The following is a 72,089-nucleotide window of genomic DNA, read 5'->3' as shown; positions in this document are numbered from 1 at the left end:
GTGTAGCAACAGAGGCAATGGATCTACCTATGTATGATGGGTTTACAATGGTGGATGAATTCCTGAACAAATTTGAAAGAGAGGTGTCCGAACAGCAACGTTTTGACGCTCTGAAATGGGCACTACGCCCACAAGGTGGTGGGGTACGCATCAAAAAATCTTCGGGGATTGGTGTGAATGCAGAAAGATGATGCGCTTATGATTTGGGAAGCTTCAGATGTGGATGGAAGCAAGGCATGATGAACAAAAAACCCTACACACCCACCTTTCCAGATGGGTACAGGCATATGGTACACAGCCCACACGAACGCACACCGCTCTCATAATAGGAAACTTGGACAACAAGCAGAAGCAGGAAAGACGAAGCACGCCAAAGATTATCCATAGGGAATCCTTTGACAAGGTGTGTGAAGTGCTGAACAGGGTCCACCATGTGAAACGCACTGACTAGGACCTGCACGTACCAACAGTTCGATGGGCCTATAGGACCATGTGCAAAACCCTAATTGCGAGAGCAGTTCTGAAGCTGAAGTATGAAGCAGGGGCCGTAATCCCTCTTGGGCATGTGAAGCCAAGTTCACGCATACCGGCACCCATAGATACAATGGTCCGCGCAGACCGGAATGAAGAAATCACACAACTACGAGAAACCAGAACGAAGAAATCACACAGCTACGAAAAACAAAACATATAATACTTGAGGAAGAAATCTGACGGTGAAACTTTAGACTTCACGAACTTGTAAAAGACCGGGTACAGCTAAGAGAGAAAAGTTCTTTAATGGACCCAGAGGTCAAGAAGCTGGAAACCGAAATAAAGGAAGCATTTCTGGTCAAAAAACCAAGGATGGCAAGGCAAGGTACGTGTGATCATACTAACAGATTGGAGGACTATCGTCATGAACTAGTTAGTCTACTGCTGTGGCTGGGACCGCATATCACCAAACGAAGTAACCAAGGTAACACATTGCAAATAGTAGATTGCGCCATGCCGATCACCACAATGGAAGATGGAGATTCTCCACGAACCATGCTGGAGGATGGGATGAAGCCTCACACGAGTGGTGAGACCACCTGACTAGTCGTAGGAAGAATAGCCTTAGCACTCCAGGAAGTTGAAAGGGAATGCGAAAATATAAAATATTCTGCCTGGAAGCTGCGTGATATTGGAGATGTGTGCAGAATCAGAACGTCACAGGGTTTTCAACCACGCATGGAGGGTTTCGTTGCCATGCGAGGTGGCTGGGAAGTGGCCATTAGTGTCACTATTCATGATGGGATGTTCGATTTGAGGCCAAATGGAGTGGGCGGCGGGCATTTAAGACGCAAGTTATGGACAAGATTTTGAAAAATATGCTACCAAGAAAGGATTAATGGCCTGAAATTGGGGGGAACGGTCGAATTCGAAAGGCTCTATAAAACTCAAAGGGCTAGCTAGTGAACAACACTTGGTCATTTGAGAATTGAGCGCTTGAGCAAAGCATAGAGTGTTGAGATCCGAGCTATAATTGATCCCCTAAGTTCGCGAGAGATAGAATACAGCCTAGCGATGATGATGGCCACTAAGGATGGGTTGGGAATTGAAGAAGTAACTACCGGCGAGGCCGCGCAGACCCAAATGATGGAGGATGCTCCAGAAGGTGTCGGGGTGGTGACAGAAATCCCTAAATCACTGCGAACACCACGGCCCAAGAAGGATAAATAGGTAATGGGTCTAGTACGCATGTCCCCGAGGAATCCGCGGCACAGAAAACTATCCATGGAAGAGAAGGGGAAAGCAGTCACAATAGAAACAGACGAGGAAGAAGAAGACTTGCATGCCCTGATTATCGTAGCAGAAGAAGAAGAAGACATGGAGGAGGATATCCAACCATTACGCTCTACAAAAAAACTGCTAGTGTATGTCCCTTCGTGGAAAAGGGAAAACCAAAGTTCTGAAGGACCTAGATGAAACGAAAAGCTCACTCCAGACCCCGCTCCTCCCCGATGGCATTGTATTTGAGGGTACGCACCTAGGCCGTGTGCCAACCATGAAATTCAAAGACTGGGACCTTGCGAACAGCAAGAAGTTCTTGTACCTAGAGACCAGGAACTTAATGAAGCATAACAATGAGGGGGCGGTGATAACATTAGAGCCATAGAAATGGCTGCGCGGTGTGGAAAAGGCTGGGTTGTTGCACCTATTATGGATACCACATTTCCACCACGCACCCATCACCATTTTCTTCATCAGGCAGCTGCTCTTCCTGGTGCATGATGGGTATCTATGGCTGGAGGAGTCTATTCCCATCACGACATACCTCATTCACCATATCTCTTGGCTCCCCTGTAAGGGAAAGGACCTCGCGACTATAACCAGAAAAGGTAGTGATTTGGCTCTTGCAGAAGCAATTAAGGCAAAGTATAAGCTAGAGAAGAAGAATAGGGGCTACGCCATCTCCAACATCAAGGACAAGGGGGTGCGCATAGAAAATCAACTCCTGGCCAGTAAAATTATGAGAAAATGACGCGCCGGTGAGGTACCAGCACCAGTGGTAGTGCTAGCCAAGCAGTGCGTGGAGAGGCTTCAGTTCAACTGGGCTGAATTCCTCTACGAGGAATTTTTGATAAACTGTCGCGAAGCCCAGGAGCAGGGTAAGACCTTCCACTACACATGGTTGCTATTATCCATATTGCTAGTAGTTGGAGAACTGACAGAGGACAATCAGTTCCCCAGCATTGATAGAGAGTTACCAGAGGCCACGAAGTACACTTCGCTCTGGGCCACCAAGGACACTAAACGGATTCGCGACACCAAAATTTTCTAGGTACTCATGGAGGTGAGCATCCGGATGTGGATCAATGGGAGGCCGCTCTTGTCACCTACGGTGCACAATAGTCTGCAGAGTTTTGCAAAATTCAAAGCTGATATGCACAACATCTATATCAGGGTGCGAAAGGATCCAGCAAAGCAGTGGAAAAAGATACCATTTGTAGCCACTGGCGATGCACTTTTTACTGTCTTGGAGACATGGCCTCCTAAATGGCACGCCCCAGACCTAGCAGAACTGGAGAAGGTGGCAACCCAGAAGAAAAAGGATGATCTAAGCTGCGCGTCACCCAGTTGGTAGAGAAAAGGCGAAATGAAAAAGAAGTAGCTAAGGTAAGGGTAGTGCACGAAGTAGCACAGAAGGCCGCAGAGTACAAGAAGGTCACAGAAGCAGTAGCAGAAGCGCAAGAAGCAGAGGAAGCAACAGCACAGGTAGACGAGGGCCAACAAACGTCCTTAGGGCAGGAGGTAGAAGAAATAGAAACGGCAGAAGGGAGCGCGGACACAAGGGTTGTGTCCACACAGTTAAAGCAACCATGCATTGTAGAGAGATTGGGCCCAAGGAAGAAGGTCAAGGCCTCGAAGTTGGCCATTGACCCGATCACCTTAACCAAAGGTGATCTCCATGACATCGGCGAGATGGTTTGTGATGTCACAAGTGAAGCATTTCATGAGTTCATGCAGGAGCTTCAGACTGTGTTGGGGGCCCTCAGGGCGTAACTGTAGGAGTTACAGGTGCGGCCCCCTCAGGAAGGCACCTTGTCAATGCACATCGTAGCCGAAACTTCAGCCGTAGAGCAGATGTTGTGCGCAAGGATGGAAAACACAATAGTGTTGCCAGAGGGAGCTCTAGTAACGTCCAATGAGATGGATCAGTTATCGCTTAGCATGATGAAAGACCTTTTCCTTAACCGCGCTGCCCTTCCCCGAGAAACACTGTATCAGTTACAGGATGGGATAATGGTAGAGTTGCGAGCTAGGGAGAGTCATGCAATCCAGGTTCTTAGGGAGTAGAAAATAAACATAGAATAGCTCAACTTGCAGCACGACGAGTTGGTGTCATAGAATCAATAGTTGGTGTAGACGGTAGATGATGCTTGGTGACGTGTCTCGGAGCTGGCCATCGCAACAGATCTACTGATAGAAGTTTGGATCCACAGTTTGGCAATTGGAGTCCACGAGGCCAGAGAAGAGATGACAGTTTAGCTCGAGCTGAATCTTTAGATCACCGAGCTGCAGTTGAAGGCACAGCCTTCCACTCCCCCGGAAGTCCGAGAATAGTGCGCTAGCGCTATCATAGCAAGGTTGGAAGAAATTGGAGGTGCAATGCGCGACTGTACCAACATATTGGAACAAGCACTTGAGGTCCCCACGACTTTGTAGGAGGACCCCAACATCCATCAGCTAGAGACGGAGGCGCGCAAACTCCAGCAACAGTATGACAGTATCAGAGGAACTATGCAAATAGTAGTCCTCACTCAGCATCTTGTGAGGATGCAACAAGCCAAGGCATTAAAGGAGCAGGTGGACACGGCGCGCCATAAGGAAGAAGTTCTCAAAGCGCGCATTCAACCATGGATTGACGAGGCCTTCATGATCATGATGAATATTGAAGGGAAGCTCATGCACATTCAGGGGATGCATGCGTAGATGCAGGGCAGCACGTCGGACATAGACGTCTCGGAGGAATGAAATGTAGCAAGTTCAACAAGCAGTAGCTCAGTGCGCTGCGGACATCGGAACCATTTGAGACCAGTTGGAGGGGCTCCATGCCAAGATCTTTGTGCCGACAGAGTGACTCGAGGGCAAGTCATGATTTTTGTGTTGGGGGCCTGTTGGGCATAGAATCCCCCCACAACATGTTTTGGGGCTCAAAGCCCAAGTTTTAAGTGATATTATTGTAAAGCTTCGCAAATTGCGGGCGCGAAATGTATGTTAGAGTCATAGGGCTGTCTGCCCTAAGTTTGAATGTAATGTCAGCCTACCCATGGTCTGTGGACCATGGGATTGTATAAATAGAGCAAAGCTCTGAGTTGTAAAGAAATCATTCAATAATGATAAAGTCTAATGGATAGAATGAGATGGCGAAGGATAGAAGAAGATTCTAAGTGTGTCTCAGGTCGTAGTAGTAGGAAGAGGCTCTGCAGATGAGTGTGCAGAGGCCTAGTAGAGTCCGTAGCTGAGTGCACAGGGTAGAGTTGAGTCTGTAATCGGAGAAGAGATTAATAAATAAAGTTTTGGTTACCAATTTTGTGCGTCTATACTGAGTTATTACATGTTCGATATCATTTGCAATTATACTATTTATATACTGCACGCACTTGTATGAATTAAGAATATTGTTAGGTATAACTGAAAGCATACAAATAAGGTAAGTTAATCAACTAATATTGGGTTACTAGTAAGGACTTGGGTAATAACACTGTTCAGCCCCCAAGTAGGGCTATGCAAAGGCAACATCTCAGGCTGCGAGGTACAGGTAAGTGCACTTAGCGACATGTGCACAGGGTCGAACTGCAGACCACCTGAAACCATTAGACATCTCAAGGGTGCGGAGACCTAGTTCTAGCACCCTCCCATACTAATTTGAGTGAGACCTCAATCCTCGCTCCATGGACTGTTTCCAAAAGGGCCAGTAGTACTGAAATTTGTTTGGCTAAATCACCTCTGAACCTGGGTCAGACCCCAACAAGCCAATAATGTTGCCCGACACTTCTCCATCCAATTCCATCACTTGTCCTTCTTCAGAAGGTCTATCAGTGGTGTTGTCACCTTGGAGTACCCCTCTACAAACTTCCACTAGTATTTGGTCATCCCCAAGAACACTCTCATACTATGGACATTCTTCAGCTCGATCCAATCCTAAATCGCCTAGATCCTACTCGGCTCTATCCGTATGTGACCTTGACCCACTGTTATATAGCAAAATGATCCCCTCATCAGCTCAGAGGGGAAATACGTGATAGTTGAAGCAAATACCAATATCACAAGCCTTGTTTCCACACTAACACTGGCTAAACACTGACAACATGCTTTATAAAGCTTCTCTGCAAGCCTACGAGAGCATTAGTGACCCTACTAACTCTACTTGTTGGTTCGGGGACAACATTAGTGGATCCTAATGAGCATCTAGAGGCCAAAGGAGCGAATTGACTCATAAATATCTCTATTTTCCCTCCTAAATCTACTCAGTAAAGAAAGGAAACATCTAAAGTTCGACCTATTTGTGGGATTTCTAAATCCTAATGAAGGAGGCAACTGGGAAAGAGCTCAAAAGCATGGAAAAATCATTGCTTTTACCTTAAGAGACTCATGGAGGAACTTGGAAACCCTAACTTGATTTTTACATAAGCAAAGCTAGGGCTATTGTGAGAGAGGTCAGATCATTTGAAAGGATAGCTTACTTGATTGTGGAGCATAGTCTCAAATCTAAGCATAAGAAGTTGGTAAGAAGGAAGAGAGAGAGAGGAGCTAGAGGGGTAAGGGAAGGCTAATGTAACAGATGGTTGTAATCACTCTTCTGACATTAATATAGAACTACAGTTGTACTGTCTACTCCGTGGTGTTCGTACTATCATTCATTTACTTGTTTGTTCAATACCTTTTAGCATGAGTAGCTTAGTTATGTGTAACTAGATGTCTTTTATATATTCATGTATTAGTTATCAAGGTTATGTGTTGTGATTATGCTTGTCTCCTCTATGTGTAGGACTTGATCTGGAGCCAGCTCAGGGGACTTCCACCTAGCTACATTGCACTCTCCAGCAAATCTACACGGAGGCTTGAGGTAATCAATTGGTCTTCCTTTGTTAGTTAGTTATTGTCTATGGACATGCATGTAACTTTTTGATAGCTACAGATGATCTTATAGTCTGCCAAAGGTCCCAGGAAGACCTTTTAGGGTATCTACATTCTCCATACACTATGCATTTTATCCTATAACAGAATTGGCAACTCCGCTGGGGACTATACATTTAGTTCCTGGTTCACCCAGACAGTTCTTAGTTTCCTCCTCCTTCTAGACCTCCCCATACTTCTGCATTCCTTTTCTGGCCCATCAAGACCTTACTACATTCTTCCCTCATACATTCAGCCTTGGATCTGATCCCCAAAGCCCTATTTTGAACCCTTTTCCCACACTAACGCAGGTTATCAGAGCAAACAGAGCTTTATAAAGCTCCGTGTTTGCACAAACAATGTGTTAGTGGACCAGTAACTCTCTCTGAACTCTGCTACAGAGTGTTAGTCACCCAAATTTTGACATGCAGCTGTGTTTGTAAACTCAAAGGGATGGGAAACCTGCTCATGGACTGAAAAAGGATCTATAACTGTAGTTTGTTAGCAAGATCTGTGTCCTAAAATAATTTTTTTTAGGAAATAGTTTTTTTTCTTTCTTAAAAATTTTTTATAAAAGAAAAATCAACATTTTTTTTATTCATTCTTTTGCTTAGTTGGTTAAAATCTGCTTTATTTTGGTTTCAAATAGTTGTTAGAAAGCATTGGAAAGATTTATGTTGGTTATGCATGTGTTATAATGACTAGGATGCATGGAACAAATATGAATGTATGAAAGACTCTCACTTGTAGAATACAGCTTATTTCATCGAATTGAATATTTTCAAGCATTGTCTTTTGCATGATTTTGAGTCAGAGTCCCACCACACATCATACATCAACACCCCTACCGAAGACACTAAAAAAGTACACATTAAATTTACCTAAAATCAATCAGTAACTCTTTATAGATCAAACAAACATTAGTTCAGGCTAGGATCTTGGGATAGGCAGTGTAAGTAAACTGCCCAAGATCAAAAACCAAAACTAGTATCATTAAAAGAGAGAAAATTCCTTTTGCACTCATACTACTAGGAGCACTCCAGTAAAAGCGGAGCTAAATATGAGACAACATTGGACTGTAAGTGAAGGTATCCTGCCTTCACTTACAACTCCTTTGGGTATTCTGTGTATTGGGGATCCCTTCAAGGATTTCAGAGCTGAGTCAGGGACTCAGGTATCCTGTCCACATAGCGTACTGTTCGCGACAATGCCCCCCCCCCCCGGTAGTGTATGTGATCTGAGGTATCCTTAGTGGCCATACTTTTAGGGACCTACACAAGGTGAGTAGGGCAGGCTACCCTGCTATCCAACACAGACGAGCCTACTCTATCTTCAGTTTTTGGGAGGGTACTCGTCTTCACGAGAGTACTTAGCCCCTCAATCTGAGGTTCAGGTGAAGATCTAGAGTAACCGTAATTGTACATTTGGCCAGCCCTCTCTATTATTCATTGTGATACTGGGTTTCATCTCCAGTGATCGGTGCTTATTAGACAGGATCATTTCCCTTTGTTTGTTGATTGTTTCACTCAGTGTATTTTTTATTTTTATTTTTTATTTTTTAGGCACCCGAGTGTTATCATTGAAACTTTAACAAATATAACGATAAAATTTATTGATAAAAATTAACGGTCATCATGGCTACATCTAGCCCTCGTCGTCAATCTAGATGATTGTTAGGACTTCCTCCACTCATTGTGGAAGATCCACCAAGCTCCAGTGAACCCAATTCCCCATCTTCAGGAAATCAATCTCCAAGATCTCACAAAGAATCTGTGTGGACAACCGACAATTCAAGATTACCAAAGGATTTCTTCACTCCAGGATTTCTTCCTCCCTATAACCATCCGATCACGAATCCGTTGGACCCACTATTGGTTCGCATGGCACTTGTACCCCCTATGTATTCAGTTGGAACATTTCCATCCATCCCGTCGACGATTACCAGGTCGTGGAACTTTTTGGACACTTTTGGTCCCCCACCACTTCCCCAGCCGACAATCCCCACCACACCGTTGATGGCGAATCCTACTATCCCATTTGTCCCACATAAAAACACTCACATGACACCCTCCATGAGTGGAACCTAGCCTATGTCGGGCTCCACCCCCTTCGTGTCAAACTCTATACCTTTAACAAGTGATACATACAACACTCCTTATAACGCTCAATATAACATAGTTAGCGTGGCTCCCTTCAACCAACAATATTGTTGGCATCCATTGTATAGTTCTAACCCCATATTCAAGTATCTGGGGGCACTACCAATATGCATATACTAGTCAAGAACGTAACAGTTCCCCCTCCATTTTCAGGCATGCATGGTTAGTCACTGATTGACATGAGCACTCCTTATGTCAATCAAGGACATATGGTTAGTTTTATGGTGGGCGGGAATCCTCAAGGAGGTCCCAACCAATCCATGGGGGCACCCTATTCACAACCTCAAATGAGTCAAGGAGGCACTGCTTATCCTGGGGGCAATGCTATACCCCAACATCACAATCCCCATGGAAATCGACATTACAATGCCATACGCCAAGGCAACTACTATACCATGCAACCTATGTATAATATTGGGACTCAAATGATAGGAGGACCGCAAGGATCCTCAAGTCATATGTCATCACCTTGGTCCAAGTCGGGGGCATCACACACTTTGCCTTTTTTGGCAACGTTGGATATCTCCGACTTGTAGAAACTTACAAATGTCCCCATCTATCATAACTTACTTTGGTCGCCAATCCCGCATAAAATACCAACAGACATCCCCAAGTTCGAAGGGAAGCAAGGGGAGGATTCGGGTACCCATATCACCACCTATCATCTTTGGTGTGTTTCTAACTCCATGGTGGATGATAGTATCTGGTTACGTCTTTTTCCTCACACCCTCATTGGAAACGCAGCCAAGTGGTACATCGAGTTACCACGCACGTCAGTAAATACCTTTGATGCTCTAGCGATGGAATTCTTAAAGCACTTCCAGCTACCCATCCACTATGAGACTGGGACAGAACTCCTCATTTCATTACATCAGGATACTACCACCCACATCTCTGATCATATACATGAATGGAGACGTAGGCGGAGGTTAGTCAAAGCTCCCCTCCGAGACTATCTCTTAGCGGACTGGTTCTTCAAGTCCCTACTCCCCCAAATGGCTAAAGATATTTCCTTAGGTGGTGCGGTCACAAAAGACCAATCCATATGTCATGCCCAGCACCTAGATCTAATATATTCACAGTCTAACACTCTTTATGACGTAATCCCCAATGGCCCTCACAACTCCAATTCTTCTGCTACTCAGCACCTCGGAGCGAATGCCAATGGGATTATTGGCATAGCCTCCAAGGCTGCTATAAAACAACTCAGCGGTCACATTGCCCAGATGTTAGTGGACCCCTCTACCAAATCGATTGCTCTTCCTACCACTGCAATAAACTCTGTGCAGTCTACACAAAAACCCGATGGTAAGAATAATAAGAATAAGAAAAAGATCACTCCTTCTGAGGAGCAATCAATAAAGCAACAAAACCCAAAGCAGAAGGCCATTGCACCTCCTGAAAATGGAAAGGATAAACCTGCTAGATTCCCTTGCAAAATCTGTGCTGAAGACCACATGACCTATAGTTGCCCACCTCTTCAAGAATGCATAAATTTCATTGCTAAAAATGATACTGGTAGGATCCCCATTGTCCTTAATAATCCTTTCCCCGCTCAGCAGCAGCAAAACCTCATTGCAAACCAACGCCAACCCCCACAAGGGGGCAATGGTGATTCGAAACATCCTTTAGTTGGTGAAGGACCCTCTACCATTTACACCTTTGAAACAGTAAATCTACAAACAAGATCCAAATCCTATGGAGCTCCTATTGCTCATGCAGAGGAACCTTCCTCAAGTCAAAACCCACCGCCGCCAACGATTTGCATATCGAAAGGTTAGTTTCTGACCTTGTGATTCGCACCCCTAAAGGGGCACTTCGACGCACAATGCATAATACATCTACATGTGTCACCCAAAACTACAGCATTGTAAAAGATTTGGCACAAGCGTCGTCATCTATGTCGGCGCTTGAAGTATTACAAACATGTCCAACACAATAGAAAGCTTTGCTTTCAGATATTGGTGGTATCGACCCATAGGATTCCATGCTTGATATTTTCGACATGGAAAAATGTAAACCTCCCCTTTCCCACCAACTTGCATTTCAAGTGCAAATCTTTTCAAAAGGTAAAGGTATACATAGAACTGTCATAGACGAAGGTGCTTCTACCTACATCATGTCAGCTTCATGTTGCCTCGCTTTGGGTTCTCCAACCCTATCCCCACCGTCAGATTCCCTTAAAGCTTTCGACGACCACACTTTCATCCCAAAAGGTTACCTAGCTAGTGACCCCATCACCTTGTATGGGAAAACGATAACGGTGGACATAGAAGTCATAGATAAAAAGCTCAACTATAATCTCTTGTTGGGTTGCAATTGGACGTATTCCATGATGGCCATTGTGTCTACTATATTTTGCATCATCCTATTTCCATTGGATGGAAAGGTAGTCATAGTGGACCAGCAATCCTTTTACACCCCTGATTATTCTCCATTACCAAGCGGCTCTGTACCCCTAGTAGGTGGTGTACCTGACTCTTATGTCAGTATCGGTACCAGTCTACTGAAGGCTTCTTCCCTGATGGGTTGTTTCCCTCTTCAGCTGCCCAAGGTTTCACAGATGGTCAATATGCTTTCATCCATTCCTCATGAATAGACCGATTGATCCAAAATGGATTTTGAATATACTCCTAAGTCTAAGTGTTCCTCATAGAGGAAAATTAAAGTCCAAGGAAGTTCCTGGAGATAGCCCCATTGCAGAGATCTTCTCCTTATGAATCTACTGCAACTTGAATGGGAAAAAATTGACTTAGGATGCAGAAGTTATCGCAGAAAGAAGATGCCCTATGTTCTTTAGAAAAAGAGGAAAAATCCTCTAAAAATGGGCAAAAAAACCCCTATAAAGAGAAATCGCATTGAAAGAGGGCGAAAGGAGGACTTAAGCGAAAAAGGGAGAAACCCCCGATCGTCGATCCATGACATATCGAGTCGAAGGAAGGCACATGTGCATGATATAAGAAAAATACCTAAGCCGATGCGACATTACGATCGCTGATTGGCAGATCGACATCGACAAGGGTGTGGGACTTAAGGCGGGACCCTGGGCCGAGCGATATTGCGATCGCTGATATCGGCGTCAGTAGATCGGCATCGGCATAGGCCATGCCATATGGAAAGACCTTGGGACTATTCGATGTGCAATTGCTCTATCGCAATATCACATCGGAGCAACACAAAGGAGCGGGGCCAATACATGCGACTGCGATAGCCGGACCCGACGGGATTATAGATGAAGCTTAATATATTTTGAGTTCTGGAAAATGGGTTTTTCTATGTATTTCGCATTTTTGTTAAATAAATGAAATGCAAAGGGAATGCACCCAATGCGATGAATCCAGACCCGAAAGGGTTTATAAATGCAAATGTATATTATTTGAAGTCTGCCATAAAGCCATTCGACGGTATTTTCAGTGTTTTAATGTATTTTTACAAATACAAAGGAAATGCGAATTGGGCGATATAACAGACCTGAAAGGGTTTTTATACATAGTGAGATGTGTTTTGAGTTCCAAAAGGAGCGGGATTTCAAGCAGGCCTTAGGTGGTAAGTGGTATTGGTCGGGCTCCGCCCAAGCCCATACACTGGCCGCCACGTGGCTAGGTGCCAGAGAGAGAAAACCACCCTTTTCAGGCAGGTAATCTCTGGGTGCATAAGCCACCTGAAATCAATAATAATGGTTGGATCAATGATGACTTGCGATGGTGCCCAAAGACGGATCTGAAGGGATTATAAGGCAGATTTAATGATATTTCAAGTCCGATGAATGGCAGATTGGTGGATTTTTCCCTTGTTTTAGAGTATTTCTCTATGTAAATAAAGAATGACTATTCTGAGGATTTCAAAGGCACTGATGGTCCTTCCGTTACAGAATAGGTGGCCACCATTCCTAAAGGCGTTTATCAATGATTGATAATGCTCAGAGGGGGATTTGAGCGGACAAAGGCCTGGAGCCAGAGAGCCCAAAAGAGGAAACGAACGAACAGCGCTGATTGGCTTAAAAGCCACAGAATGACAAAGACAGAAAGGGGTTGCTGAGACAGGAGAATAGAAAGTTGAGCCAAAGCAGGAAGCAGAGGCAAAGAGATCCAGAGCTAAGAGCCAAACCCAAGAGCCAGAGCCGAGAGCTAGAGCAAGAGCCAAGAGCCAGAAGAGCCGAGAGCTTCAAGAGCCAGGGATAAAATGGTGTCTAAACCCATTGTTTCTGTGTAAAACAGTGGAGTTGAGCCAAGAGATTGTAAAAGGACTTTGCCATAATCCCAGAGAGCCTAGTTGAGTTGACTAGAGCTCATGGAGACGTAGCCCAAGAGTTTTGGGTGAACTCCAAATTAAATTGCTGTCTTATGTGTGTTTTTCTATTGCTGCATTATATCTGCTACTTTAGTTGTTGTTATATTAGTTCAAGCAAATAGACTTAAAAACACATAAACAGTCAAAAATAAGCATAAGCATACACCTTATTTCAAGCACATATTTAATTCCGCATTGGTTAATCATAAAGACTTGGGAATATTTAAAGCTTTGGAAGTGGGAGAGGTTCTTGAAAATTAGACAAGAAGCCTAAGTGCCCCATTTTCAGATTAGGTGGTATCAGAGCTTTTGACTGATTAACCCCACCTTCAAAGAAGGTTCTATCAGAATTCTTGATTGACAAGAGCAAAGATTACTTGTTTGAAAGGTGTTTGGGTAGTCAAGGATTGACTGTCTGATTGATTGTATGCTTATTTGCAGACTGAATATTGTTTGAGTTTACAGAGGTGAAGGGAAAGCTATTGATTGCTCATTCCAGGAAGGACAAAAAGGAAGAAGGGCTGAAGGAATATTCTATCCAAAAGCATCTCAAGGCAGTCCTTAAAGCACAAAAGGTTTATTGCAAAAGGTTGCTTAAATAAGCTCTTTATTAATCTTGTTTGAAGTTCTTCTGTTCATTGGCATAATGACAACTTCTACAAGTGTATTCTCAAATTCATCCTCCATCACAAGACTCTTTAATGGAGACATGAAGCAAGACTTGTACATCATGATGGACAAGGTGAGAGAAATGTATCAAGATGGAATAAAGAGCAGCATACTTAAAGAGCAATTGAATTCCATGAAGGAAGAGAAGCAGTTGATTTCTGACAGACTGCAGGAAGTGGAGAGGCAACTTCATATTGCAAATATGAACCTGAAGAGGATGCATGAGTTGGAGTCACAGATCTTTGTTTCCAAAGAAGCCTTGGTCAAGTATTAGCATGAAGAAGAGGTAAACCATTCCAGTTTGTCTTCAAATTCTTCTAAGAATTCTTATATTGATTCTTTTGAAAAACATATTAGAGGCATAGGTTCCAAGCTAATGTCCAAGATGGGCTATGAAGGAAAGGGCTTGGGAAAGCATGCACAAGGCATTGTTGAACCAATAATGGTTGAGGAAAGGCCTAAGTATTTGGGTCTTGGCTATGGACAGTCTTATGGAGAGAGTTCCAAAGCTGCCATGAAGGCCATTGAAATGGCTCCACGAAGGAGTTACATTGCAGAGTGTGAAGATCGTGTTCAGGAGGAATGCAATAGCTTGAAACATCACTTGTAGGATGTAGGTGTTCAGAAGCACACACTTGAACCAGAGAGTTGTGGAAACTCTAACAGCCTTGAGGAGATTGATGGTGTTCCAAAGGGATCCACTTCTTCATTTGCTTCACCTCCTCATGAAGGCAATAAAGGTGAAAGAGGCAGGTATAAATCAGAATCTAATCATATTCCTTTTGATTTTGCAAAGCATGGTAAATTTCCACATAAGCGTGGGAAAAGAATTGCATGTTCCTTTCATGGTTTGGATAACCATCATGTTTCTAGATGTTGGAAGAGAATGGCCACATACAGGAAACTTTTGAAGGAAAAGAAGCAAAGAGCCAAAGGTCCATTGGACAAGGCAAATCATGTTTTCAAAAGGATGCACATGTGTTTCACTTATTTCCATAAGCAAGGGCATCTTGCTGAAAGTTGTTGGACTCTGAATCCAACAATGCTTCCACAAAAGCTGAAGAAGGTGGAAAGAGAAGATGGCAGAAATGGAAAGGAAGTTTCCATGAATGATGTGTCTTAGGATGATTCAGATGTTGATGCTGATGTGCAAACAAAGGAAAGACCTTTGAACTGGATTGGTAAGAAATGGATAGAGTTCTTTCCAATTAAGGATTGCATGTCTATTGATGCACTAGTTACATTTCTTTGTTGATGAGATGCAAGTTGCAGGTTTATACCAAAAAGGTGAATAGAAAAAGGTTGAGTAGGAGACTCACTTTGTTGTTGCAACATTATATTTCGTTTCAACTTAGAAAGTACAGTGTGCTTAAGTGAAAATTGAAGGATGAAATGCATGCATAAGCATGATGTGCATGAACACAGGGATGTTGATGTCTTCCTTGTATTTGAACATGTACATGTAATTAACTTGAAGGGTTGTTTGATTTGATGTGAACATGCATGCAATGTTGACTTGAGGAAAGTTGACTTGGTCTCCAAGATGGAGATAGTGATGAAATGTTTCATATTTTTAAAATAGTCCTAATGGTCCTTTTCTACATGCTTGACTTGAAGGGTCATTTGTTTTAAAGGCATGTTTTGTGGGCATGTTGTCTAGTCCATCATTTGTGTACAAATGTAGGACATGGATGTGTTCACAAGATGTGAAATTTGTTTCTTTTGTTGAAGCAGGAGTTTAAGCCATCCAATAGTTGTCAGTGTTTCTGTTGTTGTTAACAATTGATTGTTGATAGTGTTTCAAATAGGTATGAATGAAAGTTTGGATAAGGTGTACTTCACATTTGTTTTAGCAACCTTGGATCAATGATTAAGGTAGAAAAGTTCAAACTACCTTCTGTGACCATCTAAGCAAGAGTTCTGCAGGAAGGCAGTTCTCCCCAGGAGGACCAGCACATCGAGGAAGGAAAGTGGTCAAAGGCTTTGGTTCAGAGACACTATGCAACGAAAGTGTGTGGAGGCTGAAAAAAAAAGAGGGTACTATTACTCTCAGGTACTGTTCAGATCATTATATCAGACATTTGGGGACCAAAATTTTTTCTTAGTGGGAAGGCGTGATCCAAAATGGATTTTGAATAGTCTCCTAAGTCTAAATGTTCCTCATAGAGGAAAATGAAAGTCCAAGGAAGTTCCTGGAGATAGCTCCATTGTAGAGATCTTCTCCTTTTGAATCTACTGCAACTTGAATGGGAAAAAATGGACTTAGGATGTAGAAGTTATCACAGAAAGAAGATGCCCCGTGTTCTTTAGAAAAAGAGGAAAAATCCTCTAAAAATGGGCAAAAAAAAACCACTATAAAGAGAAATCACATTGTAAGAGGGCCAAAGGTGAACTTAAGCGAAAAATCGAAGAAACCCCCGATTGCCAATCCCTGACATATCGGGTTGGAGGAAGGCAAATGCGCATGATATAAGAAAAAGACCCATGTTGATGCGACATTGTGATCGTCGATCGGTAGATCGGCATCGGCGAGGGCATGGGACTTAAGGCGGGACCTGAGGCCGAGTGATATTGCGATCGCTGATATCGGCGTCAACAGATCAGCATTGGCATAGGCCATGCCATATGGAAATACCTCGGGACTATGCGATGTGCACTTGCGCTATCGCAATATCGCATCGGAGCAACACAAAGGAGCAGGGCCGACACATGCGACTGCAATAGCCGGACCCAACGGGATTATAGATGAAGCTTAATATATTTTGAGTTCCGGAAAATGGGTTTTTCTATGTATTTCACATTTTCGTTAATTAAACAAAGTGCAAAGGGAATGCGCCCGATGCGATGAATCCAGACCCGAAAGGGTTTATAAATTAAAATGTATATTATTTGAAGTCTCCCATAAAGCCATTTGACAGTATTTTCAGTGTTTTAATGTATTTTATAGATACAAAGGAAATGCGAATTGGGCGATATAACAGAGCCGCAAGGGTTGTTATACGCAGCGAGATGTGTTTTGAGTTTCGAAATGAGCGGGATTTCAGGCGGGCCTTAGGCAGTAAGTGGTATTGGCTGGGCTCCGCCCAAGCCCATACACTAGCCACCACGTGGCTAGATGACGGAGAGAGAAAACCACCCTTTTTAGGCAAGTAATCTCCATGCATATAAGCCACCCGAAATTAATAATAACCGTTGGATCAATGAGGACTTGCGATGGCGCCTAAAGATGGATCTGAAGGGATTATAAGGTGGATTTAATGATATTTGAGGTCCGATAAATGGCAGATTGGATGACTTTTCCCTTGTTTTAGATTATTTCTCTGTGTAAACGGAGAATGAATATTCTAAGCATTTCAAAGGCGCTGATGGTCCTTCCATTACAGAACAGGTGGCCACCATCCCTGAAGGCATTTAGCAATGATTGGTAGCACTCAGAGGGGAATTTGAGCGGACAGAGGCCAGGAGCCAGAGAGCCCAGAAAAAGGAAACGAATGGACAACGCCAATTGCTTAAAAGCCACAGAATGACAGAGATAGAAAGGGGGTGTTGAGATAGGAGCGCAGAAGGCTAAACCAAAGTAGGAAGCAGAGGCAAAGAGAACCAGAGCCAAGAGACAGAGCCAAGAGCCAAAGCTGAGAGACAGAGCAAGAACCAAGAACTAGAAGAGCCGAGAGCTTCAAGAGCCACAGATAAAATGGTGTCTAAACCCATTGTTTCTATGTAAAATAGTGGAGTTGAGCCAAGAGCTTGTAAAAGGACTTTGCCATAATCCCAGAGAGCCTAATTGAGTTTACTAGAGCTCATGGAGATGTAGCCCAAGAGTTTTGGGTGAACTCCTAATTAAATTGTTGTCTTATGTGTGTTGTTTTATTATTGCATTATATCTGCTACTTGAGTTGTTGTTATATCAGTTCAAGAAAATAGACTTAAAAACACATAAACAGTCAACAATAAGCATAAGCATACACCTTATTTCAAGCACATATTTAATTCCACATTGGTTAATCATAAAGACTTCGGAATATTTAAAGCTTTAGAAGTGGGAGAGGTTCTTGAAAATTAGACAAGAAGCCTAAGTGCCACATTTTCAGATCACCAATCCATGGATCCTACCGACTCTTTTAGACATTGACACTTATGGAGAACAAATTCTGCTGTCGCCAGCTGAATTCGCTTACCAATCCATTCAATCTGCATCCGAATCTTCGGTCACTTTGGTTACGGCCAATGGTACCACTGCCCCTCCCATAACAGCTCCTTCTTTCGATCCACTCAATCAATTCCTACCTACGGACTAAGCTATTAGAGAAATCATGAGTTTAGAAAAGCGACCTTGGGAGGACTCGCACCATCATGTTTCAATATCTGATTCGGACATGATGCCTCTTCAAATCCTATCACTTGACATACCAGAAATCATTTCCTCACCCTATACGACTATCCAAACTTTGGAGGCGAAAGGAAACATGGGCAATATTTCAAAGACATTGCTCATCGATATTTCTATCAAGACAGGCATTGTGGAAAACATCCAGATTGGAGCGGATTGCAATCATGAGGAAATTGCAAGCTTCACCTGCCTTTTTAAGGAATTTCGCAATGTATTCACCTGGTCTTATGAGGAAATGCCCGGCATAGATCCATCTATTGTCGAGCATGAGATCAAGCTTTACAAAAATGTTAAACATGTCCGTCAAAGGCTTTGATCGGTCCATCCCTGCAAAAAGGTAGCCATCAAAAACAAAGTGGAAAAGTTGTTACATGTTGGTTTCGTCTATCCTGTTTATTTAACATAATAGGTTTCCAATCTGGTTCATGTCGATAAAAAACAAGGAACCATCCATGTATGTGTCAACTATCAAGACTTGAACACCGCGTGTCCCAAGGATAATTATCCGACACCATTCATCAATCAAATCATCGATGGCTACGCTAGTTGTGAATCATTTTCATTCATGGATGGATTCTCAGGTTACAACCAGACTGCTATAAAACCCAAAGGCACAAAACCACCTTCGTCTACCCATCAGGCATCTTTGCCTATCACAAACTCCCATTCGATTTAAGGAATGCTGGAGCAACTTTTCAAAGAGCCATGGACTACACATTTCACGATATCAGGCATATCGTTCAAGCTTACTTGGATGACCTTCCAACCCATTCCAAGCAACGAATGCAGTGCCTAAACCATTTAAGAGCCATCTTTCTTAGGTGCCAATTTTACAACATCCGTCTGAATCCGCATAAATGCATTTTCTTTGTCGAGTCTGGATGCTTACTTGGATTCATTGTCTCCAAGTATGGGATTAGGGTTGATCCCGATAAGGTAAAGGCAATTACTCAATTACCCGAACCACAATCCGTTCTACAGCTCCAACGTTTGCAAGGGAAAGCAAACTTTTTATGATGGTTCATTGTAAACTATGCTGAGTTGACGAAAGGCTTTATGTGCCTACTCAATAAGGGAGTACCATATTTTTGGGATGATCAAGCTCAATGATCATGTGATGCCTTGAAAAGGCGATTATATCAACCACACTCCTTAGCGCTCCCAACTACGGCTGCGAATTTCTTATATATCTGGCAGCCTTGCCATCCTCTCTCGCAATGGTCTTGGTTCAAACTCATGATGACCGGTGTGAACATGTGATCTATTATCTATCCAAAGGCCTAGCTGGGCCCTAACTCAGATATTCACATGTGGAAAGGTTGTCATTGGCAGTCGTCTTTGTTGTCAACCGATTTCGACACTACACCCTGCTGCGACAACTATTGTCATCGCCTTGGAGAATCCCACGAGACATGTTTTGTCTCAGCAAGTAATTGGAGGAAAATATTCAAAATGGATAGTGATCCTCCAACAATTTGATTTGGTTTTCACAACTGCTAAGGCGAAGAACTCCTTAGTCTTCATCGAACTTTTGTCGGACCTTCCCATTGTCGATCCTAGCGAGATAGCCCATAATCCTCTTCTAGATGAAGCTGTCTATCTTATCAACACCACTAACCCTTGGTACGATGACATTCTTGTCTACCTCCAAGCACAACAGTTTCGCCCCGAACTATCGACAGGTGACTGTCGTCGCATCCGCCACCAAGCGCGACACTATCTAGTGATTAACGATACGTTATATCGTCATGGTGCAGATACAGTTCTTCAACATTGCCTCACTCATGAAGAGGCAGAACATGTTTTAAATGACTACCATGCTGGGGCATGTGGTGGTCATCTTTTTGGCATATCTATTGCATAGAAAATCTTGCGTGCAGGCTATTACTAGCTGACCTTGTTCAAATATTGTGTCAAGGCCATCTAGCAATGCCATCCTTGTCAAGTGTTCACAAAGAAAATGCGCGCTCCTCCGGCCCTACTGCACCCGGTTATCTCCGTCGGCCCCTTTGCCAAATGGGGGATAGACTTCGTAACTTGAAATCCCATTTCCTCTGCTGGACACAACTATATCATAGTAGTTGTGGACTATTTCACGAAATGGGCCGAAGCCCTTCCCACCTATCAGGCCGATGGAGAAACCGCAACGTTATTCCTATTTAATCAGGTTATCTGTTGCTTTGGTGTACCCCACATGATCGTTACAGACCATGGGTCTCATTTCCATAATCACATGATGTCTGACTTAACATCACTACTAGGTTTTCACCAAGATCAATCATTCTCCTACTACCTCCAAGCTAATGGTCAATTAGAATCTGTCAATGGTGTCTTAAAGACCATGATTCGTAGGTTGGTAGGAAATCATAAAACCAATTGGCATCGAATGTTATATTCGCTGCTATGGGAATACCGAACTTCAGTAAATGTTGAAAAGTGTGCAACAAGAAATGCTTGTTGAGAATGCAACAAGATGATGGAGCTTAGTGGAAAGGCGTTTCCTTCACTAAGTGGTCCCGCAGGCAAGTTTTGGCGCAAAGTCTATTTTTAGACATATGGATCATGGTCTATGAGTCGCAGGATGTTGTTTATGGATGATTGGTCATGTTGGGAAAAATAGATGGACTTCTATTTTTGGATCATAGCAGGAGTGATCAGAGTTTATTTTTAGACTGCTAGTCAAAAATAGAAAAGTCAAATATTAGTCTCATAATAATATTTAGACTATAAACTTTATCTTATCCTCTTGGAGCACTTCAGTTTGAGCTACAGATGTGGCACATGCAACTATCAGAAGGAAATATGCTTTCTTTGTGGGTCAGTTGAGCTATTGCATGTAGGACATCAGTTAGAACTCATGTGGTTGAGTTCTGTGGAGTTGGATGAGCAGTTAATGGAGTTGTGTTCAGTTTGACTTAGTTGAACTAGTTGTATTTAGTCTAACTGGCCAATAGACTAAGTGATGAGTTGTGTGAATTAGTTATTAATTAATTCACTAATTATTAACTCATAATGCAACTGAAGAATACATCAGTTAACTCAGTGCATGTACAGTTCAGTGGAGACAGGTGTTAGAGGTTGAGATTGAAATCAGTTGTGACTATAGTTGTGCATGAGACTTTGCACAATCAAAGGATTGAGTATGCCCATGAGAATTGCATATGCCCAGTGATATATCCTGTGCTCAAGTGATTTCCAGTGTGAGTGATTCTCCAAGGTAAATAGAACTTGGAACAAGTTTGGATTCATTCATTCTCATGCAGGATTGCGCAGTGGAGGCAGGCAAAGCAGCGGAGGAGATTTGGAGATCAGATCTGAGCTAGTTTTGTGTGTAACAGGTGGAGATAGTGTTGGATAATTGTGAGGAGTATTGTACTATGTATTGTTACATGTTCTCAATCATTAATATTCAGATAGTGTGGGGTTTTCAGCTGTAAGCTTCCCCGGGTTACATACTGTGTTAATGTGTGCATGTGATTGATGTTTCATTGTTTTTAATGCTGCTAAATTGATGATCAACGTAGAGGAGATTATGTATTGTGCACGTATTCCGCAATAGTGTATAATCAGGATAATCTCTGTGAATAAGTGTTTATTATTCAAAATTTCTACAGTGAAAACTACCATGGGCTTTACACCTTTTCAACTAGCTTACAGCCTGGAAGCAATTTTACCCATCGAGTGTCAGATCCCTTCCCTACAAATAGTCGTTGAACTCCCACCTATCACTACTGCCAAAGAAGAGCACCCGCTATACCTCAATGAACTGGATGAAACCCATCGAGATGTCAAATTGGCACTCGAGGCTCACAAGCACCAGGTAGAAACCTAATATGACAAAAAGGTCAAGCCTCGGTCTTACCAAGAGGGAGATCTTGTTTTGCTCTATGATAAAAACATGACCTCTTGGGGGCAGGAATGCTTCAACCCTTATGGCTGGGTCCCTATGTCATCAAGAAAGCCCTCCCAAAAGGGGCATATGAACTTCAGGATTGGGAAGGAGTCCCACTCGCCGAGCCCAGAAATGAGCTCTATTTGAAAAAGTATTATGCCTAGTATTGCACTGGGCATGTGCTTTGTAATTTTATGTATTTATAAGTTTTGCTTCCCTTTTTTGGTGTGATTGGATTGTTTTGGTATTTATTGGAGTATTTGTCTCATACATCCTTCTCGCAATGTAGATGTCTTCACTACCCTTAGCATACATAGGATACGCAGATGGTGCCAGTCGTCACACACGGCACATTGCATCAGCTGCTTGGGTCATCTACACACTTGAGTCAGAATTGTTTTGTTTCGAAGGAGTCTTTCTAGGTACCACCACCAATAATATTGTTGAGTACATGTCCGTAATTTCACTTCTCACTGAAGCGTCATCAAGAGACATCTCTAATCTGGTGGTCAGGTTAGACTCTCAGCTAGTTGTTATGCAATTGACAAATCATTATCACATTCGTAATCCAACCTTGTTACGTCATTATCTAAGAGTACGACTCTTGGAACGTCAATTTGAAGTTATCACATATGAACACATTCCTAGAGAATTTAATACAGTTGCTAATTCATTAGCAAACTATGTGTTAGATTGGCATCTGTCTCATTCACTATAGAAGCATGCATGAAAAGTAAAAATTTACAGAGTTAAAAATTTTACAAAAAAAATTACACCATCAAAATACTAAAATGTCTGTATATATATAGAATCTAGTCTTTTACATCAAAATATTCCAAAACTTGGATGTTTTAAGTAAAAAATAGCTACTAAGCCTAGCTACAAACACCCATTAGCTATACCAAAACACCTGCTAAAAAGAGCCTACTGCTCCTAATATGCTAAAACCGCTCTAGCTATCCTTCGAAGAGTTACCAAAAACCGCTCTAGCTATCCTCCGAAGAGTTACCAAAAACCGCTTAGGTACACCGACTATGTGTCGTTGCATATAAGCGGGATCTCCCTCATAGGAAGGGAGGGCACACCCATGCTCAAGCCCTCCAGGTTCCTTAGAACCTTGCGAAGACTATCAGCATCACCCCCCCAAACAGTTAGTTGGCCTCCTCATCTCATATGGCGAGGTTCGCCTGAAGGTCATAATGGTGCCACATCTGTGTCAAGCATAAAGCTTCATGTCAGTACTTGTTCACACATAAAAAACATCACATAAACATTCAAACGATAAAAAATACTTGAAGTACTTTCAAAAACCATTCTCACCTTGAGGACCCCAGCTGGTCTCGGGCGGCAGCATCAAGTCAGGGTCACCGGTGAAGTCCATGCCCTCATAAGCATATTCATCAATCATCACGATTTGGCCATGAAGCCACTGGAAGAAATTTTCCTCGAAGAAATGTCAAATCAGTCCTCCTCTTGTGCGAGGATCAAGTGATGACCATCGCCCCTATCTCGGCTCCCTCGGATCAAAGGGACCTAAGCTCATCCTTGGGTGCATAACAGGTACCCTCTCAAGAATGAATGAGACTATGAGAGTACCATACCCAAAACTTTTTTGGGTTCGAGTCTTGCATGCAGTTAACTCTGCCTTCAACTGGCGAAGCACCGCTTCACACCAGTTGAACATCTGTGGCTGGACAAAGTCAACTGCAAGCAATAGTTGGGCATTTGTCGCAATGTGGGGACTCTTTGACCCCACCAACCACACAATCAACCATAAAATGGCCCTCATAGACCTGGACCTTATCCTCTCTATGGGGACCCTATTGCTGACAAGTCCACTCTCAAGGATGCAGTAGGATTGCACCAGCTCTAGGGTAGATCGTGGATCAGGCCTACCCCCGGTGAGGTTTGCCTATGCCCCATGGCACGATAGACTAGTTAAAAAGTATATGTCATCATGGTCAATAGCCAGCTCATGATCTACAATCCTGAACACTTGCTCGTGTTCATCCCAGCACTGGATAATCCATCTCAATAAATCCTCCTACCATTTCATCAGCTCCAACTTTGCATACTCCAATAAACCGCAGCGGCACAAAGCAAGTATGCATGTTGGATTGTTTCGCATCAGTAATTCATGGCTATCATGGGCCCGTTCTCTCCATAGGTTAGTCATTATGGTCTGAAACCTGTGCAAAATAACCCAAAAATCAGTCAAAATGGGGCAATACAACTTCAGGAATCACTGCATGAGGTTTTAAACTACGCCCTCAAGCTCTAACGCTCCCCCCAATGGTATACAGGGAGGATTAACGCCCTCCAGTAGGTCGTATAGGGTGTTTAACGCTCCCTACAGGCCAACTAGAGGGCATAAGTGCGCAAATACTGCTTTAGGGCACCTCAAATATGCAAAAATCCACCCCAGAAACTGATAAGAAAGATTAAGAAATTCATAGAGCAAGGTTTTTGCCTCTACCTAGGACTGACGGCACATCGAATGGTTGCCTGGATCTCCTGCAATGGTCTGCAGAAAATCTACTCCTCTTTGGCTCCAAAACGCTCTCACAATTCTCAAATAGTGAAAATGGTGAATGTGAAAGCTCAAAGAACTTCCTTATATTTATTTTTGGAGACATGATTTTTTGGAATCATTAAAGAGGAAGTAATCCATTCCCCATGATTTTTTATCATGCATGAACCCATATGGATAGGAATTGCTATTTTTTCATACTGCTTTTGATGAAAGTACCCTCAGGAATGAAAAGCAGTAAAGCACTGCATGCAATTCTCAATGAGCGCTTTTCTTTTATGGGATATTTTCTCGCTCTCCAAAAACTGAAAAATCCCTGAGTTTGTCATTTTTGGACTCGTTAAACACATATGACGATGGTCCGAGCAACTTTTTTTCACTCTTTTTCTAGCTCATTAAACTGAAAAAGATCATTAGAGCATTCTTTTTAGGCACTTTTTTCTCGCTCATAAAACTGAAAAAAAAAAAAAAAAAAATCATGAGTTTTTTCTTTAGGCTCGTTAAACATTTATAAATATGACCTGAGAATTCTTTTAGGTACTTTTCTCACTCATTAAACTGAAAAATCCCGAGTTTTCTTCACCGGGATCGTTAAAAATCTATGGCAGCAACCAGAGCACTTACTTTTTTGTGACTATTTCTTGCTCTTAAATCGAAAAAATCCCCAAGTTTTTCCCCTTCTTCAGACTCGTTAAATCTACGAAGAAGGAATGAGTAGTTCTTTTACCTATTTTTCCTTGCTCAATAAACTGAAAAAGATATCTTGAGTTTTCTTCATTTGACTCGTTAAAATTTGATGAAGGTATTGAGTTTATCATCGTGTGACTCATTAAAAATTCACAAAGAAAAACGCGTTTAGTCCGTCTTCTCATACTCGTAGCAAAATGAGGTCAACATCTATTGAACATACGCTTCTCTTTATCCGAATTCAATAGATTAACTCATTGAAAAGTAACTGATCCGGGTATACTATAAATCTTTTGTTGCACCTGGTTAACAACTTTGACAAAGGGAACACCCTAGAGTCGTTCTTTATGATCTTTTCAGACTCTCTAAATATGAAAAGACCACTGAGTTGTCTCTTTTGGACTCATTAAATTAAACAAACAAGATATAGGGTCACTCTTTTTACGATCCTTTTCAGAATCTCAAAACATGAAAAGATTGGCGAGTTTGCCTGTCTGGACTCACTAAACTAATTAGATAGGGCATAGAGTCACTCTTTTTGCGATCCTTTTTAGACTCTTAAAATATGAAAATATCGATTAGTTTACCCCTCTGGACTCACTAAACTAATTAGACCGGTAAAGTAGACAATATAACGACATTCAGTATTAGAAAGCATGGTTTGGCAGCAGTTGTTCCCTTGAACATGGCACTCCCTTAAATAAACCTTCCTTGTGATGGCCTCTCAATATGAATCCTACCATCCTATGAGTTTTAGCCTAAATACCCCGATGTGCTTGCATCTCTGTATCCTAACACTCTTTGGTGTTCATGAGTCTAGTGTTGCATGGTTAAAACTGTTGTTGTTCCTTCTATTATTCAAGGGTTAACCTTTTCTTTCCTCCATCAACCCATCAAGCATATCCTTTCATCATGCCCTCTGTCGTTTAGGCCCAAATCTCAAATATTCCTCAAAAAACAAATCATTCTTTTCCCATTTTGTGTCGATTAATGTAGGACACATTATTGCCTACCTTTCGACAAGTATCTTCCTATCGACTTCAACACTCTATCTAGGAAGACAACCCAAAAACACATTCAGTTCCTTGGTACTTGCAGATATTAGTGGCAGGTTTCCTTGAGTTTGATCAGGGGTTCTCATTATTGGCTCCTGGTTAAGAGATTCTGCAGGTGTTCGACGACAAAAACATCTTTCACACTCGTTAGATTGTATTGTGCATCTTGGAGACCATCACCATTATTGGTGGCCTTCCTCACGTCTATTAATGGTCTCCATTATTGACTGGTAATCAGATGATTTCATGCATGTTCGACATCAACACATATATTCACATGTATCGATCTATGTTGTTCAGTGAAGCGGAAATCAAGACCTTGGGTAGAGGCTTGCATCACTCAGCCTTGTTTCCTCTCCCATGTTGCGTATATTGTTTTTTGGAGACAGATCATCAGAATGATCCTATTATGACACCGGATCTGCATTGTGCTTATCAGCGGCCAACATCGTCATATCTCTTTGATGAGAAAATCACTCTGACATAGCTACTGAGCGTGGGAATGCCCGACTCAGGACATGATTTTAGTTGTTTTATATATATGTGTTGTATCAGGTTTCTCATACCGCCCGAAGCTTCGATCCTCTCTCTCTTTTTGTCAAAGAAGGAAAATTACAGTTAAGTAAAGTATTTTGGCCATCGTCGCAACCTCTAATCTCATACTTTAGGGGGCATCTGTTATACAGCAAAATGACCCCCTCATTAGCTCAGAGGGGAAAGACATGATAGTTGAAGCAAAGACCAAGATCACAAGCCTTGTTTCCACACTAACGCTGGCTAAAAATTGACAACATGCTTTATAAAGCTTCTCTGTAAGCCTAAGGGAGCGTTAGTGACCCTACTAACTCTACTTGTTGGTTCGGGGATAGCGTTAGTGGATCCTAATGAGCATCTAGAGGCCAGAGGAGCACATTGACTCATAAATATCTCTATATTCCCTCGTAATTCTACTCAGAAAAGCAAGGAAACATCTAAAGTTCGACCTATTTGTGGGATTTCTAAATCCTAATGAAGGAGGTGTGACACAGGTAAGTTACCTCTGTAGATAAAGGCAACCCCTCTGACCCTAGAGTGGGTCTAGTCACTGCACAAACAATATCAAAGCAATCTTCCTTAGAAAGTTGGTGTTATGAAGACCTACCTTCAATCTGACGTTCGATGAAGTCCTCGTCTTGTTGCTCCAGCTCTTCATTCTTCTAGTCATTAATACCTGAAAACAACATGTAGAGAAACACCACAAACACAAATAGAAAACAACCAAACAATCTACTTGAAGAGTCAAGGAACCTCAAGCTATCGACATATAATTTAACGCACGATATAGGAAACAAGCTATTGATTTGTATTAATATAAATCAAAGTAAACTTACAACTGGGCCTTGACGTCGTAAGCCTCCTTGAAGGGTCCTATCAGTATGTCTTCGTAAGCATTTACTTGTGAACTGTCTCCCAAGGGAACATATGACTCTCTCTTCTATCCAAAAGGGTTGATACTAGAAAGCTCTCAAGCCAACTCTACTCAAGCATCTCTCAAATCACAACACAAATGAGGCTACTTCCACACTCCAATAACACTCTCTACCTATACTCCTCCCTTAGAAACTTGAAACTATCAAATTACATCTAGCTATCATTCCATTACATCCAAGCTAGCTGATGTTATTCATGGAGGAGATATTTATAGGAGGGAGAGGTCCCATAAGAGAAGGAAGGAGGAGCTTATCTCTTAGGGAGGTTGCAAAAAAGGTGGAACAACTATCCTAGAGGAGAAAGACGAGCTCAATTGACCCAACAACCAGCCCTAAGATCGCCCATGAAGCAATTTCATCTAGAAGTTTCGACGAGTTGTTGAAAAACTTGCCAAATCTGGCTCGTCATGGGTGAAACACAAGGACATAGTCAAGACTTCGATAGGGCTAGTGTTAAGTTGTCAATCTTCGTGAGGAGGATAACTTCTGACTCATGCCGACCCAAAAACTTAGGTAAAAATGGTCTTCTTCAGGGATAATGAAATGAGACACTCTTCGTGAGATTGCAAGGAAGGTAATGATACATAATTGGCAACATGACACAACACAGATGTCAGTAACATGGACTAGCAATATCCGGGATCAAGGAATGCAGAGTCAATGACAAATTACTATGTAATAGATGCCCCCTAAAGCATGAAGGCCGAGAGAGTAGGAGGGGTGAAATGCTTTACGAATCCATAACCGAAACAGAATGTCCTCATGGAGAACCTGTAGACGCAAGTACAACTGATATCTCTGATACATGAGTACATAATGAAAGGAAATACATATGCATGAGGCATGGGCGCAGCCATCCAGAAGATAAACATAAATGGTCTATGGTATGGATGCAGCCATCCAATCAGAAAGACCATAAAAACGACTCAGGTATGGTCGCAGCCATCCAATCAAAAGAGTCATGTATAAATCAATCCACGCAACCTGGACTTGTGTAATCTGAGCCCAGGGTCTTGAATCCTAACCTGTCCATCGTACAATTTCTAATATGCGAATAGATGTGTTGAAGTTGAGCACACTAGAAAATCACTTGATTACTGGCCAATGATGTGAACCGTTAACAAGCGCGAGAGAGACCACCAGTAATGTCAATGGTTCTCAAGGTACTGCTAGTACAATCCACAAAGTGTGAAGAATGATCTAGAGTTGAACACTTGTGAAATCACCCGATCAAAGACCAATGATGCAAGCCTATCGTCGAATGTGGAGAACTTTCCATTGAGGCATGTAAGCTCTAAGATACCAAAAAAGAGTCTCTAGGTCAACTTCCTAGATAATGAGCTGAAGTCGACAGGAAGCGATTGGTCGAAGGAGGGCCATAATGTTTCCCACATCATTGACGTGAGATGAAGGAACAAGATGATGGTGAATGAGATAGAGAATCTGAGGAATGTGTGTAAAGCTACAAACTATAGAAAGACTAAGCTCGTAGACATATCGATGACATGACTCTGGAATTTGGCAACATTTTGGTACCAACGGATCAAAGGTCATGACGATGCAACAGGGATCAGATGGAATATGGAAAAATGAATAACCCAAAAACCCAGAAGGCCAATGATAAAATAAGGATATCCCAACCTGACACGAAGCAGAAAAAGTGTCGATGTCCAAGAGCGACAAGCTACCATAATAACTAATACGATCAACAAAATGTTCCCAAATTTTCCCCCACCATTTCTGGCGAGTACCCCAATTATTTTTGAAACACAAGCTTGAAGGGGATAGCATATGCTTGTAATGTAAGTTCATCCTTTGGAAGAATCTGACCTAGTGAGTTTTAATGGGCCCTAGGAAGGAGAAGCTTGATCTCATCATGGTGACAAGTCCTATGTCATCAAGGTTTAACGAGTCCGACATAGGTGAAACTAAAAGTCTTTTTCATGTTTAGAGAGTTTGGAAAAGACACAAAAAATAAAAATCCAAAGGTCCCTTTTTGTAAATTTGTCCCTCGAACCCGGAAACGTAGAAAATAATATCCAAGGGAACCTATTGGCCATGGAAGATCAACGTATACCTTTTTCATAAATAATCTATCCCAGCCCGAAAAAGGGGTAAATGTATATAGGGTAGATGACGCTTCGCAACCTTTAATGAGTTCAAAGTGAGAAGAGCTCGGTGATATTTTCGTGTTTCAAGAGTCAGAAAAGAGCTTAAAGACGACTCCAAGAGGAAATTTTTCATGTTTTTACCGAGTCCGAAAAAGTATAAAATACAACTCGCAGAATAGTCACCAGGGTTCGCGAAACTTGTTATTGCACAAAAACAAGCGTAAGATCCATCTTTGATATAAAAATACACGAAATAGTCAAAAACCCTAATTTGAAAAAAAAGGCTTATAAAAGAGTCATTGGTAAAAAACAAATTACTTTTCACCATTTTACTGCAGAGCTAAAATTTTACCCTCATGCATTCAAAATTTCAACGGTTGATGGGAGAAATATCAGCAACCTGTCAGCAAATTCGTCTGGTCCAAGTAAGCTCTAATCATTTTCCTGTATGTTTTCATAAATAATTTGTCGTTTTTGATGGTTTGAGTCACCCTTAAGGAAGTTTTTAGGGCCGGCATATGCACAGTGGTCGTTGCGAGTCACTAGCTCAGGATCACGATGACCCGAAATCTTCCATGGGGAGAAAACGGGGTCTTCGCGACTATATACGAAAAACTTGCGAAGATCCCTATTTTTCACAATGGGTGATTTTGGGTCGACGCATCTATTTGCAAAATAGGTGCACCGAGCACTGATTCTTTTCAATTCTCAAAATTAAAGCCATTTCTTTGGATTTGAAATGTAAACAAAGTATTGACAATCCTTGTTGTGTATGTGCAGGAAGAAAAAAGGGTGATCGAGTGGAAAGAACGAGAGAATATCGGCGATGATGAACTAGCCATGGGAGACCAAGATTGTCTGGATGTGCTCCAGAACTGTGGTCTGTTAAAATTCTTTATGGTGCCTAGTCTGAGGGCACAACCGAATTTACTCTAGTATCTGATTGGAGCATGGAATCCGAATGAGGCTAAGTTCATTATCCGAGGACAAGAGATGGAGATCAAGGCAGTAGATATCTATTTCTTAATAGGTTTGTCTCGAAGGGGGAAAGGCCCTACATGACCAGGACTCGGATCACGAGAGAAACTATGGACATGATGATGGGAAGGATGTGTCCAGAGGCAGAGAAGTCAGACAAGGGCGGAAAGCTCAAGATTGCTACTATTGGAAACATGTCTCTCCGTGTCCTTCTCTCGACCATTACTAGAGTGGATGGCTCATAGGTCCCTCACAAGGCCATCAAGACCCAACTGCGGCTGGTCGCTAACTGCATGGATCCCACTGTCTTCAACTGGGCCGAGGTTGTGGCTAATAACATGAAACGATAATTAACAAAGTGCCACTGAGGGGACGTAAAACAGTTGGGTATATGTTGATCCTGGTATCATTTATCCTTGAGCACCTTCCTATCTTTTAGAGACAGGAAGCAGTTGTAGCATGGTTGACTATGCGGGAGCCGAGGATGACTCGATGGGCGGTACTGGTGCCCAGAGGACGCGAGGGTTAGCATATGTCCTAGAGACCTAAATTTTTCCAATGGTTGGACCGCCAGCTTGTCGTTGTCAAGGACTGGGCATATGCTGGGCTAGATTTCAAAGGTGATCCGGAGTTAGTACTTCCCCCTGGGGAACACTGGGACCACAGAGGTAAAAAATTTTGATTTTAATGATTTTATCATTTTTTATCATTTTTTATATATGTTCTGATCACTATGTTTCAATCTGGCAGATGTTGGGCCGGAAAGGCCTGCAGGCTTGTCCCCGATTGCTCAGAGAGGCGAACGAGAGTTTGAGATTCCTCCTCCTGGTGGAGACGTAGAGGATGATATTGCTCAAGACCTGGAGGGATTGACGAAGGGAATCCCTGACTATGTGAGATTCAAGGATGTCCCTCAACGGTACCAACAACGCACTGCAGGGGTGTCGGGCAGGATCCATTGACTTCTCAGACGTGTGGTTCAAGCAGTCGTGTGCTACAGAGAGCACCACGTAGATTAGACTCCTAGGTTTAATTTCTGCCATTTTTGAAAGACATGATGTCTTGTGATGTAACCTAACACATATTTTTTGAGCACTGTGATGTGCAACACTGATATACATATACATATATATACCTATGTTTTTTGTTTTGCTATATGACTTATTATGTCTTTAATGGTTTATTTTCATAAATGCCGCAAATGTCTATCTAATACATGATTTGCCAATGCATCAGTTAATGTATTTACTCTTCTAGGAATGTGTCAATATGTGATATAATCAAAACTTCTTTCCAGTAAATGAACAGGTAAATACAGCCTTAAAATTTGAGGATTTCTGATGGAATAACACCCGTTGAGTTGAAGAACAACAAGCTAGGAGTCTAGATTCACAATTAATGCGCAATTATTGAGGACAACAACCTCAGCCAATAATTCAATGACGGCGCTATATTCAGCGACATTGTTTGTGGTACACCCTAGAAAAACACCTTGAAGATCCACCAACTCACTGTGAGGATTGTAGATAACCCATGCCGTGGAGGACAGATTCTGAGTACTGCGACAGGCACCATCAGCAAAATCAACATAAGGTGCAACAGACATCTACGTAAGAAGCAAAAAGGACACAATAAGCGGAAAACACTTACACACCAAGCCAAACATGTACAAAATGGAAAACACACCTATGTACACAGCAATGCATGAAATACTCATGCATAATGTTTCTTAAGATAAAGCCCATTCCGGGCTTATCTAAAGGGTTACCTTCGTAATCAATTAGCTCATTAGCCCCTTTTTGCAACACACATTTGATGATATAGGGCCCATGCCACATGGGTTAGAATTTGCTTGCCCCCAGGTTGTCATTAGCTTGATCATATAGCAGGACTAAATCTCCCTCCGTGAAGGAACGTGGGTTGACTGTCTGATCAAAGTGGGTTTTGACTCTCTTATTTTGTGCTTCAATAACTAAAGAAGCAAGTCGACAGGTCTCGTCAAGCCTTTCTAGATAAAGAAGGCATTCTTCCATCAAAGTAGTATTTGGGAGCCATTCGACAGCTAATTTGAGAGGAGGGATTTCGCATTCAATCAGGAGGGTAGATTCCAGACCATAAACAAGTTGAAATGATGTGAATCCGGTCACTTCCTTAACCGAGGTATGGTAGGCCCATAGGGTGGAAAACAACATCAAATTCCAGTTGGACTTGTGCATTCCAATGTTACGCTGAAGCATGGTAACCAATACTTTGTTTACGGCTTCGGCTAGGCCATTGGCCCAAGGGTAATAAGGCATCGAAATATCGTGACGCAAGCCTAACCAGGTTGTTAACTCAATCATCATATAACCATGGAAATGGGAACCATGATCAGTGACTATAGCCTGAGGGACTCTGAACTAGGTAATCACATGATTGAATAGGAATTGTGCAGCTGTCTTACCGTCGTTAGACAATGTAGGCATTGCTTCGGCCCATTTCGTAAAATAATCGACAATAACGATGATATACCCATGCTCCCCAGCCGAACGAGGGTTACAGGTCATAAAATCAATGCCCCATTTAGCAAAAGGGCCTACGGTAATGACAGGATGCAAAAGGGAAGGTGGTACACGCATCTTCCACTGGTAAATTTGACACGCATGATAGGAACGGACAGCTAGAATGCAATCCTTAAAAATGGAGGGCCAAAAGTAACCAGCACGAAGAATTTTTTGGGCAGTAGCATAACCAGACATATGACCACCACATGCACTAGAGTGGCAATCATTCAAGACTCGTTCAGCTTCCTCGAAAGTCAGACAACGATGGAGAACTGAATCAACGTCAAGACAGTATAAAGTGTCTCCAACAATACGATAAGGCTGATAATGGTGACAAATGTGTCATCGAGCATCCTTAGACAAATCAAGACGGAAGGAAGACATCTAGAGGTAGACAATAATGTCACTGTACTAGGGATCGAGGGTACTCATCAAGAAAAGTGTGTCGTCCAAAATGTGGTCCTCTATCCATGAGGGAGTGGAAGTAGATGGTAACGAACAAATCAACTCAGCGAAGACCAGTGACTTCTTAGACTTGGCAGTGGTAAACTCAAAATCGAACTCTTGAAGGATAACAATCCATTTTGAGTACTTGTCCCCCAGCAATTGATGTGACAAAATGTATGTCATCGGGTTACAATATGAAATCACAGTCGTCGTGCACAACAAAATATAATGACAAAAGCATTGGATAGCTTGAACAGCTGCCAAGGCGAGCTTCTCGACATAAGCATAACGAGTCTCGATGTCAAGAAGGTTGCAGCTAAGATAATAGATAACGTGCTCGGAACCATCGTCATTGTCTTGAACCAAAACCATACCAATAGTACTATCAGCAGTAGCTAGATAAAGTGAATAATCACGATGATAGTTGGGTGGATGCAACAAAGGATCAGAAACAAGAAGTGTCTTGAGTTTCTCAAATGACCTTTGGGTGATGTCATCCCAAATAAATGGAGTGTCACGCTTAAGCAGGCGCGTGTAACCTTTAGCAATCTCAGCATAGTTAGGGATAAAACGACGTAGGAAATTGGCCTTTCCCTACAAACTCTGCAACTAATGAAAAGAAGCAGGAGGTGGGAGATTCAGAATAGCTTCAACCTTGAGGGGATTGAGACGAATGCCCTATTTAGAAATGAAAAACCCAAGAAGTCTACCGGATTCGATGTAGAAGACACACTTATGCAGATTGAGACGAATACGGTAATGTCGACAACAAAGGAAAATCTGGCGGAGGTGGTTCGGATGGTCAGTGCGTATAGCTGAATGAGCTGGAAGATCATCCAGATACAGCTGAACAATGTGACGGATGTCATGAAAAGCATAGGACATTTCTTGCTGGAAAGTGGCACCGGCATTTTTTAAGCCGAAAGGGAGCTTTTTGAAAGCAAAAGTACCCCACAGATAGATGAAGGCGGTTTTTTGTTGATCAACAGGAAAAATATTGATCTGGTTGTAATCAGAGAAGCCATCCATGAAAGAGAATATCTCACTCCTAGCACAGTCTTCAATAAGATGGTCAATAAAGGGAGTAGGATAGTTATCTTTCGGACATGCGCGATTGATGTCACGATAATCAACATAAACCCTAATAGTGCCCTGCCTTTTGCTCACAAGGACAATGTTAGATACCCAGTCTATCATTGGGATAGGATAAATAAACCCTACCTTAAGAAGTTTTTCAACTTCTCCTTTGATGGACACAGCTTTTCTCGGGTGCACAGGGTGTAAACATTGTCAAACTGGCTTTGCACCAGGGTACGTAGGTATCTCATGTACCACAATACTTGGATCAATACCAGGCATTTCTTCATATGACCAGGGGAAAATGTCACGGAAATCACACAAAAGGTCGGTGTAAAGCTAGATCTCCTCAGGAGAACAAGTAACTCCAATGTGAATATTTTCAACAATCCTTGGTTTAACAGAGATGTCGATGGGCATGGTTTGCGTAATATTCCCCATATTTCCCTCAGAAAAAACCTCATGAGTCAGGATAGGCATCTGAAGCAGTGGAGAAGGAATACAGGAAGCAAACTTATCTAGATAGGCAGTCATGGCCCCATGGCTTGGGAGAAACGAGGAATGATGGTGATGATCGAACCAAGGAGGATCCTCAAAAGACATAGTCTCAAGAATTGCCTCATCGGAAGGAAATGTCTCTTGTAATGGATCTGGAGAAACAATGTCTCCAAGCCAAGGGGATTTCACATACATGTCAAGAGATCTGCTCAAAGGAGCAGAGTCGGAAGATGAAACTAAAGCTGAAATGATTTCAACATAGTTGAGCTTGGCAGGGCTCAACGGCATAACCTCACCCCATGAATCTACTTGATCGACGGGGGGAATCACCCAAGGATCAGGATTGATATAAATCATATTAACAGAGGTAACATTAAGAGGTGGGAGTGAAAAAACACCCATAAGGGTAGGATCTTTAAAGAGTCCAGCACCCACACTCTCATAGGGAATACTGGTATGCTCCACAAATGGAACATTGTCGTCCGAGGAAGAGGAAGCGAAGAAGACAACTGATCGACCGTGACAATTTTCCCTTGACGAGGAAAACGGAGTACACGAAATAATGACGAAGCCACGGCATGCATAGCATATGTCCAGCTTCGCCCAACAAAGGGTTGTAAGTTAGATTAGCGTCAACAACTTCAACTTTGACGTCAACTATCTTCCCGTCCAAGGTGATAAGAAACTGCGGGAGAATACCAAATGGATGAGAATCTCCTCCATCAAAGGCTTCCAAGGTATTAGGAGATTAACTCAAAGACGGGGAGATGATGGCCTTCCAACAAGAAACAGGCATGATGCAAGTGGAGGCACCCTCATCAATAACATTACGATGAATATTCTTCGAGTTAATGATGACTTGAATGAGAAAATCGATTTGATGAGGCAATCGCGGCACATGGTTTTCAAGATCGAATGTAATTTCGAATCGGTCAGGTCAATGCCACCAATGGCAGATAGCAGAGACTTCCGTTGGGGGGGACAACTCTGGAGAACTTCCAAGGTGGACATAGCCAAAGGAGCTTGGGCTAAGTCTTCAACAATACTATAGTGTTGCACGGCATGAGCATTGGGGTTATAGGAATATTTCTGGAGAACTCTATTAGTAGGAGGTCTGATGACAGACTCGATGCTAGGTTGTTCAATATGAAGAGGGCTAGAACTAGACAAAGGAATGTTTGAAGGGACTTCAAGTTCCTTGCCGGCAGACGGAGGATATTCTTTCGATCGAGTACTCACATGAATAGGGATAGTCCTAGCCATAAAAACTTGGGAGCCAAAAGTGGAAGAGGACTAAGGTTGATCGACCACCATTTGAGTTTGCTGGGAGGGAAAAGGCTCTTTAAGTACAGCAGGAGTTCCTAAAGTCCCCTTAAGCAAACGACTAACTTCAGACCATCTAGGACAGTCTTTAGTGTAGTGATCCTTGTCACAGATAAGACAAGGATACTTAGGTTTGCGTTTAGAACCATCATCGGCAGGAGGCTTAGGAGGATCTTGCTTCAGTGGATCGGCTTTATTTTTACCTTTCCCCTTCTTCTTACCTTTCGAAGTTTCTCTGCCACGGTGGATAGAACGACATTGACTTCGGAGGTTTTGCTAGTATTAGATGCAGATTGAGAAGCATTTTCACTAGGAGCAGTATATTTTTTTTTTGTAGGAGTTGTGGAATACTTTCGGGAAGATTGAGCAACGAAACTAGTAACACCGTCGACGGAAGGTGTTGACAGAGCTTTAGAAGTCCCGGGTCGTGGAGCATCAGGCAAGACATCATAAAGTGTGCTAGATTGGGAATAAACCAAATCAAGATACTGAGCACGCGCAATAGCTTGCTCTTTAGTAACACATGCCCCCATAGCAATATCTCGGGCTATCGGACCAACAAAAGAGGTAGTAAACCAGTCAGTCAGAAGCTAATCAGGGATCTAGAACTTAATCAAACGGCGTCGCCTTCTCCATTCATGAATATGATCGGAGATGTGAGTAGTCGTGTCTTGTTTCAGAGAAGTAAGGAGATGTGTTCCCATTTCATAATGAATCAGTAACTGAAAATGGGTAAGAAATGCCATCGAAAGTGAATTGAAGTCTTGGAAAGTTCCACAAGTAAGCTCAATATACCATTTCGCAGTGGAACCAATAAGAGTCCTTTGAAAAAGACGAAGGTGGATAGAATCATCAAGCCATGAATTAGATGAGCACCAAAGGTGATAAGTCATAACATGTGCTTGGGGATCCTCTCCAGATTTACCGTCAAATTTAGGACAATCAACGGGAATCTCAGTCAGAATTGGTGGCCAATATGGATTATGAAGGATAGGGTCGTTTATCAACTTGGACACATCGGGCAGTTCCAAAGTCGCAAGAAAAGGTAATTGAGGGTTAAAGGACATCATAGGCCTCTAATAAGGGCCAGCATTAGGGTTCCAAAAAAATCCTTATTTCCCCCATGGATTTTGTCCATAAGGATTTTGTCCATAAGGGTTATAGTTAGGTGGGTTAATGCCATAACCTGGTTGTTGTCCCGGATTTTGACTGCCAGCAAACCATTGGTTGCCAGCTTGACCAACAGGAGCAACATATGGCTGCTGAAAATTCTTATAAGGATTAACCTATGGCTACTGATAATTTTGATACGGAGCACCTTGAGGCTACCCTTGGGGTTGTTGAGGTACTTGGAGACCGTATTGCGGCTGAGGTCCAAACTGTGCCTGAGGCCCAGGCTGCATTTGATAAACAGGTTGGGCTTGAAATCCAACTTGAGTTTGGGGACCGAGTTGAGCTTGGAGTCCAGCCTGAGTCTAGAAACCGGGTGGGGCTTGGGAACCAGTTAGCATCTGAACACCTGGTTGACTAAGAGGTGGATTGATTTGACCGGACTGATGTCCTTGTTGGAACTGGGGCTGACCCAATTAGCCAGAAGGTTGGCCTTGTTAGAACTAAGGTTGACCTACTTGTCTAGAAGGTTGAGCTTGTTGGGTGATAGGTTGACCTTGCTAAAACTGAGGTTGTCCCACTTGACCAGAGGGTTGACCTTGCTGGGCAATAGGTTGGCTTTATTGAAACTGAGGCTGACCTAGATGCCCAGAAGGTTGACCTTGCTGGGAAACAGGTTGTCCTGGCTAGAATTGAGGCTAACCTGGCTGACCAGAAGGTTGTCCCTGAAAGGGTTTTCCTTGTAGGCCAGAAGGTTGCCCTTGAAACGGTTGCCCTTACAGGCCATGATAGGTAGTATGATTCCAGGCAATTGAAAGCGGGACATAATTCTCAACTGGGACCCCTAGAGGGAGTGAAAAAGTGTAATAAATATGATCTCCATGGTGATCATAGTAATACGGAGGGTTATGCGGAATGGACAGCGGTTGAGAACCCAAAGGATTATGGGTCATATTTTGGAGAGCATACATGTATTTCTCATATGATAATCCCGCTGGAATGGAATTCGAAGGGATTAGTACACTACCCATAGGTTGACCGACTCCAAAAACCGAAGGTGAAGGACCACCGCCAGTAGGTCCGAGCAATATCCCAGTAACAGTAGTAATTACCGAAGATGTGGTAACCACACTAACAGAAGGAGCAATGGATGCCACACACACGGTGGGCATTGATGGAATGGACGTGACGGACGTAACCTGTGTGTGAGGTATAGAAGCCAGGGCCGACTAAGCAGACATAAAAGGTCCAGAAGACGGAACGGTAGTATGAGACCACATAGAGCTCTGATGCAGAGAAGTAGAACCAAGTATGTCAGCCAGAGCACGATAGCGAAGTGGCAACGACACATTTGGGGCAGTGTGGAAAGGAAAACCTTCCGGGGGAAACTGATGTTCCCCGGTTGACCCAAGGCTTTCTTGACTGCTAATAGGACTTGACTCATCCATGTTGGAAGTGGCCATCGGAATCGAAGCACCAGGAGGAGTAGACGGGAGATCCGCATCTAAAAAGTCCCAAACGTTGGGAGGAGTCCAATCAAAAGGATCCTCACCTGGAGCTCAAGAATCAAGAGGCTGAACACTTGGGACAATGGGAAGAGTACCAGTAACAGATGATACCTCAGAAGAGACAGGAGAAAGTGGCTCTCCGTCACTTGGCAAGGACGATGGATTCGGTGAGTCCGCCAGGATGGCCTAGCTCAAAAGTCTGGGAGAAAAGATATAATCAATAGGGTTGCAAAAAATCTGTCAAGATGTGATCACAATGTGGCCAAGATTAATAGGTAAAATGTTATCGCAGACAAATAAATTTTATGACGCTAGAACGAAACATTGCCTTTTCATTTTTAAAGAGTCGAGAAAAATGCTAAAGATAACTCTAGTTGCCTTCGAAGTTTAATGAGCCTAAAAGGACAAGTGATCAGATGATCCTTTTACTTTTAAAGAGTCGAAAAGGAACAAAAGTGACTGCTCTGGAATTCTAGGCAAGAGGTTTACCAGACAAATTGTAAAACTGCATATACACCTTGGTGATAAAATGAAAGAGAAATGAGCAAGGACTTTCCGTACAACAGTCAATCTTCCTGAATGTTTTGTTCGGTGCGTTACGACTCATAAGGCGGTAGGCTCAACTTCCTATGGATAATAGGATGATAACCTAATGGGGTCTCCCAATATATGCGTGATGGTACGAGGAGCACAAATCCATACTAGCGTCTATTGCATCACAAAAGGAGGAATCACCGAACTGTAGGGAGAACAATAGGAACTAGGTTTAATGATGCTGGAACACGTCTCTAGCCTAGACCTCTAGATATGTGAGCATTAGGTTCTAATGCTTTTTAAAGTTCATTCAATAGATATTAACAGTTAATCTTTAATTAGGTCTCAATTTCAAGGCCCTATCGAATGTATCTTTAACACTCCTAGAATGCAACTAGATGAGCCAAAAGACCATTTTCGTTGGATGAATAACTAGCTAAGGAAGAGTGAGAGGTTCAATGCATAACATCTAAATGGAAAACAAGCAAACCAGTCAAAGAAAAAGGAACACTTCTACCATCTACTCAAACTTGCAAGCAATCCAAGAAAGAATGAGAAATGCACTTTTTGCTTTTCAATATCTTAATCGCAAAAATCTACTAATGAAAAAATTCATTTTTCAAACCTTAATACAAGATTAATGCACTTTTTTATTTTCTTGAATAAATGATAATCAACTACATGCACAAATGAATCAAAGACTCAAAACTAAAGAAATAATCCTTTCTCACAAAACTGGAAAACTATCTCATTGACTAGGAAGCAAAGCGATTCATGCCAAGCGAAAGAAGGAGACCAAATGAACAAGACAAGGAAGTTCGGTGACCAAACACATACACCAATCAAGAGGATGAAAAACAGAAAAAATAGAAGAAGCCTCAAACTACAAGAGAGATTCTACCAAGCAGAGTCTAAAGATCTCAATGAAGGAGTGACCTAAGCAAACCAAGCAGTGGAGAAACCCTGGGGCATTTAGGTCACACAGTTCAAGAGAGAGGATTTGAAAAGACTTGAAAATCGAAATCAAAAATCTTAACAACTAACACTTTTGATACAAAAAAGAGAAGCAAAACAAGCTCTGAGGACCAAACACACTGGTCAATCAACCAAACAAACCTCAAAACTTAAAACTCATAGGAATCGTCGCAGGTAAAACACTAGCAACATGCGTCAACAGCAAATCATTGTACATCCCTAACTAATCACTTTGCAACGTCGTCAGGAAAGTACATCAATTAGCTGTGCCAAGCCAATTTCAGGCCTCGGCGTGACTGTTAGACAATTTGTCCGTGTCGTACAGTAAAATTTGCAACCCAGCAGTCAACACAGATGCGACTACTTCATGACTGTTAGGAAATAAACAATGACGATCCAAAATCAAAAGCAAAAAAGAAAGTTTGACTAGAGCAGGGCCAGATCTATCACTCAAAAGGTTGGGAAGGCTATAGAAGTAGTCTAATAGCTTCCATAATGAATTATTCTACCCAAACAGTAAGGAAGACAATAAACTAACAAAGCCAATCAGCACAAAAGAAAAAAGACAATTCCCCAGTATGGTCGCCAACTTGTGACATAGGTAAGTTTCCTCTGTGGACAGAGGCAACCCCTCTAGCCCTAGAGTGGGTCTAGTCACTGCACAGACAATATCAAAGCAAGCTTCCTTAGAAATTTGGTGTTATGAAGACCTACCTTCAATCCGACATTCGATGAAGTCCTTGTCTTGTTGCTCCAGCTCTTCATTCTTCTAGTCGCTAATACCTGAAAACAACATGTAGAGAAACACCACAAACGCAAATAGAAAACAACCAAACAATCTACTTGAAGAGTCAAGGAACCTCAAGCTATCAACATATAATTTAATGCATGATATAGGAAACAAGCTATTGATTTGTATTAATATAAATCAAAGTAAAGTTACAACCAAGCCTTGACGTCATAAGCCTCCTTGAAGCATCCTGTCGGTGTCTTCGTAAGCATTTACTTGTGAACCATCTCCCAAGGGAACATATGACTCTCTCTTTTGTCCAAAAGGGTTGATACTAGAAAGCTCTCAAGCCAACTCTACTCAAGCATCTCTCAAATCACAACACAAATGAGGCTACTTCCACACTCCAATAACACTCTCTACCTCTACTCCTCTCTTAGAAACTTGAAACTATCAAATTACATCTAGCTATCATTCCATTACATCCAAGCTAGCTAATGTTATTCATGGAGGAGATATTTATAGGAGGGAGAGGTCCCATAAGAGAAGGAAGGAGGAGCTTATCTCTTAGGGAGGTTGCACAAAAGGTGGAACAACTATCCCAGAGGAGAAAGGCGAGCTCAACTGACCCAAAAACCAGCCCTAGGACCGCCCATGAAGCAATTTCATCTAGAAGTTTTGACGATTAGTTGAAAAACTTGCTAAATCTGGCTCATCGTGGGTGCAACACAGGGATAGAGCGAAGACTTCACTAGGGCTAGTGTTAACTTGTCAATCTTCGCGAGGATAACTTTTGACTTGTGCCAACCCAAAAACTTAGGTAAAAAGGGTCTTCTTTAGGGATAATTAAATGACACACGCTTCTTGAGATTGCAAGGAAGGTAATGATACATAGTTGGCAACATGACATAGCACAGATGTCAGTAACATGGACTGGCAGTATCTGGGATCAAGGAATGAAAATTCGATGACAAATTACTGTGTAACAGGAGGCAATTGGGAAAGAGCTCAAAAGCATGGAAACATCATTGCTTTTACCTTAAGAGACTCATGGAGGAACTAGGAAACCCTAAATCGATTGCTACATAAGCAAAGCTAGGGCTATTGTGATAGAGGTCAGATCATTTGAAAGGATAGCTTACTTGATTGTCGAGTTGATCCAAAAATGGATCTTGGATAAACCTCTAAGTATAAAATACTTCATATAAGAGGTAAAAGGTGCCAAATGGCACAAATCCTTTGTAAATCAGAGGAAAATGAAAGTTGCAGGCTACTCTCGGAAATAGTCTCATTGCAGAGATCTCCTCATTCTGAATCCAACGCAACTTGAATGGGCAAAAATAGACTTCAGATGAAGGAGTTATCATAAACAGAAGTTACCCTTTTGTTCTTTGGGAAAGAGGCTAAAAACATGAGAAAACAACAAAAAGCGAGCCTATCGGAGGTCAAAGAGGCAGTAAACAGGAACCGTCAGATCTGGCCGATCAACAGTCCAGATCTGATCAGCAATCGCAATCGGCAGTGGCAGTCGGCAGGCAGTCAGAAGCATAACATGCGAATGGGACCGGGCCGATGTGATACCGTGATCGCTGATATCGGCAGATCACAATCAATGATACCACAAGGTAGAGGTGGGACCCTGGGCGATGTGATGGTGCGATCACCAAATCGGTGGATCACAATCGGAGCTATACATGGAGCGGGGCTAATATCATATATGTTATATACGCGATGCAATGGCGAGACCTGATGGGGTGATAAGCCAGAGCTAATATATTTTGAAGTCCATTCGATGGAATTTTTAACGTATTTTCGTGTATTTCATTTATTAAGCGAAATACAAAGGGGAGCATCGATGCGATGTAAACTAGACCCGAAAGGGTTCTGGAATGAAAATATATAACATTTCAAATCCGCCAAAGCCATATTTGCATTATTTTCCATGTTTTAACATATTTTAAAAATACAAAGGGGAAACCTATGGAGCAGGCATTGCGACATGCAATAGTGACTCACAAGCGGACTCGATAGGAAAATAAAGCACATTTATGAAAATTTGAGGTCCGAGAATAGTGTTTCTTGTGGATTTTTCCATGTATTGCAGCGTTTTCTTGTGTTAACACAGAACGACTGTTTCTGGGGAATTTTAAGCGTTGATGGTTCCTTCCATTATGGAATAGGTGGCATTTATCCCTGAGGGTGTTTAGCAATGATTGCTAATGCTCAAAGAAGGGATTCAAGCAGACCAAAATAGGAAGATGAAGAGCCTGAGAGGGACAATGAACAGGCAGTTCCGATTTGGCTTAAAAAGCCACAGAACAGCAAAACGAGGAGACTGTTGGTTGTTGTTGGAGGGTTTGTTGCTAAAGGGGAAGCCAAAGCAGGAAGCTAAGGCAAAAAGAGGCAGCACAGAAGCCAAAGAGGCAGCGCAGAAGTAGAAACTGTTGGCATTATGATACATATGTTGTACTTGATGGCAACTCACTCATCTCAGATAATAAATTATAGTGCAGAGAAACGTTCACGCACTTTCATGAAGAGAAAAGTTCCTTTCATGCAGAGAAAAGTTCATGCACTTTCATTCAAAGAAAAGTTCCTTTCATATAGAGAAACGTTCACGCACTTTCATGAAGAGAAAAGTTCCTTTCATGCAGAGAAAAGTTCACGCACTTTCATGTAGAGAAAAGTTCACACACTTTCATGCAGAGAATAAATTATAGTGCAGCAAAGTTACTTTCTAGTTCACACACTTTCACGCAGAGAAAAGTTCATGCACTTTCATGCAGAGAAAATTTCACGCACTTTCATGGGAAATCTTATGGTTGGTTCATGGTATTAGTCCGACAGTTTTTTATCCTATGGTTTTGGTCCGTGGTATTGCATCCAAAAGAGTTGAACCCAAGTATTGGGTCCGTGGTATTGTTTTGTTATGGTTTTGGACCATGGTATTGAGTAAGGCCTAAGACTATAAAAGGAGAAGAAGATCATTAGTCATATGCATAGAGAAAGTCTTGAATATCTGATGAAGTGTGAGATCGAGTATGTAGACAATGGGTTCATGATGCATTGCTTGATCTGAGCTAAGGAGGAATCTCACCCGTTGATGGAGAATAAGATCTAAGGATAGATTGGGATCAAATGGTTTGGAATGAATCATCTTTATATGGTTTGATTAAGGATAGACTAGATCTGAATTATTGATGCATGTTTTATTGTATGCATGTTATGATCTGGGTATGGCTGATGTCTGAAACAGCCGCAAAATCATGATTGAATATGTATAGATCTATACGCGGGTTTGATTCATCGTAGTAGCATATACATAATGAAGTATGATGTTTGAAGTTGCAGTTGGGTTTGATTGTTATTGCAAAGTTCTGTAGTCTGCTCTGTGTTCTGGTGACTGTGTTTTTGACAGGGTTTCAGTGTTTCAGTGATTCAGAAATTGATGATGCTAGTATTGATTGTTTTGTGCTTCAATGATATTGATGGGTCCAATATGAAAATTGGATGAAACATGGCCTTCAGATTATAGTTTTGAGCTTCAGGAGTATCCAGTCTGAAAATGTATGAAACATGGTACTTGGAGGAAGAAAGAGAAGGTTGTTGCCTTCTGTAGGTCGGCACCTACATACTAGTACATCAGCTAGTACAAGAGCTAAGGGGGTGGTAGCTCCCTTCAAGTAGCAACTAGAGAACGAGTAAAGGTTGGAGCATTTCAGGAGGCCAGCACCTACGTACTAGTAAGTGGATCAGCTAGTACAAGAGCTAAGGGGGTTGTAGCTCCCTTCCAGGAGAGTCTGGAGAACGAGAGAAGGTTGTAGACTTCTGCAAGTAGAAGCCTGTGTACTGGTATAAGACTGCACTAATACAGAACTATTGTAAAAGAAGTTTCTTATTAAAAGAAGATAGAGACGACTTGCAGCAGGTGGTTTTCACCAACATTGGGTTTCCACATTATATCATGGTGTTCATGTGTGCTTCTTGTGTGTGATGATCTGTTCTGTTTTACTGCACCTGCTTACTATACATATGGTTAAAGAAGTTCTGATGCACTAACTAAAGATCAACATTTAATGGATTAATTGAATCATAAGTATTCTGGATATACGCTAGTTGCATTAGACACAGTTGCGTATACACGCGGGTTCCCTTAATTGAAGTAGCATATATGTATCTAAGTATGGAAATGAAAAAGTTTTATTGATTTGATAATACTGATTCACCCCCCCCCCCTCTCAGTATTATTTCCAACAATTGGTATCAGAGCAGGTCCTTTGGTAGAAGCTTGATCGCTTGAAGGAGATCCGTGGAACAATGGGAAAGAAACTTAAGAAGAAAGCGCCTAAGAAGAAGAAGACATCTCAGAAGAATTATGACAGTGGGAGAATCGATTGGGGATTATGTGGAAGAAGAACTTCAGATTTAGAATCACTTCAGAATGAAGATGAACTATTAGGTATGAATTTGTTATCCTCCGGAGATATCTATCCATCTAAAGATGATGAATGTGATGGTGAAATAACTGAATTTTCTCTTATGGGTGAACAAGAAAGATATCGAATAGAGGCAGTATTTAAAGGGCTTACAGATAAAATTAGAGATCAACAAGATCTATTGAACAAAAGGGAATGTGCCTGCAAAGAAGAAACTACCAAACTTAAAGCTCAATTAGAGGAAGGAAACAAGGTAAGGAAGTTATTCAAGGACAAGGAAAATCAATGTCAAAAGCTGCAAGATGAAGTGACATCTTTAAGAAGTGAAGTCAATGAAAGGAGCACAACAATCAAGAAACTCAGAGATAGATCCAGTTACTATGAAAGTCTTGAAGCTAAGATCCGCTCGCTAAAGGAAGATCTTGAAGAATCAAAGAAGCAAAATAAAGAACTACTCCAAGCACTTGAAAAACAAGAAAACTAAGTTCTTGAACTAAGAGATCAGTTGGAAGAAGAAAGAAAAGTTGAAGAAAACATCAAGAAGCAACATCGTGAAAGGGAAGAGCAACTTTAGGTTGAGGTAAATATTCTAAATGATAAATTAGAAGAGAAGGATAAGCTCTTACGATTTCAAGATAGTACTAAGATTTTAGATGATATTCTTAGTAGTCAAAGATCTCCTACTATCAAAACTGGTCTTGGTTTTCATGAATCCATTGAAGGTGAATCTAGTTCACAAAGTAAGACAAGGAACTCTAATGCAAAATCTAAGATGCTCAAAAAGGAAATGAAAGGTCAACCCCGTCAACAACCAAGGAAAGAAATTATTCAAAGAAAATCTTTTACTCCTCCAATGAATAATGTTGAATGTTATGTATGTCATAATCTTGGACATGTTGCAGCCAGATGCAGAAGAAGAATAAGTCAAGATCATCACTCAGAAAGATCATCACATTCCAGATACTTTCAGGGATATTGTTTTTATTGCAATATGTTTGGTCACAAAGCTATTGATTGCTATAGAAGGAATATGAAACATGTAAGATGCTATGCATGTAACAAGCTTGGACATAGAGAAAAGGAATGCAGGAACAAAGTACGAGCACCATACCAAAAGGAGAAAACATCATCACGCTTAAAGATATGGAAGAAGAAGGAAGTTCAGACAGAAAGATGTGGCACAGCACAACACACTCAGACACAGCACAACACAGATATAACAGACTCAGGGGGAGCTGAAAGTATAAAACTTCAGTGTCCTGAATCTCATACGCAAGTTTCATAAAGGAAAGTCACGTATATGTCAGTCTGAGGAAAAGCAGTAGGGACAGGCTCAGAAAAAGGGTCTGATATGATTTGTTTGATAATGGTTACAATTTGTTGATGATGTGAGGAAATGTCTTGATACTTGTATGATGTTTAGAAGTGTTTTTTATCCTAACTTGATGATGATAATGCCTTCATACTTCCTGCTGATATATGCATGATCAGATCTGATAGTAAACAAGATGGCACAGGTTCAGGGGGAGCAGATAATCTTCTAATGCTGCATTGTTGGCATTATGATGTCCCTGAATGATGATACATGGATGATATATAAGATCATGCAGATCTTGATGTTGATAAGATGGCTATGATGTCTTTCAAGAGGATGAGTTGATATCTATATGCAGACATACCTTGCTACAGGACATTTACGGGTTGCTGATTTGGAAATGGTTGTACACGAGTTTTATGAAGAACATCCGCGTATATACGCAGGTTTATGTGGATGAAGTCGCGTATATGGTGTTTTTGAAGGAAATCAGTGGGGACAGACTCTGGTTGAAGGAAGTCTGATATGGGTCTAACAGAGACCATCTGAAACAGGTTCAAGGGGAGCAGATAAACTTCTGATAATGCATTGTTGGCATTATCTTAGAAGCTTTTGGTTCAAGTACTCAGCTGTTGTTGATTTGAAGTGGAACAAATGCAGAGGGAGAATAGAAGGAGAACATGGTTGCTAACCTGAATAGTGATTGACAGATGCTGCTGATATTAGTTATTGATGACTTTCATAGTCTTGCTCTAGATATTTCGTCTCTATGTCATATATGTCTTTTGTTATCAAGGTCATGTAACGGCCTATTTTGGTTTCCCCACTATGCCTGGGATGAATGATGTAATGTACTTGTTTATCATGAGTAAACTTCTAGTGTAAGCCCACTTGGTTGGGTGGATGAGTCAATATTTGTATATCCTCACTTGGTTGAGAGATGGATGTATGTATGAGTCTTTGGTGATAGGAAGGTCATTCAAGATAGAGTCATGTTCTTCTTGTAGAACACCTTTTTGCAGATCTTACCTACAGTCAGGGGGAGCATGAACAACACACTTCAACAGTGCAAAGACTCATCATGTACTCAGGGGGAGCATGGACAGATTGGTACACCTTGGTTACAAAGGGGGAGCTCATTCAGAAATTTCAGCAGGCACTCAGGGGGAGTATGGACAGCAAAGGAAGAGAATATCTTGGTCAGCCCTTTGCCCTTGATTTCAAAGGGGGAGAGTGATTTGGTATTGTTGCCATCAAGTCCAAAGGGGGAGATTGTTGGCATTATGATGCATGTGTTGTACTTGATGGCAACCAACTCATAGAAGATCAAATCACTTATATATATCTAGATGAATCTACGGAAGAGATATCAGATGTGATAGAATGCATGGGATGCCGGACAACTCAAAGGAATTAGATGACAGTTCTCAGTATGACAAGTTAGCTTTGCCATCAAGTCCAAAGGGGGAGATTGTTGGCATTATGATACATATGTTGTACTTGATGGCAACTCACTCATCTCAGATAATAAATTATAGTGCAGAGAAAAGTTCACGCACTTTCATGAAGAGAAAAGTTCCTTTCATGCAAAGAAAAGTTCCTTTCATACAGAGAAACGTTCACACACTTTCATGAAGAGAAAATTTCCTTTCATGCAGAGAAAAGTTCACGCACTTTCATGTAGAGAAAAGTTCACACACTTTCATGCAAAGTATAAATTACAATGTAACAAAGTTATTTTCTGGTTCACGCACTTTCATGCAGAGAAATGTTCATGCACTTTCATGCAGAGAAAAGTTCCTTTCATGCAGAGAAAAGTTCACGCACTTTCATGCAGAGAAAAGTTCACGCACTTTCATGGGAAATCTTATGGTTGGTTCATGGTATTAGTCCGACAGTTTTTGATCCTATGGTTTTGGTCCGTGGTATTGCATCCAAAAGAGTTGAACCCAAGTATTGGGTCCGTGGTATTGTTTTGTTATGGTTTTGGACCATGGTATTGAGTAAGGCCTAAGACTATAAAAGGAGAAGAAGATCATTAGGCAAATGCACAGAGAAAGTCTTGAATATCTGATGAAGTGTGAGATCGAGTATGTAGACAATGGGTTCATGATGCATTGCTTGATCTGAGCTAAGGAGGAATCTCACTGGTTGATGGAGAATAAGATCTAAGGATAGATCGGGATCAAATGGTTTGGAATGAATCATCTTTATATGGTTTGATTATGGATAGACTAGATCTGAATTATTGATGCATGTTTTATTGTATGCATGTTATGATCTGGGTATGACTGATGTCTGAAACAGCCGCAAAGTCATGATTGAATATGTATAGATCTATACGCGGGTTTGATTCATCGTAGTAGCGTATACATAATGAAGTATGATGTTTGAAGTTGCAGTTGGGTTTGATTGTTATTGCAGAGTTCTGTAGTCTGCTCTGTGTTCTGGTGACTGTGTTGTTGACAGGGTTTCAGTGTTTCAGTGATTCAGAAATTGATGATGCTAGTATTGATTGTTTTGTGCTTCAATGATATTGATGGGTCCAGTATGAAAATTGGATGAAACGTGGCCTTCATATTATAGTGTTGTGCTTCAGGAGTATCCAGTCTGAAAATGTATGAAACATGGTACTTGGAGGAAGAAAGAGAAGGTTGTTGCCTTCTGTAGGTCGGCACCTACGTACTAGTACATCAGCTAGTACAAGAGCTAAGGGGGTGGTAGCTCCCTTCCAGTAGCAGCTGGAGAACGAGTAAAGGTTGGAGCATTTCAGTAGGCCAGCACCTATGTACTAGTAAGTGGATCAGCTAGTACAAGAGCTAAGGGGGTTGTAGCTCCCTTCCAGGAGAGTCTGGAGAACGAGAGAAGGTTGTAGCCTTCTGCAGGTAGAAGCCTGCGTACTGGTATAAGACTGCACTAGTACAGAACTATTGTAAAAGAAGTTTCTTATTAAAAGAAGATAGAGACGACTTGCAGCAGGTGGTTTTCACCCACATTGGGTTTCCACCTTATATCATGGTGTTCATGTGTGCTTCTTGTGTGTGATGATCTGTTCTATTTTACTACACCTGCTTACTATACATATGGTTAAAGAAGTTCTGATGCACTAACTAAAGATCAACATTTAATGGATTAATTGAATCATAAGTATTCTGGATATACGCTAGTTGCATCAGACACAGTTGCATATACACACGGGTTCCCTTAATTGAAGTAGTGTATATGTATCTAAGTATGGAAATGAGAAAGTTTTATTGATTTAATAATACTGATTCACCCCCCCTCCTCAGTATTATTTCCAACAGAAACGTAGCCAAGGGAGTCACTTGGAGTTCAAGTGAAAAGCCCAAAGAGAGTTGTAACCCGATAGAAGGCAGAAAGAAGCTAGAGCCAAGAGCCAAGAGCTGAGAGCCAGAACCAAAGAGCCAGAGTCGGAGCCAAGAGCCAGAACCAAGAGCCAAAGAGTCAGAGTCAGAGCCAAGAGCCATAACCAAGAGCCAAGAGCCAGAGCCAAGAGCTAGAGCTTCAAGAGCCATGGGATAACATGGTGTCTGAACCCACTATTTATGTGTAGAATAACAGGATTTGAGCCAAATAGCTCGTAAAAATACTTATACCATAATCCCAGAGAGCCTAGTCGAGTTGACTAGAGCTCACGGAGATATAGCCCAAGAGTTGTGGGTGAACTCCTAATTAATTTGTTGTCTTATGTGTTTGTTTTTACTGCTGCACTATTCACTGTTATATGCATATATATATATAGATATATATATATATCTATATATATATATATATATATATATATATATATATATATATATATATATATATATATATATATATATATATATATATATATATATATATCAGTAAGCACATTTACATATCATCTCAAACAAAATATTTTAAAGCAAATAATCAGCTGAAACAAATGCAAGCATAGGATTATATGCTTGAAAGTGTCGGGAGTTGAGGCGAACTCTGGAATTGGCGGTTTAACCTAGCTAGGGTTAGGATATCCCGCAGGCGTTGCAGGTCTGGAACCTCACAGACCCTCTCTGGCAGCACAGTTTCAAAGGGGGCTCTGCTGACGGACAGGATGGACGCAGAGGGGTCCAGTGGGACCCCGACTTTTAAGCAAGTTGTCTTGCAGAAACAACCTCAGCAGATGAAAGAGGGAGTAAGAATCGAAGGCATGAACAGCAAGTTGCATAGCGGCAGCAGGAACAACAGGGAAAAAAGGCCGATACCGTCTGACAAGACAGACAAAACAGCAGACGCCAGGAACACCGTAAAGCGGAATACTGTTGACCAACAAGACAAAACTGATGGTAAATCGCTGCCATCAGAAAATGAAAAGGAGCAGCCCACAAAAGACAAAGAACTAAAAAATAAGGGAATAATCCATCCGGAGAAGGAGGGGGAAACAAGCGCAAACCCCAAAAGAACCCATGTGTCCAGCAATGCATGCAAGCCAAAAAAAGAAGACAGCCTGCGGATCACAATCAGTGACCCTGAAATCCAAGCCTACAGGGATCACATGGCTGAGCACGCCATCATCTGCAAATTTATGGGAATCTGGCCCTCTGAGAGAACCCTGTGCCAATGGATAAGACAGCAGTGGAAGCCAAAAGGGGACGTGCAGCTACATTTAGGAGCTAAAGGTTTTTTTACAGTCGTTTTCACAAGCCTAGAAGACAAGGATAGAGTGTTTGAGGGTGGCCCATACTTCCTGGCAGCAGCAGGACTCTACATGAGACCTTGGAAGCCAAACTTCGTCCCGGAGAAGGAGACTTTTACCCAGGTGCCTGTCTGGATCAGACTTTTCTCTCTTCCAATCGATTATTGGGGTTATAATGCACTTAAGCAAATAGGGGACAAGCTCGGGACCTTTGTCAAAGCCTCTGAAGCAACCATGCAGAAAAGATACACAACCTACGCGAGAATCTGTGTAGAACTGGATGTCTCTGGAGCGCTACACGAGGGGGTATGGCTCGAATATAGGGATGAAGAATACTTTCAGGCGCTAGACTACGAGCAAATACCTTTTAGATGTCGGAAATGCCACGAGCATGGGCATCTGGTTAGGGACTGTCCTTCGAATAAGAAGGATGCAGAAGAAGAGAAAACACAGAACACCAGAGACAAGACCAACTTCACCAAACCAAAGAACAGGCAGAGAGCCAACAGAAGGAGGAATATGAAAGGGAACACAGACATAAATTATTTAAATAATCCCTTTGAGATCCTAGACCTGGAAACAGACTCGGAGGAAAAGCAGAACATGCTCCACAGGGAGGAAAGGCAAGAGAACCCGGAAAAACCCACAGGGGAAGAAAAAAGGACAGATGCAACAATCACAGGCGAAATCGTCATGCAAGACAGAACAGTAGAAACAGAGGAGGAAACAGATATGTTAACTAGTGAAGCAGGAAGCGAGGATTGGGAGCTGGAAGATACCCTAGCAACGGATGGGATGGACCTAAACGCGCTGGTGGAAAGATGGAAAGCCAAAGGGATGGAAGCAGTTCCAGAGGAAGAAATAAGGAAGGTCAATGACCTCTTTATAGCGCGGCAGAAGGCAATAATGGAAAAACAGAAGAGCAAACTCGGCATAATCAAGGGAGGCTTACCCCATTACCAAACGCAGCTAGGAAGAATCTCAGGCTCCAGACAAAAACGCCGAAGAGGCCGTAAGACAAGCATAGAACACCTACAGGAACTTGGAGAGATGTTAATCAATGCCGGCCTGATAAGGCAGTTAAGTGAGTACCCGTCCTTCCATCAAAATAGTTAACTATGAAGATCATTTCATGGAACGCCAGAGGGATAAGTAGTCAAGCCAAACAGAGAATCTTGAAACGGAAGATGGAAAAGTATAGTCCGGATATGATGTTTCTTCAAGAAACAAAATGCAACAGTGAACTCATAAACAAGCTGCGAGGGAAGCTAGGTAGAAATCTCGAAGTACTGGAGATTGAAAGTAAAGGACGCGAAGGGGGTTTAGCGACCTTCTGGGATACAAGAAGATTTCAACTAATCTCAGCTGAAGCTAGCAAAAACTACCTGGCACTGGAGATGCAGCCGACAGGTAATTCATCTTCTTTTCTATGTATCAATGTCTATAGTCCCCAAAAGCTAGAAGATAAAATTAGTTTTCTTGATTCGCTCACCAAATTCATAAACAGACACCATAATGCAAAAATTATTCTTGGGGGAGACTACAATATGATAACCTCCCTCCTGGAGAAAAAAGGAGGCCTAAGGAGACTACATAGGGATGGAGAGGCCTTTATCAGTTTCATAGATAAGGCAAAACTGGTTGATGTTTATCCCAAGAGTGGCAATTATACTTGGAACAATAGAAGGGGGGGAGATAGGCTCATATCTTCTAGACTGGATCGGTTTTTAATCTCAGAAAGCCTGCTCTTAGAAGGAACGGTTGTAGAATCAAATATCCTCCCTAGTGGAGGATCAGACCATTGGCCGATATCTCTAGCAGTTGAGATACAGGGCTCTCCTAGAAACAAACCCTTCAGGTTTGAAAAGTTCTGGATAGAACACCCCACCTTCCTTGAAATGGTAGAGAAGTGGTGGTCAGAGCCCATAGGGGAGGAAGGCTCCAAAATGTATATTCTTCAACAGAAATTAAAATACATCAAACTAAAACTGAAAGATTGGAATAAAAAAGTCTTTGGAAATATCTTCCAGGAGAAGGCCATCATCGAAAACAAGCTGGAACAGATCCAAAAGGAAGGTATGGTAGGACGCAGAGAGGAGGAAACTAGCAAGCTATAAGAGGAGATCACACAGCAATGGCATAATAGATGCAAGCAGGAAGAAACTCTATGGAAGCAGAAATCTAGAATCCTATGGCTGAAAGAAGGGGAGCAAAACACAAAGTTCTTCCACAGATCAGCTATGGACTACAGAAGCGCCAACAAAATATTGGAGCTAAAAAACGATGAGGGAGATATCATTAGAAATCATAATGAAATTTCAGCCTCCCTCACAAATCACTTCAGCCTCATAGCGCAAGAGCCAGATACTAATAGGGAGGAAGCCATCAAAGAAATTACCGATGTAATACCTAGAATGATTACAGAAGAGCAGAACTGGTCCCTAAGAAAAACAATCACAATGGAAGAAGTTGAGGAGGCAGTTAGAAGTATGCCCAATGATAAAGCTCCAGGTCCAGATGGTTTCACCATCAATTTCTACAAAGCATGCTGGAACATCGTCAAGCAAGACATTTGGGAAATAGTGGAAGACTCAAGACGTTCTAAAACCATTCTCAAATCCTTAAACTCTACCTTCATCGCTCTAGTTCCCAAAGTGGAGGCAGCCAACACTCCGGATAAATTCCGACCAATTGCATTATGTAATGTCATCTATAAAATAATTTCAAAGGTCATTGCAAACAGACTGAAGGCTATCCTACCCGGCATCATATCACAAGAACAGTCTGGCTATGTGGAGGGAAGGCAAATAATGGACAATATCCTGCTAGCCCAGGAGATGATTCACTCTCTCCACTCTCGAAAAGAAGCAGGTATGCTCATGCAATTAGATCTCTCCAAAGCTTACGACAAGGTAAGCTGGTCTTATTTGGAAGCAGTGTTAGCTGCTTTTGGCTTCAGCAATCAGTGGATTAAGTGGATTCTAGCCCTCATCAAATCGCCTAGATACTCCATCCTCGTGAATGGGGCTCCTTCAGTTTCCTTCCTCCCCACCCGAGGCATAAGACAGGGAGATCCCCTGTCCCCCTTTCTGTTTGTTATTCTCATGGAAGGCCTAAGTAGATTAATAGCCAGGAGAAAAGAAGAAGGCCAATTAAGAGGTCTACAACCAATTAGAGCTTTTCCAGCCACAACTCATCAACAGTTTGTGGAAGACACCATGTTACATGGCGCCCCCACAGTCAAAGAAGCCTTAGCCTACAGAAATATCCTCAATCTGTTCAGCCAAGCCTCGGGCATGGAGATTAACTTCCCCAAATCCACTCTGTTCTTCTTCAATACGCATCCATCCATCCAATCTCATCTCTCCCATCTACTGGGGTTTAAAATTGGCTCTTTACCATCTAGATACCTTGGTGCCCCCCTAACTCCAAAACCGTGGCAGAAAGGACATTGGGAGAAGGTTCTAGCTAGCATGGAAAGGAAATGTAAACACTGGACTTACCGAGCCCTGAATTTTGCTGGCAGATTAATTCTAACAAAAGTGGTTTTGCAGGCTATTCCTCAATATATGCTCTCTATTCTTCCGGCACCGAAAGGGGTTTTAAACCAAATACGAGCCATACAGCGCTCCTTTTTGTGGGGCGGAAGCAGCGAGAAGAAAAAATGGTCTCTTGTAGCATGGCAGAAATTATGTAAACCTAAGAACAGGGGGGTCTGAATTTAGTTGATCCCGCAACAGTAAACAACATCTGTGGAGCTAAGATTTGGTGGAAATGGATCTCAGAAACGAGCCTTCCCTGGGCAACACATTGGAAGGAGAAGTACATGCCAAACAGCAACAATCTAGACATAATAAGGATGCAGAACACCCACAACGGCTCACCAATATGGAATCATGCTCAAGCTAACAGAAGCATCATCCAGGACTACAGTTTCTGGGAGATCAGAAATGGTAATCAAGCTCTCTACTGGGAAGATGCCTGGCAGCAGTCTCCCAAATTGGACTCCCCTCAACTCCTTCCCCTGAAACAAACTCAGCAAAATGCAGGCAGATTCACAGTAAGTCAGTATTGGTCTCCCAACAGTGAAGACCAGGAGTGGAGGGAATGGGTGGCTTTTGATCCAACCCACCATGAATATATTCAGGAAACCATTCAAGACCTGAATCAACGAATATCAAAAAGGAAAATTCGAATTGCAGCAGAAAATGACAAGCTTAGATGGGGTCCAAAAGGAAACGGGAACTTCTCCCTGAAAGAGGCTCGGAGCATAATAGAGGGGGAAGAACAACCGAATATAATGCCCTGGGCAACTAAAGTTTGGGATAATCTTCTATGGCCGAAGATCAGAACTTTTCTATGGCTACTGATGCAGAAGAGGACTCTTACATGGGAAAACTTAATGAAAAAAGGGTTCAGAGGTCCATCCAGATGTCCTATGTGCACTAAGGAGGAGGAAACAATGAACCATCTTCTTAACTCCTGTGAATGGGCCTCCCAGCTCTGGAGCTGGATGGAAAACATTCTTGGAGCTTCGGACCGGAACAGAGATTCTATACAGGAAACTATCACCAACTGGAGAAGTAAGTTTTCAAGAGTAAACAGAGTGGAAGGCATCTGGAGATCTGCCCCTGGCTTTATTGTTTGGACCATTTGGAAAGAACGAAATCGGAGGATTTTCAAGGAAGAAATTCGAAGCCTAGAATTAGCACAGGAATCTATAACAATCAATATTAAACAGCTTATACAGGCTAAGAGCAAGGTAGAAGCAGATGAAAAGCCTACGCCCAAGGACCTACAAATCTTAAAGGCGTTCCAATTGGAAGCATCCGGTAATCAATCAAGAGGGGGAAATTTACCACAACCTTCATCGCAAATTTTAAAATGGCAATGCCCTCCTGAGGGTGGCCTGAAATTGAACTTTGATGGAGCTTCACGAGGTAACCCAGGTTTAGCAGGCATTGGTGGCGCCGTTCGCAATCAGGCAGGGGAAATTATCCATATTTTCTGTAGAGCTTTAGGTGAAAGTACAAACAATGAAGCAGAGTTCGCAGCGCTGGAGCAGGGCTTAAAAATACTAAGAAATCTCCGGAGAGGACATATAATAGTCGAGGGGGATTCCCTCCTGGCTATAATGGCGGCTAAACGCCTACAGGCAGGCACGAGCATCAGCAAGGCTACCAGGCATTGGAGATTGGCCAAAGCGACGGAAAGCATAGCAGAACTCATCATGGAGATGAGAGGCTTAACCTTCCAGACAGTGAGGAGAAAGGCTAATGGTCTGGCTGACCATCTGGCAAACTTTGGAGCAGAAAACCCGAATATCGTCATAAATAGGGGCTGGCATGAGATTGATAACCCAATCATCAAAGAAACATGCGAACATCTGGCGGCAACAGATTTGATCCAAGCCACCCAATCTTAATAGGGGATGGCACTTGGCCCAGGTATCGGATTTACAAGGATACCGGTGGGGGTTATAAGCCCAAACCTTTCTACGGGATGATTGGACAATTGGAAAGAGGGAGTTCCTGGCGGCGGCAGGTCACTAAGAAGGGCGATCATTACAATTCGAGAAACGGGAAGCACAACCTCAGCAACAGTGCAATCATCACGCATGGAGAGGGTCCGTATTGCAAGCTTTCAATGACATTAATGGCAACTCTATGTGAGAAGAGGTGGAACAGTGCTCCGCGGATCAGAATCGAGCATGCCAGCATACGGGGCATCTCCATCTTCACCAGCCACCACCTCATCCGATGGAAAGTACCAAACACTTGGCGCTTGGTTCGTCATCCTGGCTACAGCCTTCTGCGCTCCCATTCGACCTGCGTCAGCCTCGCTTGTGCGATCCTCCTTCACATTCATCACCAAAGTACCACCATTTTCAAAGGCAGTAACTCCATCTTCATGAGGAGGCACCGTGGAATTTGCTATAAAGCAATGGGCAAATGCCCTGTATTCCTCACAGTTTTTCGAGTTTGTATTGAGAGTGGTTCTGTCTTCGATATTGGCTTGAGTCGGGAGAGGTACGAAGTGTTAGTTATGGATGCGGAAGGGAGTCGATGCGCTGCAGCAAACCGGGACCTCCAGGAAGCCAGGGGAGGCTATGAGACTCGGACTGCAACAAGAATTAAACGCAAGATGGCTGAACTCGAAGCTCAAGCTAAGCAGGAGGAGGATGGAAGAAAGGAGGAGGACATTGCTGCGGAGGTCGACTGGTTGACAGACCCAGGAACACCTTCAAAAAGGGCAACTCAATTTGTAAGAACCAAGGCGGAAAGCTGGCGCACCAAAACCCTGATAGCTAAGGCTCTGGATTCGATAGAAAAGGAAAGGCAACACAGTGTCACAGAGGTGAATCTTACTGAAGCACAAATGGCTAAGATCATTGACTACAACAGCGTTCTGGACAGCAAAATCTCCACTATGCATGAGGCAATCAAAACTCACAACCGGATGTTAACGCTGCTCATCAGGCTACTGAGGGATGTTATCAACACGGCTCATGCGGCTCAGCCAGCCCCTACTGCTGAGGACCAGCCCGAATCCCTGGAAGCAATGCAGGCGAAGGTTGACCGCCACGTTCAGGAGATAGGCCTGGATACCATCAGCCAGATGGGAAAATTTATTTAAGGGAACACCTGTAGTTCTCCTCCGCCCTCTTTCTGTCTCGGCTTTATTTGTCTGTGTTGTTGCTCTTTGTTTCTGTCTCGGCATAAGCTTATGTATGTTGTGGCCTCATATGTATGGTGTCGGCAGTACTAGCTTTCTTGTAGCGTTTTGCTCTGTTCCAAGCCACCCTGCGCGGTGGGCTTATTTTTGGTCCATGTGTCTCAGAACCTCTGAGCAGGTGATTAGCCTTCGATTATTGTATATCCCTGCTCGCACTGCTTCGGCAGTTTTTTGTATTATACTTGTTCTATAATATAATCTTCTAACTTACACAAAAAAAAAATGCAATCATACACCCACACTTTCAAGCACATAGTTAATTCTGCAATGGTTAATCATTAAGACTTGGGAAAATATTCAAGCTTTGGGAGTGGGAGAGGTTCTTATAGATTAGACAAGAAACCTAAGAGCCCCATTTTCAAATCAAGTGGTATCAGAGCTTAAGATTGATTAACCCCACCTTCAAGGAAGGTTATATCAGAATGCTTTATTGACAGAGCAAAGACTGCTTGTCTAAAAGGTGTTTGAACAGCAAGATGTTGATTGTATGCTTGTTTTGCAGACTGACTATTTTCTGAGTTTGCATAGGTGAAGGGAAAGCTATTGATAGCTCAGTCCAAGAAGGACAAGAAGGAGAAGGGCTGAAGGCACTCTTCTTATCCCAAAGGACCTCAAGGCAACCCAAAGCACAAGAGGTTTGTTGCAAGAGGTTGCTTAAATAAGCTCTTTATTTATCTTGTTGAAGTTTTTTTGTTCATTGGCATAATGACAACTTCTACAAGTGGGTCCTCAAATTCTGCTCTCTTCACAAGATTCTTTGATGAAGACATGAAGCAAGAGTTTTCCACCATGATGGATATGGTGAGAGAAATGTATGAGGATGGAAGGAAGAGTAGCATACTTAGAGAATAGTTGAATTCCATGAAGGAAGAGAAGTAGTTGCTTGCTGACAAATTGCAGGAAATGGATAGGCAACTTCATATTGCAAATATGAACCTGCAGAGGATGCATGAGTTGGAAACACAGCTCTTTGTTGCACAAGAAGCCTTAGTCAAGTATTGGCTTGAAGAAGAGGTAAATCATTCCAGTTTGTCTTCAAATTCCTCTAAGGATGCTTATATTGGTTCTTTTGAAAAACATACTAAAGGCATAGGTTCCAAGCTAATGTCCAAGATGGGCTATGAAGGAAAGGGCTTGGGAAAGCATGCACAAGGTATTGTTGAACCAATAATGGTTGAGGAAAGGCCTAAGTATTTGGTTCTTGGCTATGGACAGTCTTATGGACAGAGTTCCAAGGCTGCCATGAAGGCCATTGAAACAACTCCAAGAGGGGGTTGCATTATAGAGTGTGAAGATTGTATTCAGGAAGAATGCAATAGCTTGAAACATCATTTGCAGGATGCAGGTGTTCAGAAGCACACACTTGAACCAGAGAGTTGGGGAGACTCCAACAACCTTGAAGAGATTGATGGTGTTCCAAAGGAAGCCACTTCTTCATTTGCTTCACCTCCTCATGAAGGCAATAAAGGTGAAAGAGAAAGGTATAAATCTGGTTCCAAACATTTTCCTTTTGATTGTGCAAAGCATGATAAATTTCCACATAAATATGAGGAAAGAGTTGCATGTTCCTTTTGTGGTTTGGATAACCATAATGTTTCTAGATGTTGGAAGAGAATGGCCACATACACGAAGTAGAAGAAGGAAAAGAAGCAAGAAGCCAAAGGTCCATTGGACAAGGCAAATCATGTTGTCAAGAGGATGCATGTGCACTGCACTTACTGCCATAAACAAGGACATCTTTCTGCAAAATGTTGGACACTAAATCCAACAATTCTTCCACTAAAGCTAAAGAAAGTGGAAAGGGAAGATGGCAGAAATGGAAAGGAAGATTCCATGAATGATGTGTCTCAAAGTGATTCACATGATGATGCTGATGTGCAGACAAAGGTAGTACCTTTCAAAGGGATTGGTAAGAAACGGTTAGAGTTCTTATCCGATTAAGGTTGCATGTCTATTGATGCATCTACATTATATTTCATTACAGCTTTGAAAGTATAGTGTGCTTAAGTGAAAGTTGAAGGATGAAATGTATGCATGAGCATGAGATGCATGAATACAGGGATTTGATGATTTCCTTGTTTTTGAACATGTATGTGTAATTAACTTACAGGGTTGATTTCTTTGACATGCATGTGATGCCATGTTGACTTGGGAGAAGTTAACTTGGTCTCCAAATGGAGATAATGATTAAGTGTTTCATCTTTTGAAAAAGAGTCCTAATGGTCTTTTTCTACATGCTTGAATTGAAGGGTCATTTGTTTAAAGGCATGTTTTGTGGACTTGTTGTCTAGTCCATAATTTGTATGCAAATGTAAGACATGGAGGTGTTCACAAGATATGAAAATATGTTTCTTTTGTTGAAGCAGGAGTTAGTCCATCCAGTTGTTGTCTGTATGCCTGTTGTTGTTAAGAGTTGTTGTTGGCAGCTTGTCAAATAGGTACAAATGAAAGTTTTTTGGAGCAGATGAAGTTCACATTTGTTTGAGCCACCTTGGATCAATGATCAAGGCAAAGAAGTTCAAAACACCTTCTATGACCGGTTCAACAGAAGTTCTGCAGGAAGGCAAGGAGGAAGATAGTTCTTCCTAGGAAGACAGGCCCATCCAAGAAGGGAAGTGGTCAAAAACCTTGGTTCATAGGCACTATGCAAAGGCAAGTGTAGGGAGGCTGGAAGAAGAGGATGAGTCACTCTCATTTACTGTTCAAATTAGTATATCAGTCTTTTGGAGACCAAAAGTTCTCTTCGTGGGAAGGTGTGATCCAAAAATGGATCCTAGATAAACCTCTAAGTCTAAAAGACTTCATATAAGGGGTAAAAGGTGCCAAATGGCACAAATCCTTTGTAAATCAAAGGAAAATGAAAGTCGCAGGCTGCTCTCGAAAATAGTCTCATTGCAGAGATCTCCTCATTCTGAATCCAACACAACTTGAATGGGCGAAAACAGACTTCAGATGAAGGAGTTATCATAAACAGAAGTTCCCCTTTTGTTCTTTGGGAAAGAGGCTAAAAACATGAGAAAATAGCAAAAAGCGAGCCTATCGAAGGTCAAAGAGGCAGTGACCAGGAACTGTCGGATCTGGCTGATCAACGGTCTAGATCGGATCGGCAATCGCAATCGGTGGGTAGTCAGAAGCATAACATGCGAATGGGACCAGGCCGATGCGACACTGCGATCGCCGATTTTGGCGGATCACAATCGGCAATACCGCAAGGCAAAGGTGGGACCCCTGGCGATGCAATGGTGCGATCGCCGAAATCGACGGATCGCAATCGGAGCTATACATGGAGCGGAGCCGATATGTTATATGTTATATATGTGATGCGATGGCTGGACCCGATGGGGCGATAAGCCAGAGTTAATATATTTTGAAGTCCGTTCGATGGTATTTTTAATGTATTTTCATGTATTTTGTTTATTAAGCGAAATACAAAGCCAGACCTGAAAGGGTTTTGGAATGAAAATATATAACATTTCAAATCCGCCCAAAGCCATATTTGTGTTATTTTCCATGTTTTAACGTATTTTAAAAATACAAAGGGGAAACCTATGGAGCAGGCATTGCGACATGTGATAGCGACTCACAGGTGGACCCAATAGGAAAATAAAACACATTTATGAAAATTTGAAGTCCGAGAATAGTGTTTCCTACGGATTTTTCCATGTATTGCAGTGTTTTCCTGTGTTAACACATAATGACTATTTCTGGGGAATTTTAAGCGCTAGTGGTTCCTTCCATTATGGAATAAGTGGCATTTATCACTAAGGGCATTTAGAAATGATTGCTAATGCTCAAAGAAGGGATTCAAGAGGACTAAAACAAGAATATGAAGAGCCTAAGAGGGACAACGAACAGGCAGCGCCGATTTGGGTTAAAAAGCCACAGAACAGCAGAACGAGGAGATTTTTGGTTGCTGTTGGAGGGTTTGCTATTGAAGGGGAAGCCAAAGCAGGAACCTAAGGCAAAAATAGGTAGCGCAGAAGCAGAAACGTAGCCAAGGGAGTCACTTGGAGTTCAAGTGAAAAGCCCAGAGAGAGTTGTAACCTGATAGAAGGTAGAAAGAAGCCAGAGGGAAGAGCGAAGAGCCGAGAGCCAGAGCCAAAGAGCCAGAGTCAGAGCCAAGAGCCAAAGAGCCAAAGTCAGAGCCAAGAGCCAAAACCAAGAGCCAAGAACCAGAGCCAAGAGCCAGAGCCAAGAACCAGAGCTTCAAGAGCTAAGGGATAACATGGTGTCTGAACCCACTATTTATGTGTAGAACAGCAGGAGTTGAGCCAAAGAGCTTGTAAAAAGACTTATACCATAATCCCAGAGAGCCTAGTTGAGTTGACTAGAGCTCACGGAGATGTAGCCCAAGAGTTGTGGGTGAAGTCCTAATTAATTTGTTGTATTATGTGTTTTTTTTTACTGTTGCACTATTCACTGTTATATATATATATAGATATATATATATATATATATATATATATATATATATATATATATATATATATATATGAGTAAGCACATTTACACATCAGCACATACAACAGATTTTAAAGAAAATAATCAGCTAAAACAAATGCAAACATACACCCACACTTTTAAGCACATAGTTAATTCCGCAATGGTTAATCATTAAGACTTGGGAAAATATTCAAGCTTTGGGAGTGAGAGAGGTTCTTGTAGATTAGACAAGAAACCTAAGAGCCCCATTTTCAGATCACGAGCATAGTCTCAAATCTAAGCATAAGAAGTTGGTAAGAAGGAGGAGAGAGAGAGAGAAGCTGGAGGCGTAAGGGAAGGCTGATGTAACAGATGGTTGTAATCACTCTTCCGACATTAATATAGAACTGCATTTGTACTATCTACTCCGTGGTGTTGGTACTATCATTCATTTACTTGTTTGTCCAATACCTTTTAGAATGAGTAGCTTAGTTATGTGTAACTAGATGTCTTTTACATATTCATGTATTAGTTATCAAGGTTGTATGTTGTGATTCTTCTCGTCTCTTCTATGTGCAGGACTTGATCTGGAGCCAGCTTAGAGGACTTCCACCTAGCTGCATTACGCTCTCCAGCAAATCTACACGGAGGCTTGAGATAATCAATCTGTCTTGCTTTGATAGTTAGTTATTGTTTATGGACATGCATTTAACATTGTGAGAGCTGCAGATAGTCTTACAGTCTACCAAAGGTCATGGGAAGACCTTTGAGAGTATCTCCATTCTCCACACACCGTGCATTTTATCCTATAGCACCCACTATCTGTCTAAGGAATGGAATCTAGGTTTGGATGAACATACACTTCGACTTCTTCAAGTACAACTGATTTTTATTCAGTTTCTCAAATACCAAATCCAAGTGCTTCTTATGATCCTCCATGTTATCACTAAATATCACGATGTTGTCGAAGTATACAACTACGAATGAATCCAAATATGGATGCAAAACATCATTCGTCAATGTGAAAAATGTAGCAGGAGCGTTGCACAACCTGAATGGCATGACATGAAACTCAAAACTCCCATTCCTCGTCACAATCACGGTCTTCTTCTCATCCCCCTCTGTTATACGCACTTGATAATATCCATGCCTCAAATATAGCTTAGAAAACACTCGGGCTTTCATAAGCTTATCGAAGAAACCCACAACAAGTGGCAAATGATACCTGTTATTTATCGTATGCTTGTTCAGAGCACGATAATCACAACACACCCTCAACTCATTCATATCTTTCTTCCTCTGGAACAATACTGGAGCACCATACGAGGACCTTGAAGGTCATATGAAACCTATATTAGTCAAATCCTTTACCTGTCATTTCAACTCCTCCAACTCTAGCCCTAATAAATGATAAGGAACTTTTACAGGGGGTTTCTTCCCCGACTTTATCTCAATGTGATGGTCCACTGCATGTCTTGGTGGAAGTACTTTCGATAACTCGTCAGGCATCAAATATGCATATTTTTCCAATACATTAGAAATCTCGGTTGGAATAAGCATCCTCATCCCATCATCATCCTCAACGTCCCTAATGATTGTCGCATATGTCTCAACATCTGAATCCCACATTACCCTACTCATACTTAGTGCATACACATGCTGCATGTTCACTTCCCTTCTCTACTGGTGAATAGGTAAAGCCTATGTTTGTGTGTCTCCAATCAACATAATCTCGTCACAAAACGAGACAACAATTGCCTTGTTTCCCTTCAGAAATTCCTGCCCTAATATCATGTCAAAGTCATTCATATCCATCACTGTGAAGTCCAAACAATCCTGCTAATATGTAATTTGAACTAGCACATTATCTGCCAATCCCGACACTTTAGCTCTCGAGTTCACTGCCTTGAACTCCACATCCTTTGGAACAATCTGCAGTCCAACTTCCTTTGCTAGCCTTGTTGTCATAAAATTATGAGTGACACCTGTGTCCACCAAATCTTGGACTTCTGCCATGAATCTCCAAGTCAAGAAACCCCAAAATATGCAACGAACTTTTCTTTAGCTCAAGAATCTCTTCCTACATACATCTTTGGTCTTTGTTGCATCCTGTTGTACTGGCTCTGATACCATCTGTCATGGCCCCGAGTTGGTCTTCCTGTTCGGGGTGTCACGTGACACCAGCTAAACATCCATACTTAACTTTTTTCATGTCTTCCGGACTACGCCTACATCCATTATTATTATTGTTCTCTTTCATTATTATGTTATGTGCGGAATAAACATAACAACAGTACCAACCATGCAAAATCGAGACCAACACGAGTTTTCCAAATTTATAATTTCATTTATAAATTTACTGTACAAATTTTACATAATGTATAAGGGGAGGCCAACTCTTCTCAAGCTCGGCCTCTACCCGAGTTTCGTTACACGATGGTTCAGTTTCTACACATTGTCAACCTACCCAACACATCGACCTACGCAGTCATATTGCTACTTCTCATTGCTGTGTCAAACTGTTTGCTACTGCATAACGACATTCACCCCAACCCTTCACACTACCGTGCCACACTGTCGGATGACACGTCTTACTTGCACCTTGAACGTGTTACAGTCATGTCAGGTCGCTCGCAGTGTGGGCACATCTCCCTCCGCCCTGCCTTATTGTTCAACTGTTATAACTTCTGCCTATGGCTGTGTATCACCTCTCGATCTTCGCACAGTGAACTCCCATTTGGCTCTTGGCTCTGTGATTCGATGATCCAACTCCACTTGGCTGCTACACAATATATTTGCTCCCGTCGAATGTGTTAAGTGGTGGAGACCCGTTGGTTGGGGCGTTGGCCCACCAGCTAACCCACGCTTGGGTTGCCTCCATGCCCTCCACCTTATCACATGTCGACTCATGTGTTTAGCTTATGCGTCAGCTCATCTAGTTTTCGATTGTATAAACTCTCTGTCGCACTTTTCCTTTCCCATAATTAATTTCTCGGCTAACCGTTCACCTTCGCTTGTCCTTGGTTCGCCCGCACCTGGGGGTGCGCACTGCTCAAGTTTGCACCCCCGTCGCATGTTTATGCTCCGACGTGTTTTTCCAAGTCGCTCGCTCTCCACCGTGTCACCTCTCCATGGGCACCTCGCTCATGCATGCACCCACCTGAACGCCCGACGCGCCCTCCCATCAATCGCTCACCTGTCGCACTCGGGTCACACCAACCCTTCGTCGCACTTGGGCGTGCCCATGTCGCGCTTTTCTCATGTGCACTTGTGTGGGACGCCTGACTCACCCGAGGGTGGTGATGCCAACTAAAGGTCCTGACAGATATGGTGAGAAGTTATTGAAGGTCTTATTATGCTACAAAAATTTCTTTCGAACCTAAATGGTATCAATTACTCCTATTAAGAGCACATAGACTTTGAAAATGTATTATAACATTTATTAATTGCTAAATAATGCATTAAACTTGCTTTGGAGTCTTGTGATTTTTTCTCAAATTTTATTTTCCTAAAAAACCATTATGTAATGAATGTATATACTTATGTTAATAATTTCACACAACTATTTGTTTCAATTTCTATATTGAAATCATAGAAAAATATTTTACATTTACTTCCTTGCTTCATTGCAATGAGTGAGAATCGTAAAAATACATTTTTCTTTCATAGATTGGAATCATAGAAAAATATTTTACATTTACTTCCTTGCTTCCTTGCAATGAGTGAGAATCGTAAAAATAAACATAATACAAAAGTGAATGAGTGAGAATTGTAAAAATAAACATATACAAAAGTGCATTATTAACGCACGAAAATATAATTTAAATATATGAATTTATTAAAATATTTAGAGAAAATTCTCCTTTCTTTAATTTATTTTGTAACTCACTTCTCTTACTTATTATAAAGTAATTCTCACTACTCACATTTAATAAATATTTTATACTATAATATTTTAAATTTAGATACATAATAATATTCATCAACTAAATAAATTATCTGAACATAATTGAGACCATAAAGTTGCTATCTTTGTAGTTACAATCAACAATGAACTAACATTAAAGTTGCACTCTTCATACTTGCAATAATGGGCAATAGGCATAAAGTTTAATACTCTTTATATGTTAAATGGACTTACAGTCATGAGATATTTGGGAAAAGTTGCACTCTTCATACTTGCAATAATGAGCAACACGTATAGAGTTTAATACTTCTTACATGTTAAATGAGAGTTGGGAAATTACACTTATGGGAAAAGTTGCACTCTTCATACTTGCAATAATGAGCAATACGTATAGAGTTTAATACTTCTTATATGTTAAATGAGAGTTGGGAACTTACACCTATGAGATATATGTTAAATGAGAGTTGGGAACTTACACTTGTGAGATATTTGGAAAAAAAATTAACCATGAATTATGGATTTAAAAGTTATAATTTTTTTAATATTTTTTTTAATATTGGTTAGTTTCTTTTTTAAGATATTGGTGACTTGATATTTAATTTTTTTACATAAAAATCATTTGGATGGTACTATAATGATGTTAACTGAAACGTTTGATGTTTTATTTTTATTCTTATACACAATGTTACAATACAAAATTTTCAAAATCCAATTTTATTATCAAAACTTTACGTAATAATCTTTAAATAATATTTAATTATTTTATATTCGCAATAATAAAAATAAAAATAAAAATTATGATTTATTTAAAATTTACTCATAGTATAATCTCGTTGTTTTAAATTTTAGGTTTTTTTTTCTAAAATATGGTGATATAATTTTAGTAAAATTGTAATTTTTTATTATTTAAAATTTATTCGCAATAATAAAAATAAAAATAATGATTTATTTAAAATTTTCCAATAGCATAATCTAATTGTTTTAAATTTTTATTTATTTTTGGATAAAATAGGGTGATATAATTTTAGTAAAATTGTAATTTTTTATTATTTCAAATTTATTTTTGAATAAATAAATAGATTTAGGACTTAAGGAATTTAGACTTCTGTGATCCATAACATTGTTTAGATAATCTTCGGCAAAATCACATAACCAATCTTTTGTCGACGCGTTTCGAACCAACCAGTGTGGTTCATCGTCAGGACAAGTTGAAGAACCAATCTGGCCTAGCTTGCTTAAATAGAGGTGCAGAGACTCCAGGGTTAAAAATACCAACGGCTAATTTTGACCAATGACAAATCATGAGAAATTAGTGAGTTACCGACCACCTCTCATGGAAATGGTCATAGAGGAATGATTTACTTAACGCAATTGAATCCCAAAAATGATATATAATGCACGGCTAAAACCCCGCAATACATAAATTCAACACCATTAAAAACCCTATAACACTTTATATAAAATAAATAATTTTAATTTAACAAATTTCTATAAAATTTTAAAAATATAATTTTTCAAACCAAGCAACTAAAGCAACTAAATAAATGGAAATCAAAATAATCGAAATTTTTTCAAACATTCTCCTTCCCTCACCAGCAACTAAACGAGGTGAAATCAAAATAATGAAGTGGAAACTAAATAAGCTGAAATCAAAATAATCAAAGTAGAAACCTCTGATTTGATTTTAACAAGGTGCATAACACGTAACTAAAGTTGCAAAAAGTCAGCCAAATATAAAAATGTTACGGAATGTCAGCGAAATATAAATTTTAAAAACTGGCACCTAACTCCGGTCATTAAAGTCAATAAAATATGTTTTTTAAGCAACAATTTAAAATAATGCTAATAAAATAAAATAAATATTTAAAACCAAAATTTTAATTTAATTATACATTTTCGACCAAAAAAATCTAATTATTTAGCTAAAAAACTGAAATTGCTCAAATAAATATACTATTTTATTGCACTGTAAACGGAACGCTGATGGTGTTAAACGATTTATTAATATCTAGTTATTGATCAATCGAAGAGACCCTTTAACGTATGGTTGTATGGCACCATTTGTAATATATAAATTTTCTTGATATTTTTTAATCATTATTGAGTTTATTTTTAATTTATGTGTTTATGGATTTTATTTTTATGATTTAATATTATATTATTATAATTATTAATATATTAAATTATAACATGAATTTGAAGCATATTATATACGTTTAAAGAAGTTAGGGATTCTCTGTATCTTTACCTGAAAGCGTTTAAAAAGCAAAATCTAAAAAATATATGCGGAAAATGGATAAATCAGGGCGAATAATAATTTTTTAATAATCAGACTTACTGCACAGTCTTTTAATACTAGTATGAGCAAACACTTAAGTTTTAAGTTTTTATTTTTCTTAACAGCCATGAGCAAGTTATTAACCATAAGAATTTACTTTTCTTAACAGCCATGAGCAAGTTATTAACCATAAGAAATAACAGCACAACCTTAAGTAACTTGGAAATACGTCATCAAATTTCAGCACAACCTTAAGTAACTTGGAAATACGTCATCAAATTTCTACAGTAAAAACGGACGAATCTCTACAATAAAAACTCATAAAACCTCACAATAAAAACACACTCATAAAACCTCACAATAAAAACACCTTAGACGTAGTTAGAAATAGCCTGAAATAAATATATTTGAAAAATGTGGAAAGAACAAAAAAAAAACTCTCGTCATCTGAACGGCATATAAAAAACTTAACGCACAATTTTTTCTTGCACTTAACATCAGTTCGAAATTGGAAAACGACAAGAGTCACTGTTAAAATCAGTGACCCTTGGGCAATAAAAGAGGTTTTGTAAATCAGTGACCCTTGGGCAATAAAAGAGGTTTTGTGCAACTAAAGCACATTATGGTGGATTATAATGGGCTCAAATATCAGATCAAAATACGGTGCACCTGCCAAATGCGGCTCTTATGTCAATCTATGGGTTGACTGAGAGGCACAAAGATTCCCAAATGACAGCAGCTACCTATTAAAACAAAAAGCACTCCTCATGCGTTATTCAAGAACAGCACGCTTTTCAAAATTTCCTCACCAACGCCACCCAAACAATACTGTCGCATTTTCACAAAATTCCATTCAAGCAGGTGCCTACCCCCAAAGCATGTAGCTGCCTATGGGGCGCAGCGAACATTTATCTTTATCTCGGAGATGTAAGTTGATGGAATTCACCGACGAAAAATAACAATTATGATAATCTAACTTTGTACCACTCCTCGGGATATTTTTTGGCCCCTCGAGATTTTATTGGGTGTGGTGGTATGTAGGGAAGTAGGTATTCTTCTTGCCACATGTTTTTGAGTTATTTTAGCAGAGTGTTTTTAAGACATATTCAAATTATTAAATTAATAATTAAGCTCGGGAAGTGATGATTGACGCTATGTGATTCATTTCACTAGTTTCAATCTTACTTCTTCACATGTGTGAGCATCACTCGATGCAATGAGTGCTAAGTGAACTATTCAAAAATCATGAGAAATTAGTCAGTTATGACTACCTCTCATGTTAATGCTCATACGTGAATGACTTACTTAACGTAGTTGAATCCCAAAAATGATATCCAATATAATGCACTGCGTAAAACCCCCCAATACTTAAATTCAAAAGGAGTGAAGGGATCTGTTCATGAGGCACAATACTTGCTAAGGTTTTGCAAATGGGGTAGCAAGCTAAGTGGGCTTGATTGTGGGGAAAACTCCATAGTTAAGCGCGCTTGAGCCAGAGGCGATCTGGGATGGGTGACCTCCCGGGAAGTCCTGGTTACTGGGTGCAAGCCCCAAAAGTGATGATTGACGCTATGTGATTCATTTCACTAGTTTCAATCCCACTTCTTCACCCCTGTGAGCATCACCTGATGCAATGAGTGCTAAGTGAACTATTCAAATATCATGAGAAATTAGTCAGTTATGACTACCTCTCATGGAAATGGTCATACCTTTTTCTCGTTTAATTTCTCGAAAATCTAGTAGTAATTCTTGAAATCACAAGATTGATGGGTAAACCCTGCACAATAGAAGTGCCCTAATGATTTTTCATGGTGCTAAATTCATATATATAGTCAAAAATCTAGTTTAAATAACACAAATCAAGATTTCACCTCAAAATTTTCCATCCACTTCATTCAGGCACCACAAACTCCAAAATTTTTTAAAGTGTTTAATTTTTCTCACTTATGTTTTTCTATGAGTTTTGCTCTAAACAATCTAAAGTCTAAAGAGAATTAGAAAAAATGTGTAATTTAGAATAATAGTTTTATTTACAAAAGTTGGAAAAGCTATGATCAATTAGTGACACATGTCATTTTTAATGTTATTTATTTATCATGATTGTGACATAATGTTAGATAATGTTAAAAGAGGAATATTGTGCCATTGGTAATTATTGAGTGTGGTGGTTTGTAGGGAAGAAGTTTTTAATGTTATTTATTAATCATGATTGTGACATAATGTTAGATAATGTTAAAAGAGGAATACTATGCCATTGGTAATTATTGAGTGTGGTGGTTTGTAGGGAAGCATGGATTCTTCTTGCCAAATGCCTTTTAGTTATCTTAGCAATGTACTTTTAGGACACATTAAAATTATTAAATCAATAATTACAGGTTTTAAAAAGTTGAATTCATTTTAATATTCAAAAATGAAATTTAAATAAGTTTTAAAGTATTTATCTTTTCTGAGTTGTGCTCCAAACATCTAACAAAAATAACAAAATAACACATTTGAAGGTACTTTTAGGACACACTCAAATTATTAAATCAATAATTACAAGCTTTTAAAAAGTTGAGTTCATTTCAATATTCAAAATGCAATTTAAATAAGTTTTAAAGTATTTACCCTTTCTCAATTGTGCTCCAAACATCTAACAAAAATAACAAAATAACACATTTGAATTAAATATGTGCCGGTTAAGGGCCTCCACCAT

Source organism: Pinus tabuliformis, chromosome 5_2 (genome assembly GCF_031772625.1).
Source record: "Pinus tabuliformis cultivar Carrire ecotype Pingquan chromosome 5_2, CPIR1, whole genome shotgun sequence".
Classification (NCBI taxonomy): domain Eukaryota; kingdom Viridiplantae; phylum Streptophyta; class Pinopsida; order Pinales; family Pinaceae; genus Pinus; species Pinus tabuliformis.
Note: the sequence above shows the minus strand (reverse complement) of the source record.